The sequence below is a fragment of the Saccopteryx bilineata genome, chromosome 11, assembly GCF_036850765.1.
Source record: "Saccopteryx bilineata isolate mSacBil1 chromosome 11, mSacBil1_pri_phased_curated, whole genome shotgun sequence".
Taxonomy (NCBI): Eukaryota; Metazoa; Chordata; class Mammalia; order Chiroptera; family Emballonuridae; genus Saccopteryx; species Saccopteryx bilineata.
Window position 1 is genome coordinate 36,455,684 of NC_089500.1, and position 72,089 is coordinate 36,527,772.

Consider the following 72,089-nt stretch of genomic DNA (forward strand, 5'->3'; position numbering starts at 1 on the left):
CCCTAAATTGATGCAGGAAAAAGTCACACAAGTTCAAGAAGCACAGAGAACTCCATTAAAGAGAAACACAAAGAAATTCACACCAAGACACATCATAATTAAAATAGCAAAGCTAAGAGATAAAGAGAAAATATTAAAAGCTACTAGAGAAAGAAAGGCTATCATCTACAAGAGAGTCCCCATAAGGATGACATCTGACTTCTCAACAGAAACACTTGAGGACAGGAGGGAATGGCAAAAAATATTCAAAGAAATGCAGAACAAGAACCTCCAACCAAGACTACTTTATCCAGCAAGGCTATCGTTTAAAATCGAAGGAGGAAAAAAAAATCAAAGGAGAAATAAAAAGCTTCCCAGACCAAAAAACAAACAAACACAAAAAACAAAAACAAAACACAAACAAAACAAAACAAACAACTCAAGGAATTTATTACAATCAAACTAAGGCTGCAAGAAATGTTAAGGGGCCTGTTATAAACAGAATAAAGGGGGAAAAGAATACAGCAAAAGAGGAATATAGCTTTAAAGAACAAAATGGCAGTAAACAACTACATATCAATAATAACCTTAAATGTAAATGGATTACACGATCCAATCAAAAGACATAGGGTAGCTGCATGGATAAGAAAACAGAACCCACACATATGCTGTCTACAAGAGACACACCTCAAAACAAAAGATACACATAGACTAAAGGTAAAAGGATGGAAAAAAAATATTTCATGCAAATGGAAATTAAAAAAAATGCTAGGGTAGCAATACTTATATCAGACAAAATAATCTTTAAAACAAAGGCTCTAGTAAGAGATAAAGAAGGTCACTACATAATGATAAAGGGCGTAATCCAACAGGAATATATAACCATTACAAATATCTATGCACCTAAGATAGGAGCACCTAAATATATAAAGCAGACTTTGATGGATATAAAGGGTGAGATCAACAGCAATACTATAATAGTAGGAAATTTCAATACCCAACTAACATCATTAGATAGACCCTCAAGAAAAAAAATTAACAAAGAAACAGCAGACTTAAAGAACACACTAAATCAACTTGATTTAATAGATATCTTTAGAACCTTTTACCCTAAAGCAGCAGAATATGCATTTTTTTAAGTGCTCATGGTACATTCTCTAGGATACACCACATGTTAGGACACAAAAGTGGTCTCAACAAATTTAAAAAGATTGAAAACATATCAAGCATTTTCTCTGATCACCATGGCATAAAACTAGAAATTAACCACAACAGAAAAGCTGTAAAATACTCAAACACATGAAAACTAAATAGCATGTTATTAAATAACAAATGGGTTAACAATGAAATCAAAGAAGAAATAAAAAAATTCCTAGAAACGAATGATAATGAACATACAACAATTCAAAATTTATGGGACACAGCAAAAACAGTCCTGAGAGAGAAGTTCATAGCACTACAGGCATTCCTTAAGAAGCTTGGAAAAGCTCAAATAAACAACTTAACCCTGCATCTAAAAGAACTAGAAAAAGAACAGCTAAGTAAAGCCCAGAGGTAGTAGAAGGAAGGAAATAATAAAGATCAGAGTGGAAATAAATGACATAGAGGCTAAAGAAACAATATAGAGGATCAATGAAACCAAGAGCTGGTCCTTTGAAAGGGTAAACAAGATCGATGAACCTTTATCCAGACTCACTACGAAAAAAGAGAGAGGACTCAAATAAATAAAATTAGAAATGAGAGTGGAGAAATAACAACTGACACAACAGAAATACAAAATATTGTAAGACAATACTATGAAGAACTGTATGCCCCAAAATTAAACAACCTAGGTGAAATGGACAAATTTCTTGAAACATATAATCTTCCAAAAATCAATCTGGAAGAATCAGAAAATCTAAACAGACCGATTACACCAAATGAGATCAAAACAGTTATCAAAAAGCTCCCAAAAAACAAAAGCCCTGGGCCCAATGGCTTCACTGGTGAATTCTACCAAATATTCAAAGAAAAACTTACTCCTATCCTTCTCAAGCTATTTCAAATAATTCAAGAGGAAGGAACACTTCCAAGTTCCTTTTATGAGGCGAGCATAATTCTGATTCCAAAACCAGGCAAGGACAACACAAAGAAAAAAAATTATAGGCCAATATCCCTGATGAATTTAGATGCTAAAATCCTCAACAAAATATTAGCAAACTGGATCCAGCAATACATTAAAATAATCACACATCATGATCAAGTGGTATTTATTCTGGGGAGGCAAGGATGGTAAAACATTTGTAAATCAATCAATGTGATTCACCACATAAACAAAAGGAAGGAGAAAAACCACATGATATTTTCAATAGATGCAGAAAAAACATTTGATAAAATCCAGCACCCATTTATGATCAAAACTCTTAGCAAAGTGGGAATACAGGGAACATACCTCAACATGATAAAGGCCATCTATGACAAACCCACAGCCAATATCATAATTAATAGACAAAAATTAAAAGCAATCCCCTAAAATTAGGAACAAGGCAGGGGTGCCCCCTTTCACCACTCTTATTCAACATAGTACTGGAAGTCCTAGCGATAGCAATCAGACAAGAAGAAGAAATAAAAGGCATCCAAATTGGAAAAGAAGAAGTAAAACTATCATTATTTACAGATGATATGATACTGTATATAGAAAACCCTAAAGTCTCAGTCAAAAAAACTACTGGACCTGATAAATGAATTCAGCAAAGTGGCAGGATATAAAATTAATATACAGAAATCAGAGGCATTTTTTATACACAAACAATAAAATGTCAGAAAGAGAAATTAAGGAAACAATCCCCCTTCACTATTGCAACAAAAAAAAAATAAAGTACCTTGGAGTAAATTTAACTAAGGAGGTTAAAGACTTGTACTCAGAAAATTATAAAACATTGATAAAAGAAGTCAAGGAAGAAGACATGTACAAGTGGAAGTATATACTGTGTCATGGTTAGGAAGAATAAACATTATTAAAATGTCTATATTACCCAAAGCAATTTATAAATTCAACGCAATACCAATTAAAATACCCATGACATACTTCAAAGATATAGAACACATATTCCAAAAATTTATATGGCACCAAAAAAGAACATAAATAGCCTCAGTGATCTTGAAAAAGAAGAATAAAGTGGGAGGTATCAAGTTATACTGCAAGGCCATTGTACTCAAAACAGCTTGGTACTGGCATAAGAACAGGCATATAGATCAATGGAACAGAACAGAGAGCCCAGAAATAAACGCACACCTGTATGGACAATTGATATTTGACAAAGGAACTAAGAGCATACAATGGAGTAAAGACAGCCTGTTTAACAAATGGTGTTGGGAAAACTGGACAGCTACCTGTAAAAAAGTGAAACTAGACCACCAACTTACACTATGCACAAAAATAAACTCAAAATGGATAAAGGACTTAAATGTAAGTCATGAAACCATAAAGCATCTTACAAGAAAACATAGACAGTAAGCTCGCTGATATCTATCGCAGTAATATATTTGCTGATTTACTTCCACAGGCAAGTGAAATAAAAGACAGTAGCTAAAGACAATAAGAACAGAATAAAAAGACAAACCACACAATGGGAGAACATATTCGACAATATGTCTATTAAGGGATTAATAACCAAAATTTATAAAGAACTTGTAAAACAAAACCAGGAAGACAAACAATCCAATCAAAAAATGGGCACAGGCCCTGGCCGGTTGGCTCAGTGGTAGAGCATTGGCCTGGCGTGCAGAAGTCCCGGGTTCAATTCCTGGCCAGGGCACACAGGAGAAGCGCCCATCTGCTTCTCCACCCCTCCCCTTCTCCTTCCTCTCTGTCTCTCTCTTCCCCTCCCGCAGTCGAGGCTCCATTGGAGCAAAGATGGCCGGGGCGCTGGGGATGGCTCCTTGGCCTCTGCCCCAGGCGCTAGAGTGGCTCTGGTCGCAACAGAGTGACGCCCCGAGGGGCAGAGCATCGCCCCCTGGTGGGCAGAGCGTTGCCCCCTAGTGGGCGTGCCGGGTGGATCCTGGTCGGGCACATGCGGGAGTCTGTCTGACTGTCTCCCCCGTTTCCAGCTTCAGAAAAATACAAAAAAAAAAAAAAAAATGGGCACAAAAAATGAATAAACACTTCTCCAAAGAGGACATACAGATGGCCAATAGGCATATGAAAAAATGTTCAACATCACTAATCATTAGAGAAATGCAAATTAAAACCACAATGAGATATCACCTCACACCAGTCAGAATGGCGCTCATTAACAAAACAACACAAAATAAATGCTGGCGAGGATGTGGAGAAAAGGGAACCCTCCTCTTGCATTGCTGGTGGGAATTCAGACTGGTGCAGCCACTGTGGAAAACAGTATGAAGATTCCTTTAAAATTAAAAATTGAACTGCCTTTTGACCCAGCTATCCTACTTTTAGGAATATACCCCAAGAACACCATAGCACTGTTTCAAAAGGAGAAATGCACCCCCATGTTTATGGCAGCATTGTTCACAATAGTGAAGATCTGGAAACAGCCCAAATGTCTGACAGTAGATGAGTGGATTAAAAAGCAGTGGTACATATAAACAATGGATTACTATGGGGCCATGAAAAAAAGGAAATATTACATTTTGCAACAATATAGATGAACCTGGAAACTATTATGTTGAGTGAAATAAGCCAGGCATAGAAAGAAAAATATCATATGACCTCACTCATTTGAGGAGTCCAAGGAATAATGTGAACTGAGGAATAAAATTAAACCTGAGGGGAAGGGGGGAGGGAGCTTTTGGGAGGGGGGTAAGGGAGATGTTGAGGGGAATACAGGGGAGGGGGATGCTTTTGAGGAGACACTAGAATCTATGTAAACACAATTAAAAAAAGCCATACAAAGCATGTGGGCATTGTCACTGAGCTGGAATGGATGCTGCTGTCAATAATACTTAGGTCTGTGGCTTTAGAAACTGCACACACAGGTGTGCTTTGGCTTTGATGGCCTTTGCGATTTCTCTAAAGGCTCAGTAGAGCTACCATCTCTTCACTTGGGCTGCTTTCACCTCAGGCTTAAATTGCAGTACTGGGAAAAGTAATTGGTACTGATAATTTAACCAAATGGTTGGATAAAGAAATTCATGACTTTTATGGGGGGAAAATAACAGCTTTTCAAGCTAAGTCTGTTTGGTTACTAGGTATTATGTGCTGAGTGTTGGTCCCTCAAAGTTCATAGGTTGAAATCCTAACCATTAAGTACCTCAGAATATAACTATGTATATTTGGATATACATTCTTTATGGAGGTAATTAAGTGAAAATGAGTTTGTTAGGATGGATACTAATTAAATATGACTAGCATCCTCATAAGAAGAGGAAATTGAGTACATACAGAAGGAAGGCCATATGAAGATACCAGGGGAGATGGCTGTCTACAAGTCAAGGAGAGAGGTCATAGAAGAAACCAACTCTATCAATGCCTTGATCTTGGACTTCCAGCCTCCAGAACTATGAGAAAATAAATGTTGGTTGTTTAAGCCACCCAGTCTGTGATAAGGTTGTATGGCTGCAAGAGCAAACTAATACACTAGGGTTTTTAAAAGGAAGATTCTTACGATTTATAAAAATGATTCATTATTGAGAAGCTGAGGGCCTGTGTCAGTGAAGGTCCAGAGGGAAGCAGATGGAAGTGAGGAGAGTTGAATGGGTTATTTACAAAAGGTGAGCTCAAAGGGTGGTCCTGGCCTGACCGGGCAGTGGCGCAGTAGATAGAGCGTTGGACTGGGATGTGGAAGACCCAGGTTCAAGACTCCGAGGTCGTCAGCTTGAGCGAGGGCTCATCTGGTTTGAGCAAAAGCTCACCGGCTTGAGCCCAAGGTCCCTGGCTCGAGCAATGGGTCACTTGGTCTGCTGAAGGCCCGCGGTCAAGGCACGTATGAGAAGGCAATCAATGAACAACTAAGGTGTTGCAATGCGCAACAAAAAACTAATGATTGATGCTTCTCATCTCTCTGTTCCTGTCTGTCTGTCTGTCCCTGTCTATCCCTCTCTCTCATTCTCTGTTTCTGTAAAAAACAAAACAAAAATAAAAACAAAAAAAAGGGTGGTCCTGGACCCTGAGTCTGGCAACTGTTGAGGAGGGGGCAGTCACCACCAACAGGCCTCAGGAGCAGGGCAAGGGAGGAGGTCCTGGAATTCAGAAAGAAACGACTGGGCAGAGAAACGCCCAGAATAGAGGGACACAGAAGAAATGCCCTGACATTTTCTGTTCTCACCCATCTCCAGCCAAGCCCAACTAGAAGCGGGAGGGCAAGGATGCCTGTTGCAGCATCCATAAGGACCAGCTCCTGGGCCTTAGAGCAGGGCAGAAATAGAGGCGAGTGCATGGGAAGAGGTCAGTGGACACGCTGTAGTCCAGGGCACATCTGGATTTTTAGCAGAGGAATGTGCTCCTCATCTCATTTTCTTAACTCAGCTCCCGGGTTGGTTGAGGGGCTGTTCCTTGTGGACCAATCAGAGCACATTTCTATTCACTATTGGACTTGAACCAGCTTTCAGAATATTTATGCCAACAGTGCACAACAGCCAATGGGGTCGGGGTGGGACTGAAGGCATGGGGACAGGAGGGAACGTTGGAGGGCCGCTTGATTAGAATAGGGATATGAAAGTCAGAGACCTAATGACATAGCAAGATCCACAAAGTGGAAGTTCAAAATTTCTGTGCATTTTGAGTGAAGTAGTAGAATATGTGAAGGTAGACTGTGATATTAAAGCTGCATAGTGCAATTTCTAAGGCTATGTTGCCAAAAGAAACCTTTCCTATGACACAAACAGCTTATGAGCTATCCAGTTGGCAGCCTCTTGCCAGATAAGACTTTAGCCTTAGCGCAGTGATTTTCAACTGGTATGCAGTAAAAAAAAAAAAAAAAAAAAAAAAAATTAAAACATGTAGTACCTCATTAGTCAGAGGCACTGACCTCTTTTCCCTTAGATTGTAAAAAAAAAAAAGACAACAATACAAAAAATAAAAAAGCCAACACAATAGCTGTCTAGTGTAAATGAATCAAAATTGTACTTGTTTTTTTTTGTCTAATTGGCAAAAAATATATATATTTTTGGTGTGCTGCAGAATTTTAGTAATTACTTTATGTGTGCCATGAGATGAAAAAGATTAAAAATCACTGCCCTAAAATAGAAAAAATTGACTTTTTTCTTGGTGTGAAAAGGAAGAATTTCCCTCTTTTCTTCCGTCTTAGTGCATTTATTTTAAAAAACTCGTCACTGTTAATCCTTTATCTGCTTCTTTTGGATGGCACATCTGTTTTAAATTGCCATGTTTACAAGTGGGAATGACTTTCTCAAGGACCTGGGACCCATCTCTTGAACATTAAGATAGTATCCCTATCTCTTCTCCATGGGTGCTGGGCTCCAAATGGTAACCAGCCTCCTGTCACAGAGATATAAGAAGTTCCTTTATTCCTTTGGATATAGGCAATTAGCAAACAGAATGCTGCAATTACCAGGTGAACTAAAGATAAGCTATGGTACTAGATAGTCTTACTTGAGGACAAGTTCTCATTTATCTCATAAACATGTACATAACGGGTATTTGCTGGCTATATATAAAGGTGAGATTTTTGTCTTTGCATTTTCTTTATGGGTTGCCTGTGATGTACTTATCATTCTGGCTTCATGTTTATTCAATAATAAAACTGTTTTGTTTCTCTTCTACCTTTATGTAGTTTTTTTCTAGGGGGGGGGCCCGATTTTGTTCTTAATTATATTTCCAGAATAAGAGCAACCAATTAAAAATTTTCAAAAAAAGGAGGTATAGTCAAAAGGTCCATAGAGGAGCTACAATGGAATCCTAGAACACACAACACACACAGGCAGGTTGGAAAGGAGCAGTGAACAGATGGTATCGACAGAAAAATACCAGGATGGTAGGCTTAAACTCGTGCTTATGAATAACTGCTGTATGTAGATTGAAACTTTCCACTAAAATTCACAAAACATTAAAATGGGTAGAAGAGCAAGACCTAACTCTGTATTTACAGGAAACACTTGATAAAGACAGACAGGTTGAAAGTACGCAAACACTAAGCATAAGAAAGCTGGTGTGGCAACATTAATACACTGCACACAAAAATTAGGGGGCCTGACCTGTGGTGGCGCAGTGGATAAAGCATCGACCTGGAAATGCTGAGGTCGCCGGTTCGAAACCCTGGGCTTGCCTGGTCAAGGCACATATGGGAGTTGATGCTTCCAGCTCCTCCCCCATCTCTCTCTCTCCTCTCTCTCTCTCCCCCCCCTCTCCTCTCTAAAATGAATAAATAAATAAAAAAATAGATGACAAAGCAATAAAGCATAAACCCTTAAAAAAATTAGGGGATATTTCAATGCTTCATATTCATTTTGAAATACCCTCTATACTTAAGCTAAATAGACTTCAACATAAAAAATATATAACCAGAGACAAAGACATTACATAATGATAAAAGGGTAATTTTTTTTGGGGGGGGGAGACACAGTAATTCTAAATGTGTTTGTACCAAATAACAGGTGTAACAAGTTTCAAAATACATGAACCAGAAGTAGAAAGAATTAAAGGGGAAATGTGCAAAGCTAGAATCAATTGGAGATTTTTAACATCCCTTTTTAATAAAAAAAGTATACAAAGTCAGTAATGATGGAAAGGATGTGGACATTAAAATAGTGAAACCAGCCCTGGCCAGTTGGCTCAGTGGTAGAGCGTTGGCCTGGCGTGCAGGAGTCCCGGGTTTGATTCCTGGTCAGGGCACACAGGAGAGGTGCCCATCTGCTTTTCCACCCCTTCCCCTCTCCTTCCTCTCTCTCCTCCTCCCGCAGCCAAAGCTCCATTGGAGCAAAGTTGGCCTGGGCACTGAGGATGGCTCTGTGGCCTCTGCCTCAGGTGCTAGAATGGCTCTGGTTGTGGCAGAGTGACGCCCCAGATGGGCAGAGCATTGCCCCCTGGTGGGCATGCCGGGTGGATCCCGGTCAGGTGCATGCGGGAGTCTGACTGCCTCCCGTTTTGAACTTCAGAAAAATACAAAAAAAAAAAAAAAAAAAAAAAAAGTGAAACCAAGGAGTTGTGGTATGTAAAAGATTTAATGATCTAAAAGTTGTTGCCTGAAATACTTCATTTCTAGGTGATACTTGACAAATTTTGATGCACTGGTGGATGTAATATGATCTGTAGATTCATGAAATCAACCAAAAGTTGCCCCCATTTTGGTTGGGCATGGGGGCCCTGGGGTCACAGAAATATAACACAATCTTCATGCTTTAGGATGTCTTCATGTTGCAGTGTTGTTAAATATTTATTAATGTGACGTTATAGCATAGGCAGAAACTTTGATCTTTTCCCTTGTAAAACGATACAAGCAACTGAAACCGCCTCTCAACATTGAATTTCATGTCTTTGGGTCAGATGTGCAAGCTTCTTTCACCAACCCAACAGGTTCTCCCTATGCTTTCTGGACAGAAAGGCAACTTCAGTCCCTTAGACTTAGAGTGCCCAGTTCAATTTGAATTTCAGATAACACATAATTCTTTACTAAGAGACATAGTCAAACTAAAACAACAACGACACATGCATTATTGATCGGAAAGTCCAATTTAACTGGACCTTCTTGTGTTCTGTCCTACTGAGGAAGGGAAGTATGCTCTTCCAAGGGGGCTGGCGGAGCTGGGCGCAAGCTCAAGTTCAAACAAGCACCTGCCTTCATGGCGCTCTCTCCTTCTCTAACCACCCGTGCTATTTCATGTAAACTATGACTGAGCAATAAAAAAATATGGGCAAAGAGTTGCTCCAAAGGTCACATTTTATTTAAATATTTTGATGATACACATACAAATATAGTCTCCCAAGGAACAAATGTAAAAACAAATACAGGTCACCCTTTTGGGAACGAAGAAAACCACTTAGAAAATGTGATTACACTACACACATGTACAGGCGAGGGTTTTCAAGCTTGCCCAAGGAGGAAGTGTAAGACCAAGTTTTGTTTGTTTGAAGTACTTAGGTCATTTTGACATTTCCCACAGTTGTGGTGTTCCTGTTGCATGCTTGGCAAAACATAACTACTAAATCTACAGTAATAAAAAAAGCAACACTTATTAAGTAGAAAAAAATTTAGATCTTGGAAGAATGACCTTTGGCCATGGACTTATGGTATCTAAAAATATTTGCCTTTTACTTATACACAGCCAGTGGGAGCAAAAGGTATCAATCTTTTGCATAACACAATTCAAGTAAAAAATATTTCTATAAATGTATAACAAATATAAAAATTTAAAGATTCATTTCCCTAAGCAAAATATTTTGAAAAACACAAAATTACATAGTATTTAAAAGTTATGAAATTATTTTTTGTTGTAAAAAATATTTATTTAAGTTGTTATTGATATGCACATACACTTTGAAACTTGAAATGGGTTATTTCTTCAAGGAGCAATAAACTTACAATCCATTAAAAAATACAATCTATTTATTTGGTCAAAAGCCCCAAATCACTTTTCAAATAAGGGCAAGGATGTTATACAAATTCATGTCAATTATGTATTTAATACATAGTTAAGTCATGACCAGTTATCAATGACTTTTATTTTATTTTATTTTATTTTTAACAATTTTTTAAAGACTTTTTTTTATTTATTCCATTTTTTTTTTAGAGAGAAGAGAGATAGAGAGAGAGAGAAAGAGAGAGAGAGAGAGAGAGGAGGAGGAGCAGGAAGCATCAACTCCCATATGTGCCTTGACCAGGCAAGCCCAGGGTTTCGAACTGGCAACCTCAGCATTCCAGGTTGATGCTTTATCCCATTGCGCCACCACAGGTCAGGCCAATGACTTTTAGATATAGAATAAAATCATAATTTTAAGCTTATAATTGTAGAAATGATAAGGTATTTAATGTTCTGAAATTGTATATTGAAGAGTGGCTTCTAAAATCCAGTTTAATTTACAAATATTGATTTGGCACCCATGTTAGGCACTGAGGATAAATAACAGCATTGAAATAGGCATGATTCTTTCTATGGTATATAATTCAGTGGTTAATTTATCTGCACACAATTAGAAGATAATATATCCTGAGGTCTTATAAATAGTATGACTATAAAACGTAAAGTGATTTTATATTTATGATTTTTTTTTCCTGGATTATTCAACTGAATTGGAAGTATATAATATTTTAATGATTATTGACAAAGGGAAGGTATAATGCTATTTTTAAGGTCATTCAACACACATACACACAATCATACACACACAGTTACACGCACAGAAACATAGATTTTTACCATGTCAGTGTTCCAAAATTCAATCATTCTAACACAGATTGAAAGGCCTCTAGTCTTAAGGCAAACAAACAAACCTGGTCACCCTGGCTGTATATGTACCTTTTGCTGAATGAGAGTTGGTAATCTACTAGGTGCAGTAAAGGATGGACTGTAGAACAGTGACATTAAACATTAATATGGTATGCAGAAGCCCCCTTGGTTTTATGGGTGGCTCTACTGCACGGCTGATGCACTGGATACTGTGTTCATTTGGTAGAAGCCAGATATACTCTTTACTTATTTGCTTTGTGAATATTATTTGGCCACAACTCACCAAAAGGCACTTAAAAAACAGCATCCTTGTCCTGCCTGCAGTAAACCCCAGAGCATTTCTGAAGCACACTCCTGGAAGCTGAGACAGCAAGGTCCATTGTCTGCTAGTGACTGAAAAATTTTTGTGTGTGTGCCTCAGGTGTCTGCAAGGCCCATGAAAAGGGCAGGTCTATTGAAAACATGGAAGGAGTTACTGCTAGTTAAACTCTGGGTCACAGTGCAGTGTGGCTGCTTGTTTAGGCGTAAGAATGCTGCACTGTGTGATGCCTGGTGACTCTGGTGGACGATGAGGTTACAGTAGAGCTAGAATGGCCAGACTCCTCTGCACCAGAACTGGGCAGAGGGCCAGGGGCTACAGGTCCAGAAACCACCATTTTTCTGGCTACCATGGAGGTTTTGGCAGGAACAGGGTGACTGGCTTGCAGAGCGGAAGCAGGTGTGAGCATTCTTTCTGTCACGGTCACGTTCTGCCCTACTGCTACACTGGGCATGGCCAATGATGGCTGCACACCTGCTCTGGGGGTGACGAAGTGCTCTCTTTCCCTCACCATAACGTAATGTCCGTCTGGCAGGTGCGGGGTGCCTTCCAGAGGACCGGACAGGCCCCCATTCGGCTGGATTACTCTCTCAGTCACCATGACATTACCTTCATTAGCATAATGCTGATCTACCAAGGTAGAAGCTGGAGCGTACACCCTCTCTGTCACTATAAGGCCCTGCGGCTGTCTGGGGCCCACGACCACAGTGCTTGGTGGTGGCATGGTGGAACCCGTGGCAAAGGAGGTTTCTGTCACTATGACATTACCAGAAGCCAATGGATTAGGGAGTGGTGTAGTTCCTTTTTGACCCTCCTTAGAAGACACAGACCTTTCAGTGACAATTTCCTGAGTTATTTTCTCGGCATTTGCTTCATGCAAAGGTTTCAGACCTTGAAAGCTACTGCCACTGGAAAAGGCGGTCTCTGAGTTAACCCTGCTGTGCTCAGAGAGGGAGTGGGAAGCTGCTTCTCTCATGGGTCTTGGCCTCTGCTCCATTTCCATATCCATATCTATTTTTTGACCCAAGCAAACCTCAGCTAGTGTCTTGAATTTAAATTCTAAATCATCCAAGAAATGGTCATCCAGCTCTCCTTCAATAAAGCTGCAACAACCAATGGAACCATGTAGAGATTCAGTATCCTCCTGAGAATACACCAGAAGGCAATCTTTGGCTATGTGATTGTCATCTTCCTCAGTGTAACAGGCAACTTTCTAAAATGGAAATAAAAACAGAGGCATATAATTAGTGATACAACATTACTTTTTTTTTTTCCTTATTTATTTTTTTTGTATTTTTTCTGAAGCTGGAAATGGGGAGAGACAGTCAGACAGACTCCCGCATGCGCCCGACTGAGATCCACCCGGCATGCCCACCAGGGGCGATGCTCTGCCCCTCGGGGGTGTCGCTCTGCCAAGACCAGAGCCACTCTAGCGCCTGGGGCAGAGGCCAAGGAGCCATCCCCAGCGCCCGGGTCATCTTTGCTCCAATGGAGCCTTGGCTGCGGGAGGGGAAGAGAGAGACAGAGAGGAAGGGGGGGGGGTGGAGAAGCAAATGGGCGCTTCTCCTATGTGCCCTGGCCGGGAATTGAACCCGGGTCCCCCGCACGCCAGGTCGACGCTCTACCACTGAGCCAACCGGCCAGGGCGATACAACATTACTTAAGAACAAGACTATGTAGCCTTGGCCAGATATCTCAGTTGGTTAAAGCATTGTCATGATACACAAAGGTTGCTGGTTTGATCCCTGGTCAGGGCACATATAGAAACAGATTGATATTTCTGTCTCTCTCTTTCTAAAAATCAATTAAAAAAAAAAAAAGACTATATTCCTGTCCAAAATGCACAACCTGAGAACATTCGAGAAACCCAAACTGAAGGACATGCTTCAACACAGATGGCCAGTAGCTTTTAAAAAAATTAATATAGTGAAAGATAAGAAAGGCGAGGGTCTGTTCCGGATTGAAGCAGACATGACCTGACAATTATAGGGGACGTGGGACTCTGGATTGGGTCCTAGACAGGAAAAGCACCAGATACAGAAGGCATCGCTGTGATAATCGGCTCAATGAAATTTGGAATGTGTCCTTGTTAAACGTCTCCATTTTTTCACTGTACTCTGGTCATGCAAGAGAATGTGAATGTACGCGTGTACAACAGAGAGAAAACGGGACAAACGTGGTGAAGCGTTCATAACTGGGTTGTCTGGATAAAGAGTATACAGGAGGTAAAAATTCCTATTATTCTCTTGCAAATTTTCTGATTAATTTGAAATGCTGTCCAAATTAAAAGTTGCACACACATATATAACCGAGATGGACCAGAGTGAGGTCAGAGCGGAGAGGAAAAACATATCACAGTAAGACACACAGGGTACCAGAATGGAGCCTGGCAGTGAAACAGAGAAGGGATGATGAGAAGCGGTTGTCCATGACAATGAAACAGCCTCATCTCCCCGTCAAGCTATATAATACCTGGGGTGGGCGGATGGCTTGAAAGAAGGGAGTGTGGAAGGAAACAGAGAGTGGGAAGGGAATCCTGTAATCTGTAAGCATTTAGAAGAGAGGGGACAGGAATAAACCTGCCCACCTGGAAGCCCACTGCCTTACTTCTCTCAAGTGTCCTTGAGGTCCCTGATACTCCGACTCTGCCTATGGGACACATGGGCTTCGTTCTCTAGAAAGGGACCCAGCCCTGGTTTAATTCCTAATTCCAGACATGAGTTTCCTGGCTATATCTGATCATCTTTCCTTCTAATTTTTTGTGAACCACCTCAATAGTGAAGCTATGTACTCTCATTCAGAAGACAAAATTTAAATGGATATCACAGATTGTGTTTTTTAGGCCACATATTCTCAAGTCTGCTCCTGCAGAGGGACTGCACTTTCTGACCCTCTGCTGGCTGGTCTGGTCATGTGACTTGCTCGGACCAATGAAATCTAAGAGCAAGAAAGGCAGCAGCTCTAGGAGCCATTGACTGGTTCTGTGTTGCTATGTTCCCATGTCCCGAGGGTCGCAGCTTCCCAATACAATCAGTTTTCCTGGCATCTTGGAACGAAGACAACAGGGAGAAGAGCAGAGATGCATTAACTGGCAAAAATAAATGTAGGAAACAGCCTTTGTGAGAAGGAAGATTGTGGGGTCATTTGTGATCACCGTATAACAGCCCTCTGGTTCAATGGGTCAAGTCCCTTCCCTCATTACCAGTAAGCATCCTATTTTTAATTAAAAAAACAACAAGAAGAACCCCCCCCCCCCAAACAAAGTCCCATCTAGATCCAAGGCAATGATTACTCCATTAATAACACATTCATATATAAATGCCCCCCCCCGTACCTAAACACCAACCCTTACCTCAGTGTAATAATTTCTTAAGAATTCCTCACTCACTGCTGCAACGGCAGCTGCGCGAGCTCCAGCCGAGTCTCGGAAAGCCCCGGTGGCTCTTGTGGTCCTTATGGTTTCCCCACCTACAACGGCTCCTGCTGTCTCTGTAACCTGGATGGCCCCCCCAGAAAGATGTCTTCTGCGTTCTTCCCACCGTCCGTCCACCTCAGACATGTCATGCTGCGTTTTGGTAAAGGAGGCAGAGCTACTCCCTTTCATGGTGGCGTCCTGGCCTGTCCTGCCCGCTATGCCGCTGCCCACTAGTACGCCATCTCTGTGATCAGTGGCCAGCAGCGTCGGCATGACCTGGGGAGCAAACACAGTCGAGAACTGAGTGGGGGGATGAAGGGTTAGTGTGGTTGGTAGGATCTACGTGGGCATAAGAAGGGCATATGCTGTTTCCACAGATGCCAATCAGGAAGAATATTTTGGGTTGAATAACTTTTCTTAAGAGTCTTCTGAAGAGCTCCATTCTACCTTCTTGCTTTGTTAGGTGATTATAATCCAAGGAAAAAAACAAAAGTTATTTAAAGATGGTATTGGCTCATTCACGCTATTGGCACCAACTACGTTTCAGCTTTCCTCTAGTGGCATCTTTATGGTTATAGAACTGTTATTATTTTGTCTAACTCTACACATGGTCATCCCAAATATAGACTATATTTTAAAGCCTCCACTGCTATTAGAAATTGCCACCCAAATGAAGTTCCATCTGGCAAGCCCACTAGGGGGCGATGGTCTGCCCATCTGGGGCATTGCTCTGTTGTTCACTACCAAGCTCTTCTTAGCATCTGAGGTGGAGGCCACAGAGCCATACTCAGCACCTGGAGCCAGCTCGCTCCAATTGAGCCATGGCTGCAGGAGAGGAAGAGAGAGAGAGAAGCAAGAGGGGGAGGGGTGGAGAAGCAGATAATCGCGCTATGTGCCCTGACTGGGAATCAAACACAGGACATCCACATGCTGGACTAATGCTCTACCACTGAGCCAATAGGCCAGGGCCAGAAATTATTCTTTAAGAGCAGTTCTTCACTTTTCTTCTAGCTGTTTTTAGAATAGGGGACAGCAGCTAGTGTCTGGTACATGAAGATAGCAGGGAACAGAAACCACCTGTTGAGGGACAACACGGAAGGAGGAGCCTGGTACCATATGAATCATCGTGTTGGTCCTGAGCCACCCACATTTATACACCACTGTTATTCTGAGTTCTCTGACACTTGGTGCTAAAGCATATCCTATGTAGACATGATACTCAATGTACATGGAGCTGAGGGACCCAGCGCGAAGATGCAGTAAAGAGACAATGGGAGATGGTTATTAAATAGGTAGAAGAAGGGATTTTGCAATCTTTCACAACTGTTATGGGGTGATGGCTCACCTCTGCCTACCTTGTGTATTGGGGGAAATGGAAATGCGCAAACACCCATTTAATATTGGTAGTATGAGTATTTTCATCCAAAATCTCTACACACTCTTGCTCTCTCGAACCACTGTCCTACACTCCCTGTGTCACTACCCGACCCTTTTTTCTACATTCTCTGTAACACAGGACCTGTCATAGCAGAGCAAAGCCATCTCCACTCTGCCCTGGCAACATACACAATAGCTTTCATTCAAAAGCATGTGAATGTGCAGCCCCATGTTCACTGCAGCATTGTTCACAGTGGCCAGGATATGGAAACAACCAAAAAGCCCGTCAACAGATGACTGGATAAAGAAGATGTGGCACATATACACTATGGAATACTACTCAGCCATAAGAAATGATGACATAGGATCATTTACAGCAAAATGGTGGGATCTTGATAACATGATACGAAGTGAAATAAGTAAATCAGAAAAAACCAGGAACTGCATTATTCCATATGTAGGTGGGACATAAAAGTGAAACTAAGAGACATTGATAAGAGTGTGGTGGTTACGGGGGGAGGGGGGAAAGGGAGAGGGAAAGGGGGAGGGGGAGGGGCACAAAGAAAACTAGATAGAAGGTGACAGAGGACAATCTGACTTTGGGTGATGGGTATGCAACATAATTGAACGACAAGATAACCTGGACTTGTTATCTTTGAATATATGTATCCTGATTTATTGATGTCGCCCCATTAAAAAAATAAAATTATTAAAAAAAAAGCATGTGAATAAAAGTGAAGGCCAGGAGGAAGTGAAGGCCAATGTTGGCCTCTTGATCAAGGTAGTCAAGAATTAACTATACCTTGCGAGCAAAGTCCACCCCAAATTAGGCTTTACTGGCACTCTCACTTTGCTCTCCCATGACCTAAACTGTTAGAAACACTTCCGACGGCCCCTTCAAAGTCATAAAAGAAGACACGCCCCACTGCCATCTGATTATCTGACCTTGTCCTCAGGTGGCGCCCCTTCATTGTTCCAGGGATGCAGCATCTCGATAGTGCCAGGGATGGGGGTGAAGCCTTTGGTGCCGTCTCCACAATGGCACATCAGCAGCAGAAGCGGCACAACTGGACAGAAACAGAATGAAGCACAAGAAAGGTTAGTCCCGCCTTATTTCTAAATTTCTGCTATATCATTTTGGAATCTGCATGTCACTTCCTGCAGTTCAGTCTTCACTTAATTATGGCCCTATTTTTTATTTTTCTTTTCTTAACCGTGATCTAACCTCAGCAAGCTTGTCTTGGGAGAGTCATATTAAAGTCTGCAGGCAGGACGAGGGGGCCTTACAGATTCAGGGGCCTGGTCCATCATTAAGGGGGCTCTGTGTGGTCACTGAGTGCAGCACCAGACTGACTTCCATAGTATCTAAATCATCAAAACCAACTTAAAGACTTAATGTTTTCTTTTTTTTTAAAACCACTTTAATATTTAATATAAGAATATTCACTATCCAAAAAATACACTGCTCACAAAAATTAGGGGTTATTTTATTGCTTCATATTCATTTTGAAATATCCCCTTATTGTTGTGAGATATATATATCTGTGTGTACGTGTGTGTGTGTGTGTGTGTGTTAAAAAAAACTAAAAGCTCCTAAAGGTCAAAGTTTTTTAATTTATTCAAATATTCTAGAACATTGGGACTCCTATAAATACTTCACCACTGCCTCCTAGAGTAGAATTTGGCAAAAGGTGGACTCAATGAGGTTCAAATTAGCCTTTGAATTGCCTGAGTCCTATTTTCTAAAAACGATTCTACATTAAAACTCTTCAAATAGATTTAGAATTCAATGCAATTTCAGAGCTCCCTCATTAAATTTTATTCTACCTCCAGGAAGAAGTGAAGGCCAATGCTGGCCTCTTGATCGAGGTAGTCAAGAATTAACTACACCTTGCAAGCAAAGTCCACCCCAAATTAGGCTTTATTGGCACTCTCATTTGGCAGCGTCCAATGATGAACTGACTACTTCCTAGACTATTTTTATGTAAATAGTTGATAGCACAGTCACTGTAGCTACTACGAGTAATAAAAAAATTGAAATCAGCCATTGGCAATTCAACATTTGTACAAATCCAACAAATATTTATCAAGTGTGTACCCTGTGCCAAGCAAGTGCCACAACAGGCCCTGAGGAAGGTGGGGTGAGAAGGCAGTGCCAGGAAACCCCACATAAAAGACGTAGTCCCAGCTCCATACCTCCCTACAAACCTGGGAAACCGAGACAAATCATTTCCCATTACGTGTCTACCAGAAAGTAGAGATGATGATGTAACAGCACACTGTAAACTGTTGAGTGCTGTGCAATTGCACATCTACTGATGGCTTTGACAAGCTCTTTCTCTGTCCTTAAAACAGCCAGGGCTGCCTTGGAGACAGTCCCCTGCCCAAGTTCAGTGGTCAGGTGGAGTGGTATTTCTCATGACCCCAGGCTGCAGTCCTTTGTGCTTTCATGAAAGGAAACCTGAGGCCTCTGGAGGACACGAAGGAAGGCAGGACTGGTTGTCATGTCAGGCACAGCAGTGCTCAGAGGTCTCACCACTGCTGGCTCCAGGGGAGGGCAAGCCAAGCAGGAGGGTGTGGGGAGGTGGAGCTCTGAGAAGCTGACTGTGCAAAGCAAAGATCAATGAGATTAAGATTAGTTTACAAAATAACCTTGTATCCGTAATTCAAATTCATTCAACAAACATTGTCTGAGAGCCTCTGGCGGACTAGGCACTGTTCTAGGCACTGAGCAGGGAAGAAGAAACAACAGCCTTCCCTCACAGAGCTTATCAAATTGGGACACCAATTAAGTGAAATAAGCCCATCAGAGAAAGACAATATCAGTGAAATACCACATGATTTCACTTATATATGGAATCTAAAAAACAATTTAAATAAACAAAACAGAAACAGAGTCATAAATGCAGAAAACAGACCGATGGTTGCCAGGAGGGGTGGAGGACTGGGCGAAAAGCAGAAGGGATTGAGCAGTACAGACGGGAAGTTACAAACCTATGGGTTCTAAAGCACAACACAGGAAAGGCAGTCAATAATATTGTAATAACTATGTATGGTGCCAGGTGGGTACTGGAGATGTCAGGGGGTGACACTTTGTAAACTACATAATTATCTAACACTATGCTGTACACCTGAAACTAATACAAAAAAATTATTAAATATAAACTGTCATTTAAAGAATTAAAAAAAATTTTTTTCAATGGGAACACCATCAAAGTCTATATTAAAAGGCTGCTGAAGATCATGCATAACAACTTTGATTATTTAAATCAGAAAATGATACATTTTTATACAACAAAGTTCTGAGGAGTGCTTTGGTGAATTTATCAGTGATTGATTCTTGTTTCCCTACTCACCCTTAAATGTTCCAGTAGAGTAAGGAATAATGGTAAAGAAATCAGGGAGTATTACGGTAACAACACTAGTAGTGAGTGCCCTTAGTTACTAAAAGAGTTGAAGAGTGGCTCTACAAATACTTACGTAGCAAGAGCAGAAAAGCAAAGATTATGAGCGCGATCGCTGCGGGTCCCAGGCCAACAGAGCCGTCACGCAGTGCCTCCACGCAGCCACTGCCGTCCAGACACTTGCAAACTGTGAGTTTAAGGACCTGCTCTGCAGGGCAACTGAGGCCTTGATTATCTGAAATCAGGAACTGAATTTCACTTCTCCCAAGCTTTTGTTCACTTTGTTGCAGTAGCACGCTGGTATCTACAATGGTAAGAGGCAAAGGGAATAAAATGAGTGTTTACCCAGGGAAGGGGCAAGAGTAAATTACAGAAACTATCTTCAATGGTTAGTGATATTTATCTGTAGTTAGAAGATTTATGCTTCCGTAACTGCTCTCTTTCTCTCTATCTTTTTACATAGCACAATGAATTTTATTACTTCCCCTCTAGGGGAGAGAAGAGCACAATTAATCCCCATAATAACCATCACCAGGTTTAACATTACTGAAAGCCTTTTAAAGTGACTGCAAAATTTGTTAGACATGAAATAACAATAAACCTGTAAATTAAGAAAATTTTGGCTATTATATTCTCAACTTTTCAAAAATGGACACTAATTGTTTAGAAAAAAAGTCTTCTGAATAGGTTTTATACCTTCAAAACCACCCTGAAGGGCACCCAAAGCTCATATGGCAGAGCCTGATCAGGCAGTGGCATAGTGGATAAAGCGTCAGACTGGGACGTGGAGGAACCACGTTTGAAACCCCGACATCACCAGCTTGAGTGTAGGCTCATCCAGCTTGAGTGCAGCATGGGATCATAGACACGACCCCATGGTCTCTGGCTTGAGCCCAAAGGTCGCTGGCTTGAGCCAGGGGTCACTTGCTCTACTGCAGCTCCCCAGTCAAGGCACGTATGAGAACGCAATCAGTGAACACCTAAGGAGCTGCAAAGAAGAACTGATGCTTCTCATCTCTCTCCCTTCCTGTCTGTCCTCATCTCTCTCTGTCTCTGTCACAAAAAAAAGAAAAAAGAAAAAAAGATATGTCCACAATATGGCTATATGCACATGGCCATCTGGCATGGGTCAGATGAAACCCTTCTTAAGGTTGTGTCCATCACCCACCACCTTTGTGACCTTGAACTACTCAACTTTAGTTAGGTCAAGGTTTCCTTAGCTCTCATGAGGGAAGAATGCTACAGAGTAAGAATAAAATGGGATAATTTGTATGAAGGGCCAGCAGAGCGCCTGGCACACAGTATGTGATCAATAAACGTTATTTTTAATGAAATTGTTACCATACTTCAAGAGTTTTAGAAGGTACCTCGCTGATGGTTTGCTTAGACAGGCAAGGTATGACTCAGCTTAGACAAAACAACATCTTCAAGAGCAATTTAGAGTGTACCCAGATGTCTTTAAGACATTGGGTTATTTTTCTTTTCTCTCTCTTTTGTTGTTCCAAATAGGGTATTATAGCCAGATAAAAAACACTATGCCCAAGGTTCAAAACCTCATTTTATAAAACCCCTTTGAAAAACTATATTGGAAATATATTTCATAAAAAAATATTACAGGCTAAATTATAAAGGCTTTAGATTTGCCATGTTTAACATTAAAAAATGTAGTCCAGTGATTTTGCTTACTTTCTTTGTGTACTATTTTCCATTGTTCCGCCATTCCAGCTGGTTTGTCAATGATGACGAAAGTGAAAGGGTCACTGTTTGGGTACCCATCCAGGTCCTTTGCAGTCACGTTCACATACTGCATGTCGTCACAGATACTCTGCACTGGGTCAACCAGTGTGGGACAATTGTCATTGATGTCTTCAACAGTGATAAGAACAGTGCCAGTGATGGTTTTTCTAGGATAATCTTAGAGATAAGAAAGAAAATATGTATATTCTGGTTATATTGCTATAAAGCAACATAATTTGAATTCTTCTGCCATCTGGTAAGAAGGTACTAACAAATTAGGACACTTGCTATCCTAGATATGTTTTCGTATTTAGATCAAGTAATGTCTTTAAATCTCATAAATAAGTAAAGATGTGAAGGTTTATCCAATGAAGATATTTATTTTTTCTAGAAAATCAAGAGTAAGGTCTCTGAAATTAGAAGATGATATCAAAATAGATATAATCAGGAAAGCTATGTATTTAATAACTTACCATCTGATATTGCTAAAATCTTTACAGTGTATGTACCATTTTGGACGTATCTGGATTCAAAATCAGGAATTTTTATAAGTTTAATTTCAGATGTGACAGAATCCACAGAGACCCAATTGTCTATATCTTCTAATTTGGCATACCTGTTATAAAACAAACAAAAATTAATTTTGAAGTCTGGATAAATTGTGAACCTCTAATATCTACAACTCTTTCCAGTTTAACTTTTGCTTCATTATCTATGTTCCTATTGCAGGCATTCGTTTGGAATGTTTTGAATTTTCTGAAATTGTTCCAAAAGCTGCTCTCTTTACTGCATATCACACTTATATTTGGAAGCTTCCTTTTGAAAGCTTCTGTAACGTAATCAAGACATACATGCAAGGGTGACCACCCCTGCCTGCTAAGCCAAGGTTTGCAAATTGCAGTCTGGCTTACAGCTTTCAATCTATTCTCCCTTAAATTGGGATAAATCTTTGCAGAATAACTTAGTTACCCAATAAGAACTGGTGAAGAAATGTAGTTTTACACTCTGATGTTTATTGACATGTTATCAATATTTAAAAATATTGATTTTAAAAATCAATGACTGCCTTAACTGAAAGTACTTTGATTTGACATTTTGGAATATTGTTGATTGTTAAGAGCAAAAGGCTTCTTTCAATTAAAAATGGTTAAAAGTTGCAACAACACTGATGTAGTGATTTCTGGGTTACTTCCTTCAAAGCAAGGCAAATTGGTGTGGCAAGAGATAGTTTTTGGAAAGCTAAGGAGAACATTCACATTATGTCTTCAGAAATGTATGCAATTTAACACCAAGTTTAAATATAACCAAATACAAACAGAAACCAAACACGTGAGCATTTGTTTCAATCAACAGGATTGATAATTTATTTTCTATTAAGTGGCTGTTAGACACGGAAGAATGAGTGGCTAATTTATAGCAGTATTTGTTTATAGTGCTATTTTAGAAATTTCAATTATACATGTTAACTAAATTTTCTGCTTTTTAATATTTCTACCAGTAAATGATAATACAGTTGGATTTTCATGAGTATTTCTGAATTTCATGTCTGGAATTTTAAAGCCTAACTTAGCTGCTGTCAATGGTTTCCGACATTCACACTTATAATAAAGGCAGAGTCCAAGTAACAAGGATCATATTTCACATGAATGTGATCTTATTTAAAAATTTTTAAGGCATATGAATAATCAGTAAAATAGTAAATTACAGTAAAGTTAAGGAAGTAATTCTTCTGCTGTCCTTGTCAGCATTTCTAAATAGGTACCACTAATTAGTTAGGGAAAACACTAGAAAACATTTTAAGCCTGGCTATGTATCCCATTCCTTATCTGTAAAATAGTCAGTCTGAATTGATCTTTAAGATATTTCTCACTCTAAAGTTTTGTAACTGCATGCTAAAAAATAAAAACAATACTTTTGAGAAATAAAAAAATATAGTTCATTATTTTTCCAAGTAGAATGTATCTTTTGATATATTCATCACCCTTAATAAAAACAGCAGCAAGAATTAAATGTTAGGTGAGAAATAGAAGTTTTAATACATAGCCACAGTATTATTGCAGGATAGTTAATTAGAATGTATAAATTAGCCTCTCATTGGACAGAAGAGAAAGTGGAATTTGCAATGAAATATGCTACTTTCTTACCTTGAATACTCTTTTAGGAAAAAAAACAGATTTTTGAAAGTTTCTTTTTGAACTTTCTCTTTTTGCTCTTTAGCCTTTGCTAGCTAAAACGTTTTGGGGTGAGGAACCAGGCTCTGCCTCTCACTCAGGTGGTGGAGGGATGGGGTCTGGGGAAGTGGCTCCCTCTCTCTCAGTTGCAGGTGCAACTCCGGGAAATTTAATCTATAGACATTTGGGGAAGTATAATGCTTGGTGAAAAGAAATCAAATGTTCAAATTTCACTGATTTTTTGGAAACAGGTACTGAAAGTGATTTACAATAAGGAAATACATTCATCACTATCTCTTACTTTACACGGGCTAGTTGTCCAGTGTCTTCGTCAAAAGCTTGGAATTTTCCAATGACTCTGCTTAGGCTCGATTTATCCATGCTCTCGCTAGTGTGAACGGAGACCGTGCTGCTTTTGAAATGAATGCCTTCTTTCACATTTTTCACCTTTACTTTGATGGGTATGGCTGTAGGCTTATATTTATTCTTAACTGATTTGTGAAAAGGTGCTTTATTAGTGACAATAATGCTTAAATCAAGATGCTTCATTTCTTCGTAATCTAATTCCTAGAAAGGCAGAATCAAAGGGAATTCTTTCAAAAGAGAAAACAAATAGAACACACACATGTGCACACAGATGTGCTCTTAATGTTAAATATAATAACTTAACACATGGGGAATTCAGCGGCACTAAGTGGTCTAACTCATATTGGTAGCATGCAATTAAAAAAGTCTGTTCATCTGGGTAGTCATAACTGTTAAGGATGATTATGAAACCTCTCAAACTTCTTTATTTATTTATTTATTTATTTTTTACAGAGACAGAGAGTGAGTCAGAGAGAGGGATAGAGAGGGACAGACAGGAATGGAGAGAGATGAGAAGCATCAATCATTAGTTTTTCATTGCACGTTGCAACACCTTAGTTGTTCATTGATTGCTTTCTCATATGTGCCTTGACCGTGGGCCTTCAGCAGACCGAGTAACCCCTTGCTTGAGCCAGCGACCTTGGGTCCAAGTTGGTGAGCTTTGCTCAAACCAGATGAGTCTGCACTCAAGCTGGCGACCTCGGGGTCTCGAACCTGGGTCCTTCTGCATCCCAGTCCAACGCTCTATCCACTGCGCCACCTCCTGGTCAGGCTCAAACTTCTTTTTTTAAAGGTCAGAATCATTAAAAAATATATTAATTTTAACAGTGTGAAGTAATTTCTTTTCTTAATGAAAACAAGTTAATGGACATTCAGTATAAGTTAATGTCCCCTAAAATGTGTTTCATGGGTTTGTTCTGGTAAAAGGGCTCCATCTCTAGTGGAGGCACTGTCAGCTTTGTCCCCAATACAGACATTCACAGCACATGTTTTACCTAAAAAGTCACTGTTTGACTTTGTTAAACCCAGGGGTTTTACTGTTTGAGTAAAACTTACTCCCCTCATTTGTAACAGAAGGTCTATTGATACCTGGTTTGCTTTATGCCATAAAAGATGAACCTTCCTCTAGATACTGTTCTTTGTGAACTTTGGTATTTATAAGTATATTTGATATAATCAGTTTGTAACTGTATACATATTTTATATTCCAACTTATCTAGTTTCTTTTAAAAAATATTTCTGTAGTGTTCTACTATTTAGATGTAATTTACTTAGCCATTCTATTATTAGGTATTTAGACTATTTGCAGTTTTTAAATAAAACAATGCTCTGAACATTTTTAGACAAATTATTTTTCCTCTGTTGAGCTGTATCTTACACAAAAAAAAGTACCTAGTTAAAGTTTATTAAGTCCTGTTGCTTTTTAGTTCTAGTGGTCCTGGTCATTTAGATGCACTGACTGGTGCCTTCTTTCTCCAGTATAACATTACATACATTACATGCGTTTACAAGAATTACAGCAAAGCTGTTCACTTCTGGTTTTCAATGATTTATTATGAAATTTATTTTCCTCTTGGTAGTGTTCTGGATGAATAACAACGTCTGCTGCCCCCTTTTGGAATATAGGTCACTATGGTGTCGGGACAAAAACACAACAGAAAATGACTAGAGATAACACTCTCTGTGATTGTAAGAATCCTTGTGAAAGTTTTTCTTTTATTTTCTTTTACGTTGCTGTTACACTTGACATGCTTAATTGAAGACGTGATATATGCTGGATGTGATATTAAATCTTCCAGCCAAATGTCATTAGTACTCAAAGACCACGGAAGGCCAAGACAACCTTAAAGATAAATGAGCTAGGTGTGGGGGCAGCAAAAGCTTTCTTAATGTATACATCACCATAACAATTCAAAGAGAAAGGAAAAATATTCAGCAACACTAGCAATGTATAAGGGCATATACCTTTATTTTTTTATAACTCAATATATTTCTCATTGCCATTTTTCCTAATTTTAGTAGTATTAAAGATTTTAAACTCATTTGTTAACAAAGATGAGTCTGCTTTTCATGTGATAATTTACTATCTCTAGTTCCACAGTTTAAAGTAGTCTTCTCCTTTATCTTTTCTGGGACAGTTTCATTAAAATATAATTTACCTACAATGAAATTCCTCTATGTGTACAGTAAGATGATATTTCATAAATATATATGGTTTTCCAAACATCACTACTGTCTAGTTTTAGAATACTTCCATCACCCTCAAAAGTTTCTTTTTATCTGTTTTCAATCACTACTAACACCCTCAGCCTTAAGCAACCACTTGTCTGCTTTCTATATCCCTTTTTGCCTTTTCCAGAAATTTTACATAAATGAAATCAGATACTATGTAGTATTTTGGGTCTGTTTTTTTACACAAAATGTTTCTGAGGTTCATCATGTTGTATCACTTGTCTGTTCTCCATTCCTTTTTATTTCTCAATGGTATTCCACTGTATGGACATACCACATTTTGTTTATCGGCTAATCAGTTGATGGACACTTGATGGGATTTGACTACTGCCCTTATAATCCAGAAGAAATTGTTTATACAATTCAGACAGTAAATTTGAAAATTTCTCAATCTGTTGCTGTTGTTTTAATATTAATTTTACTACTTTTTGTCCATGTTCCCTTTGGCAGAAATAACTATATCCCTTTTTGTGCTGCCACAGTATACTAAGAATACGTCAACACTTCAAGTGACTGCTTCTCCCTGTGAGTGTTACAAGCTTTTCCCCTCTGTCATCTAGCTTGGTTGCACCTGTGACTGATGACTAAAAGTCTGCTTACTTTTATATAAGCAGATATATCTATTTCATCTGTGATGCCATTTTCCACTTCTTCAACAATCATAACATATACCTTTCCTTTAAACATGAAGTAAATCTTATTCTATTGTCTAATTGCATATAGTAGTCTATAGATAAATGGTGCTCATAATTACCATGAAACTTCAAGTTAATTTTTTCCTTATTCGGGTATACATTTGTATTATCCTTATTCTTCTTTCCATCGTTAGATTATTTTTCTACTCTGCATTGAATTAAGTTTTTGTAAAAATTTGGAAACTTCTAGAATCAATTTTTGTCTGTGTGTGACATTATAAAATAGTATTTTAAAAGCTATAGCTTTGCATTTTATTTCAAAACTTGATAAGGCAATGCTATTATAAACCACTTAAAATACATTGATATTATTCCTTACTCTGTTAGATAAAAATCCATCCTATAATTTTTGTTTAAAAAACTGTGTGGGGGTAATAAGTTTCAATGTATAAGATCCATATGCTTAATATTACTATTTAGTTTTTTCTTCACTTATTCAATTAAACACAAGTGTTTAAAACACTGTATTTCAAAATGTGACCTGCATACTACTTACATTAGAATCACAAGTGGATTTTTGTTACAGAGGCAAGTTCCTGAGCCCCACCCAATCACAGATTATTGATGATAGGGCCCAGGAATCTGCACTTTGAACACATAGCTTAGTACTAAGTGATTCTTAGGCACTTTTAAGTGTGAGGACAACTGGATTAGAGCTTTATCAAATTATTACAGCTTCTGTTTTCAGATAATATTAATAAGATTTGTCTTTACTGTTAAATTGACCAAGTCATAAATAGCAGATTGGGGGACATTGAGTGCTTAGAGGTCATGATGTTGGAATATTACAGGCAGGCCCAAGCTGCAAGCAAGGCCGGAAGTGTGCTAAGCAGGGATGATGTTGGCGTCATGCTGTCAGCTTAGGGTTAGAGTCCCCTGGTCTGAATTTAAACTGTAGTGTGACCACATACTAACCACAGAACTTGGGCTAATACAGATGGCTCATATCTCAAAAATTGAGCTGCCAGTTAATTGAGTAGATAAAACACTTAGAAGTATTTGGATCTCAAATTATACCAGTTTCTTTCTCCCATTCTTGTTTTGAACGCTAAGTACTTACCTTAATAAGGGTCACAATTCCTTCATTAGTTTGAGTATCAGTTTCTATGCGGAAATAACCCCTTTCATTTCCTGATGCAAATGTAAAATTTGCTAACCAATTATCAGAGCCTATTTCATCTGCATCAAACACTTTTATGCGCATGACTTCTACATTGGCTTGATTTTCTTCAACCGTTCCTTCATACTGCAAAACATGAATACAGGATTTTTATTTTAATGTAGCACAAACACAGGTAATGTATTTCTAAATAGCACTAAAATATGAATCAGTAGATACATTTGTTATAAAAAATAATAGTTACCATTTCACTTTCCACTACAGGTATGTTGTCATTGACATCCAGAATACGAATCTGAACTTGAGCTTGTTTTACTGGTTTATCTGTTATTTGTCCATTGCCATCTCTTGCTTCTACTGTCAAAGTATAGCTGCTGTGCTCCTGCAGGGCAATGAAAAAGATCCACCTGGGGTGAAAATAAAGCACTCCCAAATCTATCTTTCTGGTTTTAGTTCACTTTATCATCAAGGAAATGAACAGCAGTGTAATTTATTCCTAACTGAGTTTCATGATGTGCTGTTATTTGTGGGGAGATGTTTATTCGCTGTCAGAGCTTTTCTAGAAGGGCAGAAAAGCCTGGAGGGGTTGTTGATTTTGAATTCTTAAATATGTCATTGGTGGTATTATCAGGAGACGAGTCTCTCCTTAGAACAGTCTGCACAGTGTTATTCAAAATATAGTTTGCTCTCCCTTGGAAGTGATGGTGGGACTATAGGCATTGGTTCTTTCTGCCTCACACTTCATTTTCAGCTAATAGTTAATCAAGGAAGATCCAGTTCCCCAAAGAACATGCCCAATAAAGGCAAAACTTGGTGTCCTCTATCCAGGCATCCCGAGAGATGATTTTGAGAGAAGGTATGCTAGAGAACGACATCTTAGATGTTACAACAAAGTGAATCCTTCTCTTCCACATGCTCCCCTTATGGTGTCTCCATTCAGTGGGGCTGGATGGAGTTTAAGAAGGAGCAGAGCAGGCAGGGCCAATGCAGGGGGCTGCTGTGAGGGCCCAGCTGCTCAGTGAAAGGTAGGGCAGCAGAGGCGCTGGAGCCAGCTGCCTGGGTTCCAATTCTGGCTTTGACAACTACGAGCTGTGTTGGACACACTTAACGCCTTTGACCTCTGGTTGCCTTCTGTGTAAAATAAGGATAATATATAGATGTGCCTCACAGGGTTTTTAGGTGGATTAAATAGGTGAATCTCTGTAAAAGGTGTGGAATAGCAGCAGGCATATGGTAAAAGCCCAATAAGTGAGAGCCATTATTATTGGCTACACTTTGCATTCTTCAGAGGCAGCAGCTTAGTAAAACAAATCCACTCTAACGTTTTCCATGCTACTGTTATATGAAAAGCTATAGAGTAGAATTTTAACAGTAACATATTTTTTTAATTTTACAAAGATCTCGATAGGAATGTCGGACACAAACCTCTTCCTCTCTGGGCAGAGTAAAATCATTTTTAAAAGTAATACAAAATACACTGACTGCACCTGGATGGTGATTTACATTTGTGTTCTTAGGATTATCAACATTTTACGCATGCAGCACGTTGTCAAAACCTTCAGGTATGTAGCATTTGTAAAATCTTCTCTCTCTCCTTTTCTTCTAAAATCTTCCCTTGGAGTTAGAAATAAAAATGTGAAATGTTTGAGAGAACAGCTTTTCTAGGAAACCTACTCAAATTTTCTTCCAGTTTGAGATTTACATTAATTCTTTCCTTTAGAAATAGTTCTGTTCCCCAAACAGGGCTGTTATTTCTAACTCTCTGCCTTCCTCTGTATATCTATGAGTAGTAGAGGAAACTCCTGGTGTTTCACTACAGAACCACAATTAAGGAACATTGCTTCAGAGCTCTCTGGAATAAGCAATCCCGACCAGAGAAGCCCTAGAACAGTGCTATCTTAACAAAATTTTACATTTTCTAGGAGCCACACTGTAAAGAGTAAAAAGAAACTGATGATGTTAATTTAAAAAATATATTTTATTTAACCCTTGGTATTCCAAAATATTATTTCAATATATAATAAACAATTATTCAGATGGTATTTTACTTTTTTTTCATACTAAGTCTTCCCAATCTGGTAGATTTACATTTCTAGCACATCTCAAGTTCAGCTAGTCACGTTTCAAGTGCTCAATGGCCATGTATGGCTAATGGCTACCGTATTGCACAGCACATCTCTAAAGGGGATAATTCCGAGTTATCCTATAAATGAGAAATATACAACAAAGTAGAAAAATTTAAAAAGAAATAGGAGAAACTGAAATAATAAAAGTTCAAAAGTTGAGCAACATAAAACATTAATTTACCTCTCTGTCCAAGGTAATACTGGTTGTATAAATCTCTCCTGTGTCTTTATTAAGGTAGAACACTGGAGGATAATCAGGCTCCTGAGACACAATTCTGTAGGAAATTTTAGAATTCAGAGTATTGGGCTCATCTGCATCTGTTGCATTGATTTTCATCACCAGTACATCTAGCATTAGAAACAAAGGTGTCCGAGATAAAACTCAACTTGAAGCACATGCACATATGTTATTTTATGTATCAGTTCAGCTTGTTCCAAAAATGATTTCAGATGCTTATCAAAATCAGTTTAACAAGATAAAAAAATAGTATTGGATGAGGAAATAAGTGCAAATGGATTAGAGGAGTAGAAAAAACAAAATGAGGGCAGGGCCAAGGTTAGTACATACAATTCTTAGGGTGAAGTCCTGAACACTTGCTAGAGAAGGGCCACAAACTTATTTATTATAGTTCTAACAACTAATACAAAGAAATAAGAAAGAACAGATACAAATAGATGCTTATTAAAACACAAACAATTCAGGAGAAGCACAGCTATTCTTTATACTGTGATTAAAGAGAAATGTCTCCTCTAAGTGTTCATGTAGACCACTGCATTGAACACTGTCAATAAACATGACAGTAGAAACGATATAATTTAAAGGTTAGCAAACTACTGCCAGTGGCCCAAGCCAGCCTGCCACCAGTGTTTTAAATAAAGTTTTATTGGAACACAGCCATGTCCATTTATTTACATACTTTCTATGGTTGCTTTTCTGCTACAAGGCAAAATAGTTGATACAGAGATTTAATGGGTCACATCAGTGTATCACATCTGTTCTGAGTGTTAAAAATATGTCATGCAAAGTCTTCTGAATTTATCTCTCTCTCTCTCTCTCTCTCTCTCTCTCACACACACACACACACACACACACACACACACCAAACAAAAATGAAACAGTTCCAAACAGAGCAATAGGTTTGTTACTATTTGTCCTATGGTTAATACTCAGTCTCCACTAAGATACAGGATAGGGTTACTCATAGGGTTAAAACAACTTTGGGTATTTATTCATAAAAAAAATAGACTCTTACATGCTGCACTCAGTTCTTCAATAGACCCAACAAAGACATTTTGCGTGAACACGGGCTCATTGTCATTGATGTCAAGAACCTTAATGCGGAGTTCTAATGGTTTCTCTAGATTGTTTCCTTTTTGATCCAAAGCATAACCAGTTAGCTGAAATCATGGCATAAATAATAAAAGAGATTAAAGCTAAGGTAATTAAATTACCATAGTATGAAAAATAGTAAAAATCATGTGTTACCAAAACAAACAAACAAAACCCCCCCAAAACTACAAACTATTTGAATAGATATAAAAATTTTCTTCTTACCAGAAAAAATGGTGTTTCTTCTCGATCAAGAATGCTGGTAACATTCAATTCTCCATTGTCTTTATTAAATACAAACACACCAAAAGGTGGCTCTGTGATACCTTTCCCAGTGTATTTATATGTAATTTTTATTCCTTTTTCTTCTGCAATATCAGAATGGATCTAACATAAAAATAACAGAGGAATGCCTTAAGTTAAACTCTCCATAACTTATATGCAAGTCTTTTTAAAAGAACATTTCCCTCTGGAGTTGTCACGTTGATAGGAGGGAGGTGGGGAACACTTGCTGAGAGCAGATGGGCTGGAGTCAGAGAACCTGGGTTCTTCTCCTGCCTCAGCCACTCACGAGTCACCTGGTACTAGGGCTGTTACTCAACTGCTCTGTGCCTCAGTGCTATCTAAAGTGGAGATCGGGGTCCCCAAACTTTTTACACAGGGGGCCAGTTCACTGTCCCTCAGACCATTGGAGGACCGGACTATAAAAAAAACTATGAACAAATCCCTACGTACACTGCACATATCTTATTTTAAAGTAAAAAACAAAACGGGAACAAATACAATATTTAAAATAAAGAACAAGTAAATTTAAATCAACCAACTGACCAGTATTTCAATGGGAACTATGCTCCTCTCAGTGACCACCAATGAAAGAGGTGCCCCTTCCAGAAGTGCAGCGGGGGCCGGATAAATGGCCTCGGGGGGCCGCATGCGGTCCGCAGGCCGTAGTTTGGGGACCCCTGGTGGAGATACTACTGCCTACCTCTTAGGGTTGTTGTGACGTTAAGATATTATGAGGGTTACATCTGCGGGGGGGGGGGGGATGGGGGACTTTGAAATAATGTCTTCTTTTGGCTATTGTAACACTCTGTTACTCAAAGATTCAACTGGTGCTAGATCCCTTAGTTCTTAGTGGAATCAAAGCCCCAAACTAAGGTCTACTGGAAAGTTCTGTCCGTTTTTGGAATAAAACAAAATACAAATTTTTCTTACCGTCAATAAACTTTATTAAATAATATAATTGCATTATTAATGATTTCTTGCCAGCATGAGGGCAATTTGTATATCCCATTTTTGAAAAATGTTTTATCTTTTGATGCGAAAAATTGAACCAGTGCTTGTTTGATATCTTCTTCATTTTTGAATTTTTTGCCCTTCAAAAAATTTTGTAAGGACAAAAAGAAGTGATAGTCAGAGGGTGCTAAGTCCGGGGAATATGGTGGAGGCAACAGACATGCTTCTGTAGCATTTCTTCCTTGTTGAAATTCGTAAAAATTATAGTGGCGTAAATGAACTTTATCAGTAGCCATCGGTACACAATGGCTTCACACATAAGACTAACGTGAATCAACTTTGTTTTAGTTAATTTGCTACATCAGTATGTATACATTAAGTGATAAAAATAGAGAGGCACACATGCGCCAAATAAACATGTGCTTACGTGTCGAAACTTGTTGTGAAAGAATGTAAAGGACCTATATAAAGAAAACTACAAGGCATTGCTAAGAGAAATAGAAAAAGACACAATGAGATGGAAAAATATTCCTTGTTCTTGGATAGGAAGAATAAATATAATTAAAATGGCCATATTACCCAAAGTAATATATAAATTTAATGCAATTCCCATCAAAATTCCTATGACATTTTTTAAAGAAATGGAACAAAAAATCATCAGATTTATATGGAACTATAAAAAACCCCGAATAGCCAAAGCAATCCTAAGGAAAAAGAATGAAGCTGGGGGCATTACAATACCTGACTTTAAACTATATTATAGGGCCACAATAATTAAAACTGCATGGTATTGGCAGAAAAATAGACACTCAGACCAATGGAACAGAATAGAAAGCCCAGAAATAAAACCACATATATATGGTCAAATAATCTTTGATAAAGGGGCCAACAACACAAAATGGAGAAAAGAAAGCCTCTTCAACAAATGGTGTTGGGAAAACTGGAAAGCCACATGCAAAAGAATGAAACTCGACTACAGCCTGTCCCCGTGTACTAAAATTAATTCAAAATGGATCAAAGACCTAAATATAAGATCTGAAACAATAAAGTACATAGAAGAAGACATAGGTACTAAACTCATGGATCTGGGTTTTAAAGAACATTTTATGAACTTGACTCCAATGGCAAGAGAAGTGAAGGCAAAGATAAATGAATGGGACTACATCAGAATTAAAAGTTTTTGCTCAGCAAGAGAAACTGATATCAAAATAAACAGACAGCCAACTAAATGGGAACTGATATTTTCAAACAACAGCTCAGATAAGGGCCTAATATCCAAAATTTACAAAGAACTCATAAAACTCAACAACAAACAAACAATCCAATAAAAAAATGGGAAGAGGACATGAACAGACACTTCTCCCAGGAAGAAATACAAATGGCCAACAGATATATGAAAAGATGCTCAGCTTCATTAGTTATTAGAGAAATGCAGATCAAGACTACAATGAGATACCACCTCACCCCTGTTAGATTAGCTATTATCAACAAGACGGGTAATAACAAATGTTGGAGAGGCTGTGGAGAAAAAGGAACCCTCATACACTGTTTGTGGGAATGTAAAGTAGTACAACCACTATGGAGGAAAGTATGGTGGTTCCTCAAAAAACTGCAAATAGAACTACCTTATGACCCAGCAATCCCTCTACTGGGTATATACCCCCAAACCTCAGAATCATTGATACGTAAAGACACATGTAGCCCCATGTTCATAGCAGCACTGTTCACAGTGGCCAAGACATGGAAACAACCAAAAAGCCCTTCAATAGAAGATTGGATAAAGATGATGTGGCACATATACACTATGGAATACTACTCAGCCATAAGAAATGATGACATCAGATCATTTATAGCAAAATGGTGGGATCTTGATAACATTATACAGAGTGAAATAAGTAAATCAGAAAAAAACAAGAACTACATGATTCCATACATTGGTGGAACATAAAAACGAGACTAAGAGACATGGACAAGAGTGTGGTGGTTACCAGGGGTGGGGGGAGGAAGGACGCAGGAGGGAGGGAGGGAGAGATTTAGGGGGAGGGGGAGGGGCACAGAGAAAACTAGATAGAGGGTGACAGAGGACAATCTGACTCTGGGCGAGGGGTATGCAACATAATTTAATGAGAAGATAACCTAGACATGTTTTCTTTGAATATATGTACCCTGAATTATTAATGTCATCCCATTAACATTAATAAAAATTTATTTAAAAAAAAAAAAAAGAAACTTGTTGTGATAGAAACGGACAGAATTTTCCGGTAGACCTTATATATTTTCCTTTTTGATCCAAAGCATGACCAGTTAGCTGAAATCATGGCATAAATAATAAAAGAGATTAGATTTAAGCTAAGGTAATTAAACCACCATAGAATCAAAAAATAATAAACCAAACCATAAGTGTTACCAAGGGGGGGAAATATATATATATATATATATATATATATATATATATATATATATATATATAATTTTTTTTTTTTTTAATTTTAGTAAGAGGAGGGTAGGCAGAGAGACTCCTGCATGTCTGGGGCCTTTGCTCTGTTACTCAGCAATGGAGCCATTTTTTTAGCATCTGAGGCAGAGGCCACAGTACCATACTCCATGCACGAGGCCAACTCTCTTGAACAAACCAAGCCACGGCTGCGGAAGTTGGGGGGAGAGAGAAGCAGATGGTCATTTCTCCTGTGTGCCCTAACCAGGAATTGAACCCAGGACATCCACATGCCGGCCGATGCTCTACCACTGAGCCAAGTGGCCAGGGCCTAAAGCTCCAAATTATATATGTATATCTTCACCAAAGATGTTGCATCTTTCAAAATGGGAAAGAGGATCTTAAATTTGGAAGTTACTGCTGAAAAATTAAACTTTGCTAATTTTCAAATACATCTGTAATATAAAAAAATTCATTAAGTACATGATACAACTCTTCTTAAATTTAAAAGTGAATATAAAAATCTTCTCCCATCATATCTTAGTAATACACATATATTTTCTATTCCTCTTTGGAAGGTACCTTGGCAATCGGATTCTTTTTGGACAGATCCTCTCCTTCCCGAAGAGCCACAGGGGCGGTGATCCACTCACGCTTTTGCCGCACTAAGTAAGCATGTTTGGGGGGCAGATGATTTTCATCTCTTGTGTTTAAAGCCTACAACAATAAAATAATGCCAGCACATTATTAGGTACCCTAAGACATTAGCATGGTACCTGTAATTTACTGAAACTTTAAAGATAGCAGTGAAAATGTCAAGGTATAAGTTTCATATTCTTAACAGGTTTCATTTCAAAGAGGAAATGTATAGACTGGCAAATTCTGTAGAAGTAAAACAGATCATCTTGAAACTAGTGTAGCAGTTAGGGACCTTATAAAAATAAACAAATTAAAATAACATGAGGATTATTTTTATTTTACTAACTGAAAATAAACTTCAATTTTTCTGTGGTGGCTTATATTTTAAAAATGAATTACTAAATATTTTAAGACTAAATGTTAGTAACCTACTGATATCAATTTGACTAAAACTAGTGAAAGTGTTAATGAATTTATTGTTTTATTGATGGGCAAAGAGTTTAACTGCCCATCTTTTCTTTTTATAAACTTTAAGTTGAAAATGAGTCTATAAATTTCTAATTGTGCTTTAATAGATAATATTATATATATTTTATCCAAGGAAAGTTTCAATACAGTTGAGCTAGTATCTTAAGACCAGAAATGATTATACTAGTAGGTTTAACATTTTACTCATTTTTACTGTTTTTTATAAGATGTTTTATTTAGAAATATTTACACTGGTTATTACTAGATCATTGATTTTTTTTCTTTTGTTTTTAGTTGAAAAATTCTTCTATAACTTAAAAAATAATGTAACGAAACATTAAATAACATTAACGTTTATAATGTAGACCTTCTACATTTTCACTCATGCTTCAGAGTATTCAGTTAACAACTAACAAATGAGTATTTTATGATCTTTTCTTATGACCTTATAGTTTCTTATATAAGTGTAATATACTATACTTCTCATTCTGCCCCTTGATTTTTCATTTAGTACCTTATCATAGACATTCTTCCATGTACCATAAATTGCTATAATACTCTCTTATTGGTGGACAGATTGCCCCCAAAATGCTGCATGAACATCCCTCATTGTATGTTCCTGTGCACTTGTTTGAGTGGAAACACCTGGGTTTAAGGGAGTGTGCATCTTTAATCTGCCCGAGGCAAAGGCCAATTGTCTTCCATGAAGTTAAGCCTCTGAGTCCGAAAGACAGAAACAATCCTCTTGGTTTCTTACCTCGAAATGGAGTGCATTTCCAAAGTGAAAGCAGATCTGAAAAATAAAAGTATTTACTTATTGTTTAATAGAATTTATCATTCACTTCAGCTCAAATATTTTGTTAATAACTTAAGATATTACAGACGTTAAAAACAAACAAACAAAGGTTTAACCACTATCATTCTCCTTTGCTAAAAGAAAACAAATTTTAATTTTCCCCTTGGCCTCCCTGCTGTGACCAGGATTATAGGGAGGAATCTACTCTTTCTGATCCACAATGCATTCTCCAAGAAACTCAAAACACAACTAATACCTGAAAACCAAACCCAAAACTCGCCTGTGGAAATTTTAGCCAACCCCTGATACTACTCTCTTTACTCTGTGGTTTTCATCTCTTGTTCTTAGGAAACCCACATGCCTTTCCTCAAGGCCGTTAGTGTGAGATGCCCCTACCACGCCAAGTCCATCTCTCATGGGTCATGCCCACGACTACCCAGATTCAGACCTCATTCCTCACCTTCCTCAGTCCCACCAAATCTTTTCTTTGGTCCTTATCAAGCACTGTCACATTTTGAACTTCATCATTACACAGAACTAAATGCAGTTATGTTTACTCTAAAATCTGTACAATAAACTCATGCCTTTTGACTTTTGCTTCACTTTTCCCTTGGCTTAATGCAAACTATCAAATTATTCTTTTTTTTCTTAAATGAGAAGTGGAGAGGCAGAGGGACAGACTCCAGCAAGCTCCCCAACCAGGATCCACTCAGCAAACCCACTACCCTGCGATGTTCTGCCCATCTTAGGCTGTTGCTTGGCAACTGAGCTATTTTAGTCCCTGAGGCAAGGCTATGGAACCATCCTCAGCACGCAGGGCCAACTTGCTCCAGTCAAGCCATCGTTGTGGGAGAAGAGAGAGAGCAAGAGAAGGGAAAGGGGGAAAGGTGGAGAAGCAGATGGTCACTTCTGTGTGCCCTGACCGGGAATTGAACCTGGGACATCCATACCTTGAGCCGACACTCTACTACTGAACCAACTGACCAGGACCACCATCAATTTCTAATACAGTATCCACATGTGGCCATTTACAACCTTAAGTTTTTGTAATTAATAATTCATTTGCTCAAAAGCCACATGAAGTAAGTGGCTTGAGACATTGCAGACGTCCATCATTGCAAACAACTCTACTGGGAGATTCTAGTAAATTACTGCCAGCCCTTCCAAAGATGCTGTCAAGGACTCAGGGAATCCTTCATTCTCTTAACCTTCTAATATACCCCCTCACTTTTTCTCCCTCTGTATGCCTATTACTCTCTTTGACTCTGACTCTGTACTGACAACACTGCTTGAGAGGGCCCTAGTGGCTGATTGCATTCATCACACATCCATGTTCTCTACTAGCTGCTCCCTCCACATGGCTGGTGTGGGTTTCTAGGGTGACCCTATGTTCACGTTTTCCCAGCGTCCAGATGACACCCGTGGTGCTGGTACCTCCTGTTAGCAAACCTTTTATTCTCCAAAGTGTGCTCATTCAAACCAAAGATTATGCAGTTGCCTTATCTTTGTCTCTCATACTGTATCCCTAGCACACATACTATTCCAAACTTCACAACCTCATCTAAACCTAATTACTTTTCAAATACCATCACATTGGGAGTTAAGGCTTCTCATAAGAATTTGGGGTGGGGGGGATACACAAACATTTAGTTTATAGCAATGAAGTATCAGGATAGTCTGGAAAAAATTACCTTCACTGATATGATAAAAAGGGAAGCATATGAACAGCCTCTCTCCTCACCTGCTTTTGGAGATTGCAGAGCAAGACTGTGACCTTTGGAATGGCTATTAGCCACCTGTGACCAGGAGGAGAAAGCTAATAAAATGGCAGAGAAATCAAGCTGAAACCATAACACCTGAGTTACAGAATTGGCCAAATCCATCTCTGATCCATTTTTTATGATAGTAAATATTCTTATAAAATCCCCTTTTAGTTGGGTTTTGTTGCTTATAGCTGAAAGCAATCTAACTGATATGCCTACTTGCCATGGCTATCACACAAATGAAAAGAAATAATACATAAATGTTTCCATGACAAATGACTGGCATAGAGCAGGCGCTCAGTAAATACAATTATGATGGTATTTCCTCAGTTCCAAGCCTTGCGTTTTCCTCATCTTAACATTTCTGAAACTTGGATTTATTCATTCATGTCTTCAATTTCCTGAGCTCCTACAATATACTAATAGAATGTTCTTATTCTCTTAGATTCTGACATGTTGGAGAGAGAGACAAAAATAGGTTGTGATAAGGGTTGTTAAAAAAAAACAACAAAACAAAGAAAATGAAAGCAGGGACAGGGTGGTAGACAGTAATCCGGACTGTGAGGAGGCAGGCTCTCAGAAGAGGTTGTGTGTGCAGAGACCCGAAAGGAATGAGGGAGCAAATCAGACAGAGCCCTGCAAAGCCCTGCCAGGCCAGGGAGTGGGAACGCTAGCAGCAGGACCAAGGGGAGGGAGACAGTGGGATGATGTCAGAGCCTCTGGGGTGCTGGTAATCTCGTGTCAATCTAGTTGCTCGTTAAGTGGTGTATTCAGTTTGTGAAAATCCAGTAATTCAGGGCTCTGGCCAGTTGGCTCAGTGGTAGAGCATCATCGCGGCGTGTGGATGCAACAACAGGTTCGAATCCCAGACAGGGCACACAGGAGAGTTGCCCATCTGCTTCTCCACCCCTCCCCCTCTTGCTTCTCTCTCTGTCTCTTCTCCTCCCCTCCTGCAGCCATGGCTTGATTACAGCGAATTGGCCTCAGGCACTGAGGATGGCTCCATGGCCTCTGCCTCAGGCACTAAAAAATGGCTTCAGTTGTCTCAGATGGGCATAGCATCGCCCCCTAGTGGGCTTGCTGGGTGGATCCCAGTTGGGGCACATGCAAGAGTCTGTCTCTGCCGCCCCTCCTCTCACTAAAAAAAAAAAAAATCCAGTAATTCAGTACATTTGTAATGTGCATACTTTTCTATATATATTACACTAAAAAATCACAATATTTTGTGTGTATCTTAAAGCTGAAGGTGTTCTGAAATCTCAGTAATAGTTCTTTTTGTTTTTTGTGGCACCTACTGTGGTAGCTTGTTTGCACAGACATGCACAGCGCAGGAGGAGCTGAAACGGCTGCTATACACTCACTGCACAAGAACCTGAGAGTCTTGAACTAACATTCTTCAATTGTGGAACTGCTTACTTGTTTATAAAAAGATCTTACCTACTCTTTTCTAAAGTAAATACTTTAGGTGTTTTCCTGGGACTCTGTATCTTGTAAAATACATTCTTAATTTTGAAAAGTGGCTCTCAACTTGAGATTCTGCACACACCCACCCCCTCTCTGGGGATACCTGGGAATGCCTGGAGATGGTTTTTGGCTGTTAAATTAAAGTTGGGGATGGGGGCAGGGAGGTGAGTGTACTGGAATCTAGTGGGTAGACACCAGAGAAGCTGCAGGTCTACAACGCACAAGGCCGGTCCCCTCATTCCAAAGCCTTATCTGGTACCAAAGGGCAAAGTGCCTAGCTTAAGAAATCCTGACTTAGACCACGTTTCTCTGGTTGGAAATTACTGTAATAACCAGGGTCATGAAGGTCCTACCAGTTCCACAGGACCACAAGGATTTATGCAAATTTCCAAATTGCTGGCATATTGCAGGCACTATAAATGGAAGACTGCCGTTCTTATCTCTGTCCTCCATTCCTACTAGCTTTTGAACATTTCCAGTTCTGTAAGTTTGAGTGACCACCTGGGGGGTTGTTATGCAAGGGTTTCAAGCACTGGAAGAATGGCTGGACAAGATGACCACTGTGGTTTCTCCCAACTATAAAATTTGAAACTTTTTTCACAAAAAACTTGGTGATAAAAAAATGTCACGTAACATGCCTTTAAGACTGAAGAGGAAACGTAAGCTTCTAGTTCCCTGTATTCAAAGACTGGAAGATGGACTGGATATATCCTTCAAAAGCATTCCCAATTTACTAACATTTTAAAAATGGAAAAAAAGAATTTTTTTTTCTACCCTTGAATCCTAAGCATCTTGTAAAAACTGGCCTCCCTGGTAAGTGACAAGACAATACCTTGGTTTTGGTGGAGGCATAAGGGAAGGTCAAACATCACAGTAAAAATAGCAGCAATCAGTGCAGTCTTTGTTTTCAAGGTTGGCACCTTTAAAACATAGTTCCTGTCCTGAAATCACCTTGATGAGTTTAACACTCAGAATCCGGGAAGACTTATGAGGCAATGGGTTACAGTTCCTTGTGGCTGACAGGTTCTCAGACATGTCGCCTGTAAAATTTCTTATTTTATGGCATAATTTATTTAGAAAATCTTCACTCACAAATCCAATTTATAAATAACACACATAAGTATAATTCATAAAGCAGCCACACTTAAGGGCTAATTTAAACAAATACATTTTTGTTTTCAGAGCTGCTAGCTTAGAAAAGACTCAACAGCCAAATAAAGCAGTATATTAAACTTTAAGTTTTGAACTCTGAATTTGAATTTCAGATAGCAAAACTACATACTTGAAGTCTAACTGTAATTAATTATATGATTAATCATAATCTTTCACCTGCTCTTCAGATGTCTGGACTAACCTTAATGTAACAGATGTGATTTTGGGTGAGTCATACTGAGATCAGATTCCAAAAGGCAAATATTTTCTTTGGAAGTATTTATTTCCTCAATGAATTTTAAAGTATGGATTTAGCAGTGCTGTGCTACAGTTGAGTTGTTAGGTCATGCTGTGCATTCTAACTTCAAGCTGAGTTTTGTGTAATCATGGACAGCTCCTATTGTCCATGGTATAAGGAACAAGGACAAATAAACTGAAGGCCCGAAAAAGTCAACATTATTTTATTTAGTGTCACTTTTTTGTCCCCTACAACATTTAAAAAATCCAACACATCGTTAATCAGATTTTCAACAAATAGATAAAAGTAAACTTTTTCAAAAAAAGGAGAAAACTCATGGACACAGACAACAGTGTAGTGATTGCCAGGGGAAGGGGTGGGGGAGGGAGAAGAGGGTAAAATGGGGATAAATGGTGATGAACGGAGACTTGACTTGGGGTGGTGAACACACAATACTGTGTACAGATGATGTGCTGTAGAATTGTGAACCTGAAACTTGTATGATTTTCTTAAACTGTGTCACCCCAGTAAATTCAATAAAAAGGAAAAAAAAAGTAAGTTTTTTCATATTTAATCTTTTTTCCTACTCCCAGTTAATTTCTAATAGGGATGTTAACATCAGTCCTCCAAACTGAGGGGCATCAGAGTCTGCCCTGTTAAAACTCAGACTGCTGGGCCCCACCTGGGAGTTTCCCATTCCCGGTCGGGTGTGGGGGCAGAAGCGTCAGCATTTCTAACAAGTTCCCTGGTGGCGCTGATGGTGTTGCTCTGGGGCTCACACTTTTGAAAACCGGTGTGTGAAATCACAGCAAAGGAAAGGGAAGAAGAGAGACTGGCTAATTCACACACTGAATAACGAACCCTTAATCAGAGATGTGTGAAATACTGGGTTCTAAATCAGAAGGTCCAGTAATTGTTATTCTCACCACAAGAAGATTTGTTCACTTTAGCAGTAAAACTCAACCACAATAGGATTACTTGAAATAGTGTTTTCATTTGAATCATACTTCTTAAGTTTTACTTGATCCTGACTAAGCATTTTAGGGAAATCATTTTACCATTTTGTTATGATGCATTTTTTAAAACTGCTACATCTCATATAATTTGCTATACAAAAATGATGGGCTGTTTCCACCATTCTATTGCAATATATTCCTGAAAATTACAATAAAAAATAGAATAAAGAAAAATAGATCCCTCGCCCCGTTTAAGAAACAAGAACTGGGAAGGACAAGATGGCGATGGAGTAGGTGGACATACCAACATCCACCTCCCAGAACCAAAAAGATTAGAACTTAATTTTAAGAACCATCATCTGAAAAAACCAACTTTGGACTAAACTAAGAGGACTCTTCAACCAAGGAACACTGAAGAAGGCACACTGAGACTGCTAGGAAAAGTGGAAATGTGGAGAGGGCTGCCCAGCTCCCCGGGCAAATGGCAGCCCAGAGAGAAAGAACAAATAACTTACATTATTTCCATTTTATTTATATTTAAGTCTGAATGATGTTTTATTTTTTAAAAATGACCAGATTCCCTCTGTTACATCTATCTAAGACTCACTCTTGATGCTTGTCTTGGTCATGTGATACGTTGCTGCTAAAATTAAACCCATAAACTAGCAAAATGAGTGAAATAAAGAACACAATGGACAGAATTAAAAGCAGGATGGATGAAGCTGAGAATCGAATCAGTGACTTAGAGGACAAGATAAATGAAGGCACGGAAGCAGAGAAGGAAAAAAGAAAAGAGACTCAAAAAGTCTGAGGAAACTCTAAGAGAGCTCTGTGACAACATGAAGAGAAATAACATCCGCATCATAGGGGTTCCTGAAGAAGAAGAGAAAGAACAAGGGATAGAGACTTTGTTCAAACATATCATAGCTGAAAACTTCCCTAAATTGAGGCAGGAAAACATCTCACAAATTCAAGAAGCACAGAGAACTCCATTAAAGAGAAATCCAAAGAAATGCTACACCAAGACATATCATAATTAAAATACCAAAGCTAAGTGATAAAGAGAAAATATTAAAAGCTGCTAGAGAAAAAAAGGCTATCACCTATAAAGGAGCCCCCATAAGAATGACTTCCGACTTCTCAACAGAAACACTTGAGGCCAGAAGGGAATGACAAAAAATATTCAAAGTAATGCAGAACAAGAGCATACAACCAAGACTACTTTATCCAGCAAGGCTATCGTTTAAAATTGAAGGAGAAATAAAAAGCTTTCCAGACAAAAAAACAAACAAAACTCAATGAATTCACTACAACCAAACCAATGCTGCAGGAAATGCTAAGGGGCCTGTTGTAAATAGATCAAAGGGGAAAAACAATATAGCAAAAGAGGAATACAGTTTTAGAGAACAAAGTGGCAATAAACAACAACATATCAATAATAATTTAAAATGTAAATGGATTAAAGGATCCAATCAAAAGACATAAGTTAGCTGCGTGAATAAGAAAACAGAACCCATACATATGCTGTCTACCAGAGACACACCTTAAAACAAAAGATGCACAGAGACTGAAGATAAACGGATGGAAAAAAATATTTCACGCAAATGGAAATTAAATAAAAGCTGGGGTAGCAATACTTATATCAGACAAAATGGACTTTAAAACAAAGGCTATAGTAAGAGATAAAGAAGGTCATTACATAATGATAAAGGGAGCAATCCAACAGGAAGATATAACTGTTATAAATATCTACGCACCTAATATAGGAGCACCTAAATATATAGAGCAGACTTTGATGGATTTAAAAGGCGAGATCAACAGCAATACTATATCATAGTATGGGATTTCAATACCCCACTAACACCACTAGATAGAATCTCAAGAAAGAAAATTAGCAAAGAAACAGCAGACTTAAAGGACACACTAAATTAGCTCAATTTAATAGATATTTTCAGAACTTTTCACCCTAAAGCAGCAGAATATACATTCTTTTCAAGTGCTCATGGTACATTCTCTAGGATATACCACATGTTAGGACACAAAAGCGGTCTCAACAAATTTAAGAAGATTGAAATCATATCAAGCATTTTCTCTGATCACCAGGCATGAAACTAGAAATTAACCACAACAGAAAAACTGAAAAATAATCAAACACATGGAAACTAAACAGCATGTTATTAAATAACAAATGGATTAACAATGAAATCAAAGAAGAAATAAAAAAATTCCTAGAAACGAATGATAATGAACATACAATTAAAAATTTACGGGACACAGCAAAAGAAGTCCTGAGAGGGAAGTTCATAGCACTACAGGCATTCCTTAAGAAGCTTGGAAAAGCTCAAATAAACAACTTAACTCTGCATCTAAAAGAACTAGAAAAAGAACAGCAAATAAAGCCCAGTAGTAGAAGGAAGGAAATAATAAAGATCAGAGCGGAAATAAATGACATAGAGGCTAAAGAAACAATACAGAGGATCAATGAAACCAAGAGCTGGTTCTTTGAAAGGGTAAACAAGATTGATGAACCTTTAACGAGACTCACCAAGAAAAAAGAGAGAGGACTCAAATAAATAAAATTAGAAATGAGAGCGGAGAAATAACAACCAACACAACAGAAATACAAAATATTGTAAGAAAATACTATGAAGAACTGTATGCCAAAAAACTAGACAACCTAGATGAATCAGAAAACCTAAAGAGACCAATTACAACAAATAAGATCAAAACAGTTATCAAAAAACTCCCAAAAAAGAAAAGTCCTGGCCTGATGGCTTCACAAGTGAATTCTACCAAGTATTCAAAGAAGAACTAATTCCTATCCTTCTCAAGCTATTTCAAAAAATTCAAGAGGAAGGAAGACTTCCAGTCCTTTTATGAGGCAAGCATAATTCTGATTCCAAAACCAGGCAAAGACAACACAAAGAAAGAAAATTATAGGTCAATATCCCTGATGAATTTAGATGCTAAAATCCTCAACAAAATATTAGTAAACCGGATCCAGCAATATATGAAAAAAATCATACACCATGATCAAGTGGGATTTATTCTTGGGAGGCAAGGCTGGTACAATATTTGCAAATCGATCAATGTGATTCATCATATAAACAAAAGGAAGGAGAAAAACCACATGATAATTTCAATAGATGCAGAAAAAGCATTTGATAAAATCCAGCACCCATTCATGATCAAAACTCTCAGTAAAGTGGGAATACAGGGAACATACCTCAACATGATAAAGGCCATTTATGACAAACCCACAGCCAACATCGTACTCAATGCGCAAAAATTAAAAGCAATCCCCTTAAGATCAGGAACAAGGCAGGGGTACCCCCTTTCACCACTTTTATTCAACATAGTTTTGGAAGTCCTAGCTACAGCAATCAGACAAGAAGAAGAAATAAAAGGCATCCAAGTTGGAAAAGAAGTAAAACTATAATTTTTGCAGATGATATGATATTGTATATAGAAAACCCTAAAGTCTCAGTCAAAAAACTACTGGACCAAATAAACATCATTAAAATGTCTATATTACCCAAAAACTTTTATAAATTCAATGTAATACCAATTAGAATACCAATGACATACTTCAAAGATATAGAACACATATTCCAAAATTTATATGGAACCAAAAGAGAACACGAATAGCCTCAGCAATCTTGAAAAGGAAGAATAAAGTGAGCGGTATCACACTTCCGGATATCAAGTTATATTACAAGGCCATCGTACTCAAAGCAGCTTGGTACTGGCATAAGAACAGGCATATAGATCAATGGAACAGAACAGAGAACCCAGAAATAAACCCACACCTTTATGGACAACTGATATTTGACAAAGGAGGTAAGAGCAAACAATGGAGTAAAGACCGCCTTTTCAACAAATGGTGTTGGGAAAATTGGACAGCTACCTGCAAAAAAATTAAACTAGACCACCAACTTACACCATTCACAAAAATAAACTCAAAATGGATAAAAGACTTAAATATAAGCCGTAAAACCATAAGCATCTTAGAAGAAAACATAGGCAGTAAGCTATCTGACATCTCTCGGAGCAATATATTTGCTGATTTATCTCCATGGGCAAGTGAAATAAAAGACAGGATAAACAAATGGGACTATATCAAACTAAAAAGCTTTTGTGCAGCTAAAGACAATACGAACAGAATAAAAAGACAAACTACACAATGGGAGAACATATCTGACAATACATCTGATAAGGGGTTAATACATAACTTGTAAAACTCAACACCAGAAAGACAAACAATCTAATCAAAATGGGTGAAAGAAATGAATAGACACTTTCCAAAGAGGATATACAGATGGCCAAAAGGCATATGAAAAAATACTCAACATCACTAATCATTAGAGAAATGCAAATTAAAGCCACAATGAGATATCACTTCACACCAATCAGAATGACGCTCATCAACAAAACAACACAGAATAAGTGCTGGCGAGGATGTGGAGAAAAGTGAACCCTCCTGCACTGCTGGTGGGAATGCAGACTGGTGCAGCTACTGTGGAAAACAGTATGGAGATTCCTCAAGAAATTAAAAATCGAATTGCCTTTTGACCCAGCTATCCCACTATTAGGTATATACCCCAAGAACACCATAGCACTGTTTCAAAAGGAGAAATGCACTCCCATGTTTATGGCAGCATTGTTCACAATAGCAAAGATCTGGAAACAGCCCAAGTGTCTGTCAGTGGACAAGTGGATTAAAAAGCTTTGGTACATATATACTATGGAATACTACTCAGCCATAAGAAACGATGATATCAGATCATTTACAACAACATGGATGGACCTTGATAACATTATACTGAGCGAAATAAGTAAATCAGAAAAAATTAAGAACTATATGATTCCATACATAGGTGGGACATAAAAATGAGACTCAGAGACACGGACAAGAGTGTGGTGGTTACAGGAGGGGGGAGGGAACGGGAGGAGGTAGTTGGTGGGAGTTGGGGGAGGGGAAGGGCACAAAGAAAACCAGTTAGAAGGTGACAGAAGACAATTGGACTTTGGGTGATGGGAATGCAGCATAATCAAAGGTCAAATGTTTTCTCTGACCATATGTACCCTGATTTATCAATGTCACCCCATTAAAATTAATTAAAAAATAAATAAATGTGACTACCAGTGATTTTTATATTACAAATTTGTCTCATATTTTATATTAAAAAAAAAAAAGAAACAAGAACTACAGATGTCCTTTTCCACCATTGGATGGCACTGGTCTATTAAAGAGGCAAACGAGGAACTTTCAGAAATTGGCCAGTGGTTGACACCAAGGACCACAGTGGGCTACAGTTATTTTCTTTCTTTTTTTTATTATTAATTTTAATGGGGTGACACTGATAAATCAGGATATAAAATTAATGCTCAGAAATCAGAGGCATTTTTATACACTAACAATGAACTGTCAGAAAGAGAAATTCAGGAAGCAATCCCCTTCACCATTGCAACCAAAAAAATTAAGTACCTAGGAATAAATTTAACCAGGGAAATTAAAGACTTGTACTTGGAAAATTATAAAACATTGATAAAAGAAATCAGGGAAGATACAAACAAATGGAGGCATATACTGCGCTCATGGTTAACCCCTTCTGATGACAAACCATAGAAAACTTCTATACAAGGAGGTCACAGTGATGCCTTTGAATTGACAAGAGGCAATGCAGCTTGGCCCATTAACAATATTCACCAAATCCAGTGACTGGAACACAGTGGGTGCTCAAAAAATATCAAGTTCTTTTCCCTGTACTCCTGTTCCCTCACTCAAAGCTCCCTGACTACAAGACCAGTTCAGGAGCACCAAGCTGTTTGGCACATAGTAAAAGCATAGTAGTAACTGATGAATATATTAAAATCAAGCAAACATTTACCACTCCTCCTATCTGGACAATAAATATATCTTGTAAACAAATGAAACTGAGATTATGATTCCAACTTTCCTAAACACAGATACTTTAACTCGTAAACTTTTATAAAGAATACTTTTGTGTCCAAGATATTTAGCTAGTTCGTATATAAATGATAGCTAGCTCTTGCTCTGAAGTAGCCTGGGTTAGTAGGAGAGATAAAGTGCAGCTGCATAAGTTACTGTAATATGAGGTAAAAAAAAATTAATTGTGTGAATGCTAGCTGCAAAAACAGTTCTGGGGAGCTTGGAAAGGGTAGACATTACTTCCTGCCAGGAAAATGAGGAGAGGTTTAGGGCAGGAGGTGGCAGCGGAGAGCAGAATTTGCATCTGCGCACCTGGGAGGCGGAGGGAAAGGATCGGCATCAAGGCAGCTGTCGCCAGGGCTTGCGGGCTCAGGGCAATCCGCAAGAAGGCATGCTGTCTGGCACCTAGACTAAGTGCTGGTAGAAGTAGAAAATAAAGACAAACGATTGGGGTCGAGATCTTCACTGATCCTGAGTGGGGAGTCATTCACAGCTTCTGGTTGGGAATCCTAGACCCTCAGAAAGATTTCCTGGCAGTGCCGTGTAAGATGAAAGGCAGAAGATAGTAATAAACCAGAGATCGTGAGGATGGTTGCAGTACCCCAGCCTGAGGGCAGCAGCCTCCCTGACACCCGCTGTTGCCGCCCACCGTCATCCACCCTGCTTCCCACACACATCTGCTATGCCTCCTTGTGATGTGTGTACAGCATACCGGCTCCTGGGCTTTGTTCTCCTGCGCCCTTCACTCATCTTACGTTAGCCAATGGTATAAATCCTCTGATGGTCATGTGCCAGCCTCCTTCACCCTAATCACTGCTTTGCATATGACAATAACTTCAATAAGTTAAATAAAAATTGAAATACACAAAAATACTGCAATGTCACATGTGGTCAGAAAAGAGGGGGAGACCACACCCCAGCGTCCTAGAGAGGAAAAATCGCCCCAGTGGGATACTGCGAAGCCAAGGAGGGAGGTACCTGAAAGAAGAGGTAATTGACAGTGTTCAAGGAAGATGATGACTGCATCAGACCCCTTGGCCAATTTCTCAGTGAGTACTTTTGGGGTCTAAGGAGACTGGATCTCTACGAAGAGGGAGTAGATACAAACAACTTATTTTAATCTTATTACTGTTTTAGTTTGCATCGTAGGGAACCTGTAGGAGTAGTGGGATGGAGGTATTTCAGGACGGGAAATCTGAGCTCTCTTCTGTCTCCATGCAAATCCACCCTCTCTTTGCCCAGTCAGCCAGGCAGCACCTGCTTGGCTGATGAAAGTGATGCTCATGATGGTGTGATTTTGATGTGAGACCTAAAAAAGCATTTGGCACAGAGTAAGTGCTCAATAATATTTGTTGAATAAATGAAAGGATCAAGGCTTACTGAACCAGAGAGAGATTCCCATTTTCAAAAGAGGACAGAGAGAAGTAAAACGAATCCCCTAATTAGAACCTCTCACTATTGATCTATCACCATTTCTCAGTGGGGGTGCTGCTGGCATTTGTGATCAGAAAAATTTTCAGGCTTGGCCAATTCTTCCTGAAGATTCTGCAGATTGCAGGGTTTACCAGCCCTAGATTTGGAGTTTTAAATACCAGTAGCATCCTGGAACTTGTGACAACCAAAATGTCCACTCCATACACCTCTACTCTACCCTGTATACCCCCAAAAGATCTCCTTGAAAACTCTTGCTCCCAAACCAACCCTCCTGCCAGACTGCACCTTCCCCTCTGGGCTTTACTGCCGGGGCTTTTCTGTTTGTCTTTGATCCCAACAACCCAAGTTCTGGAATGGCTTTTTTAATTTTTAAATAATGAGGCAAAAATATATCCAGTGAACTAATATGTCTTCTTTCCTGACCAACTCTACCAAAATATATCTTTTTATTTTCTTAATGATTTAAATACCTCCCTAAAAACACTCACTTGTCCATTACCCTCTTGCGGCTTCCCTTGCTACCAGGAAGGATGCAGACTCATTTTTCTACATGTTCTGGCTTATAGTCTATGTTTCAGCTATGATGAACCCTTCCAGTTCTTCCAAGGAACCACACACCTGTGTCTTCAGGCCTGTCCATGTGCTCTTCCCTCAGCCTAGAACATTCTTCTCACTCCTTTTCTTCATACCACCTCATCAACTTATAATTAAGTCTCAGATCTTGGCTGGGATGCTCAGTGAGCTCCTTCTGCAGATCCCATGGTTTTATGATGGTCAGTTTTTGTACCATTACCCATTTGGAAACTGGCCATTTGCTTGTTTACTAGACTGTAAGCACCATGAAGGTAGAACATAGCTGGCTTTTCTGAGGTCTCCTAAAGATCTAGAACATTGCTAGAACCAAGCAGCATGTCACTAAATAGTGGTCATATGTGGTTAGTTTCTAACATAATTTTTTTGTGGGCATTACTCATCTTACTATAGATTATGATATTAATTTTTAGTTTTCCAGCTTCCTTCCCTCAAATCACCAATCTTTGCATGATAAAAATCTCAATATAATTTTAAAACAATTTGAAATAAAAATAATGCAATGTCATATGTGATATCTGATACTTTAAGATAAACAACTGAGAAAACAAACTCTTATTATATATAAACTATATGTTTGAAACTTAGCCATTAAAATTTGTGGCACATTGGCCCTGGCCGGTTGGCTCAGCGGTAGAGCGTCGGCCTGGCATGCGGGGGACCCGGTTCGATTCCCGGCCAGGGCACATAGGAAAAGCGCCCATCTGCTTCTCCACCACCCCCCCTTCCTCTCTGTCTCTCTCTCTTCCCCTCCCGCAGCCAAGGCTCCATTGGAGCAAAGATGGCCCGGGTGCTGGGGATGGCTCCTTGGCCTCTGCCCCAGGCGCTAGAGTGGCTCTGGTCGCGGCAGAGCGACGCCCCGGAGGGACAGAGCATTGCCCCCTGGTGGGCAGAGCATCGCCCCTGGTGGGCATGCCGGGTGGATCTTGGTCGGGTGCATGCGGGAGTCTGTCTGACTGTCTCTCCCCGTTTCCAGCTTCAGAAAAATACAAAAAAAAAAAAAAAATTTGTGGCACATTGACAACAGAAAAAAGAAAAGCTGTGATTAAGAAATTCTCAAATTGATTTAAAACTCATTTATGATTTCAATTGAGGTTTTTGAATTTTTTTTTACAATTTGGCAGCTTTAAAAATACCAATCCCTATTTAATGTATAATTTCTTTCTATTTCAATACTTGTATGTTTCATTCATGAATAAACTATCATTCTTAGACCTGTCTAGTAATTAGTTCAATGGGAAGTTTCTATCAGTACATATTTCTGGATCTCAGTCTTGGGGCTTTTAATTTAGCTTATCAGGTATTTTGAAAAATCAGAGAGAATTCAGACCGAATGAATACTCACGTCTTTCTGGAGAGTACTTTCTCTAAGTTTATAATTAAAGGAAATTTTGTTAAGAGTTGCCATTTCCCCATTACCTATTAATTTTTAGAAATAACAACTAGCCTGACCAGGCGGTGGCGCAGTGGATACAGCGTTGGACTGGGATTCTGAGGACCCAGGTTTTGAGACCCCGAGGTCACCAGCTTGAGTGCAGGCTTATCTGGTTTGAGCAAAAGCTCACCAGCTTGGACCCAAGGTCTCTGGCTCGAGCAAGGGCTTACTTGGTCTGCTGAAGGCCCGCGGTCAAGGCACATATGAGAAAGCAATCAATGAACAACTAAGGTGTTGCAATGCGCAACGAAAAACGAATGATTGATGTTTCTCATCTCTCTGATCCTGTCTGTCTGTCGCTGTCTGACTCTCTCTCTGTCTCTATTAAAAAAAACTCCAAAACACACACACAGAAAAAGAAATAACAACTAATGTGAAATTATGCATTTCTAAAATTCCTAGATATGATAATTGATTATTCTTATAGGCTTCAATATTTGCCATCTAATTTATAGTTAAATTTATTCTAAAATCTGTTATCCAGCTGCATATTAGAACACTGTATAACTGGTGTTATTAATATATGGATTGAATTGTGTCTCCCAAAGGAAGATAAGTTGAATCCTAACCCCCAGCATATTAGGAATCAGGGTCTTTGCAGATTTAACCAAATTGCGGTCACTGCTGTAAGTCCAATGGTGTCTTTATTAAAAGGGGATATTTGGATACAGATTCAGACATGCGCAGAAGGAAGATGATATGAAGACATAGGAAGTATGCCACAAGAAGACGAAGGATTGAGGTGATGCATCTACAAGGCAAACCACCCAAGACCAGGAAGAGGCAAAGAAGAAGACCTACAGGTATCAGAGGGAGTTTGGCCCTGCCAAAACTTTGACTTCAGACTTCTAGCATCTAGAACTATAAAGCAATATATTTCTGCTATTTTAAGCCACCCAATTTTTGGTACTTTGTTACAGAAGGCCTAGCAAACTAACTGTTCACAGTACAACTTGCTATCATTGAATCCTTAAATTCAGATTTTAAAGGTCTATTAGTCCAAGGCAAAACTGAGGCGACCATCAGAAAAATGTCTTCCTTGAGTGCACTCTTTAGCAGTCTGGTGAGGCCTATGGACCCCTTTACAGAATAATGTTTTAAAATTTATAAAATAACCCCCCCATCAAATTAGGAATGAAACCAATTATGTCAAAATAGTTATGAGAATTTAAAAAACCCCATCATATTTCTAATGCTATAATATTATGCACTTTGTTATCAATGCATTAACTATTAATATTAAGATCTAGTAGAAAGTCTATTAGTCATGAGAATAAATAGTATTTTGAGATAACTACAGTTATGATATGAAAATATTTGTGAATTCCATTGTGGCAAAGTCACAGGTACTGTTAATGCTACTGCAATGTCTTTTCTACACTCATAATTTAAAGAAATGCTAAATTTCAGTTAGAGGTTGGTGAAAATAGATATGTAATTTATTTCCATCCATGGCTATGGACCCTCTGAATTTTACCTCTGGACCACTTAGAAGTTGGTGGATCCTAGACAAAGAACTCTTGAAGTGGAAAGATTCTCTGCTTTTATTCATCAATTATCTTTTTTCCATGTAGATGGAGGTGCCCTAAATGACTGTCGTGGCTATGTGCCTATAACCTAACACTTCTCTTCTGGTGTGTCTTCCTGAACTGTAGAGGAAAGTTAAAGCCCACATGTCACAGACTCCCTTGCAGCTAAGGCTCTGAATGTGATTTAGGTTCAACCAATCAGTACTTATATGAGATGTGAAAGAAAGAAGTGAAGCAGAAGCTATGTGTCAGCTGTTTTTGCTGACAAGCACGGATGCAGATGTAGTAGGGGTTTCACAACAGTCTTATTGTGGCAGTCGTGTCCACCACTAGATTCATGGGTGCCAAGAGGTGGCCTGTTCACAGGAGAGACGGCCCCTCCCTAAGTGCTTGGGTCCTGCTGTGTGACTTTGAAGTTATTACTGAGAGCGCAAACTGTAGTGTTTCCTCAGTCCTTCCTACACTTATGTAATCAACTTAATGTCCTCAAATAAATCTCTTCTTGCTTTAACTATCCAGAGTGAATTGTTATCTGCAACTGAACTCTGACCCATACAGACTACAGTTTATACCCCTTCTATAAAAGACCAGTTTCCTTAAGAACTACGTCTGTCAGACAAGCTGCTTTCCACTCTTTATTTTTTTTGTATTTTTCTGAAGCTGGAAACAGGGAGAGATAGTCAGACAGACTCTCACATGAGCCCGACCGGGATCCACCCTGCACGCCCACCAGGGGGCCACGCTCTGCCCACCAGGGGGTGATGCTCTGCCCCTCCGGGGCGTCGCTCTGTTGCATCCAGAGCCACTCTAGTGCCTGGGGCAGAGGCCAAGGAGCCATCCCCAGTGCCCGGGCCATCTTTGCTCCAATGGAGCTTCGCTGCTGGAGGGGAAGAGAGAGAAAGAGAGGAAGGAGAGGGGGAGGGGTGGAGAAGCAGATGGGCGCTTCTCCTGTGTGTCCTGGCTGGGAATCGAACCCGGGACTTCTGCACACCAGGCAGACGCTCTACCGCTGAGCCAACCGGCCAGGGCCTGCTTTCCATTCTTTATCAAAGACTACAGATGGTCCGGGACTTACAATGGTTCAACTCAATGATAACATGTGATAAGCATTCAGTAGAAACTATACTTCAAATGTTAAGTTTTGATCTTTTCCTGGGCTAGCAATATGTGACACATATTCTCTTGTGATGCTGGGCAGTGACAGTCAGCTGTACCTCCCTGCCAGCCACACGATCACAAAGGTAAACAACCAATTCTCTACAGCTGTGCTTTTCAATTGCCAGTCCACAGATCAGTCCCCAGAAATTTCATGTCGGTCCACAAAAGAGTGAACCACCCTAATATTGTATGAGAATTATAGACCCAAAGGTCTTAGTAGAATTAGCTTATGCTCAGTATGATTGCCACTTACCAGCCTGTATCATTGATGAAAATACTATTGATGTTTCTTAGATACCTTTGGAACTTGTAGGCTCATTCAAACAACCTTTTCCATTTTCCAGAACATTTATAAATCATGCGCTATAGATAAAAAGCATTCGGGTAAATGTAGTATTCAATGCATTGTACATGTGGAGTTCAGAAATCAAGCACCAGCTTGTACTGTGTGTTGTATTGTTATGTACGGTGGAATAAAACTTTATTCGTTGTGTGTTTCTGTTTCCAGCTGGCTAGGTCACTGGTCCCCGAGTGTAAAAAAGTTGAAAACCACTGCTCTACAGTGTACAATCATTTGCCATATAGTAATTTTGTTTTGGTAAACAACAGACAACATATATGATGATGGTTTCATAAGTTAAAATGGATTATAAGCAAATACAGGGGGTCCTTGGGTTACAACTGTCTCAACATACATTTTGAGTTTACAGTGCCCATTCCCATAAAAACTTTAAATAATTGAGATGTGAGTGTTTTGGCTTATACCAATAGTGTCGTACTTAACTACATAGGCAAACTAGTTCCAGACTAGCCTGGAACAATTCTTTAAGAATGCAGAGAGGCCTGTAACAGATCCTGTACCCTCTACATCAGCTGCTTCTCGAGATGGAACACCTGTAGTACAGATAGAATCATCTCCAGCGTCTCCTCCATGTTCCTTAGGCAACCCTGATTCACCTGACCCAGTATCTCCAGCGCCTTCTGCAGGTTCTCCTGCCTCTCCAGCTCCTTCTTCCTAGTAGGTCACTCTCTCCCACCTTGCAATGCCCCTTCCAGTGTGCAAGCCAATCACAGGAATAAAGGTACGGAATTTTTTATACACTCATTTTTTCTGTTACTACAGTACAGTACGGTATACTTATGTCCTTTTTCTTTTTCTGTGGCTTAGTTGTATTTTTATGTTCTAGATTACAATTTTACAACTGTGTTAGGATAGGTAAGTGACAGGCTAGGGTATGTTCTGACTTTTACCAAAATTTGGGTTATGTCACTGTTGTAGGCACAGAACTGTGTCATAACTGAGGACCCTCTGTAGTTTGTTTGTGATACTGAAAGAAAACGCTGGAACTAACTACAATGTTGAATTTCCTGCTAGCTCTGGGCAGTTTAAATAGAAGAGGAGGTTCAGCATACTGTCCACCTGCCATGAGCCCACTCAGACACACTTACTTCCCTTCCTTCCATTTTCCTTCCTCTCTCTTTCCTCCTGGTCCTGTTCCTCCCTCTTTCTCCTCCCCCTCCCTTTTATTATTTCTCATCCAAATCTTAGCTCCTGGACTTCTCTGGATCTCTGCTCTCCCCTTCTCTTTCTTTCTCCTTCCACCTCCTGATGTCTGTGTCCCAACCAAAGCTGTCTCCCTCCACAGCCTTCCCCCGACCCACAAAACACACACGCACATTCTTTTTTACCTTGTATTTTTACTGTATCTTTTTTATATTTAGGTACAGTAAGAATATAAGCAAAATGTGTATCTTATCTACATTTAGATACACAAACACTATTGTGTTACAGTTGCCTACAGATCTCAGTAGAGTAACTTGCTGTACAGGTTTGTAGCCTTGGAGCGATAGGCTGTATCAGTGGTTTTCAACCTTTTTCATCTCATGGCCACACAGAAACTAATTACTAAAATTCTGCAGCACACAAAAAACCGGTGACACTAACCAGGCTATACCAGAGCCTAGGTGTGTAGTAGGCTTTACTATGTAGGTTTGTGTAAGGGCACTCAATGATGTTTGAACAGTGATGATATTGCCTAACGACACATTTCTTAGAACATATACCCATTGTTAAGTGATGCATGACTGTACTGTGTTGGCAGTGTTTTTTGTATATTGTATTTTGTGCTTTTGTCTCCCCAGTGTCTATAAAATGTCCACCTCTGTCTCATTCTGGTGAGAAGAAGGAACTCTTGAGATGAAACTCAAGATAAATGCCCAACTGTACACTAATGTAAGTGTCCCGAGCACATTTAAGGTAGAGTAGGCTAAGCTATGATGTTTAGTAGGTTAGGTGCATTTTCAACTTATGTTATTTTTAACACATGATGGGTTTATCAGGGCTGTAACTTCATCATAAGTCGAGAAGCATCTATCTGTACTTCCAACCTGAGATATATGGGGTGGGGAGGGGCAAAGGCTATACTGCTCACTCCTCTTTGACCAATAACAAACACATTCAAATTTATAGCACAAAATGTATTCTAGAAACTACAAAAAAAATGTTCAGAATTCTGCTCCACTTCAGTTACTTATAATCACTTTTTAAGGAGCAATTATTGACAAATTAAAAATATTAAATTGCTAAAGTAAAAAAATAAAAGCTTAAATTATTTACCCATTTCTCTGTCACTGTAAGGAATTGGCCTGCTTATTAAACCATATGAGAGGATAAAGGTAATTTCTTTTCTTTTATAAAAGGAATTTAATATTTAACTCTCAAAGGGAGCCAGGTGCTATGTTAACTGTATTTATCCTCCTTTGCAAAGAAATATCACAATGAGCAAATTACTTGTTCTGTTTGTTATTCTGGAAGCCAAAAACGAATCTCAAAATTATGTTTTAGAAAAGCTTTATTAACAAAATGAACTTGAATTGCAAATTACCTCAACGATTTGGGCAAAATGAAATGAATAAACAGAGCATGAAAATAAACCAGTGTGCCCAGGATCTGCAGGCTCTAATTACCATGCTAGGGCAAGCTCGCCGGAACCGTAGACTACGGTAGTCATATTTTTTCAATATATATATTGAAATATATATATATATATATTTCTGTTGGATTATCTTCAGGGGTCCTCAAACTTTTTACACAGGGGGCCAGTTCACTGTCCCTTAGACCTTTGGAGGGCCACCACATACAGTGCTCCTCTCACTGACCACCAATGAAAGAGGTGCCCCTTCCGCAAGTGCTGCGGGTAGGATAAATGGCCTCAAGGGGCCGCATGCGGCCTGCTGGCCGTAGTTTGGGGACGGCTGATCTAAATTATCACTATATGAAAATCCATTTAGCAAAGTCCCATAAAACAGCTACATTTCTAAGTTAGGTGCAATTCCTTCAAAGCAGAGAAAACAAATATACCATATTTTCCCATGTATAAGACACTCCCATGTATAAGACGCACCTTAATTTTGGGGCCCAAAATTTGAAAAAAAATGTATTACATAAAGTTATTGAACTCAAGTTTTATTCATCATAAAATTCATACAACTCTTCATCTACACGAAAAAGCGGGAAACGCAAGTAAAAAAGTCTACAACCATTGCATAAGACGCACCCAGTTTTTAGACCCCAAATTTTTCAAAAATGAGTGCGTTGGGGAAGTACAGTAGTTCAGTTCTGGCTGGGTTGCTCAGTGGGTTATAACCTGATCCTGATTAACCAAAGTTGTGAATTCCTTCTCTGGCCAGGGCTCATGTGAGAAGCAACCATTTATTAACCAAAGTCACCCCAATAAAGCCAATACAGTTTTTTTTTAAAAAAAGAAGCAACCAGTGAATGCAAGAATAAGTTGAAGAACAAATCAATGTTTCTCTCTCCCTTCTTCTTTCTCTAAAAATCAATCAATAAAAAATTAATATAAAACAAATATAGTTTAAAATCCAACTAGAGCATAGAAATCAAGCATAAGACATGAAGATGTACAGACTGAGCCCTGTCAGTGGTTGAAACCCTTTACTTGAACCTCTGAAAACACTATTTGACTTCGATTTCTATAACCCTTTAAAAGGAAGCAAATCTTAACACCATTGTACATATTATCTTGAATACTGGGAAGTTGTTTTAAAACACCAACTTTGTGAACTAGAAAACCATGTTTGTGTGGACGATTTTTATAAACGTGGCTTTAATTAAAAAAAAAAAAAAACTTTGTAAAAAAAATTTTAAAGCATATGTAGCCTTTTTTGGTAGTCTAAGAATACAGGTATTTCCGCGGTTTCCTGAATCACTGAAGTGCACCGGTTCACCTGGGGAACCGCAGAGACCCTGAGCGAACCTGGAAGGAGCACGGCTGTCGCCTGTCTTTGCCTCCATGTTTCCGCAGAAGACTCCAAACAAAGCCCCAGACCTCCGGGGAAGGGGGTCCCGGCTCCAGGGCCCGCTACACCCATGATCTCAGACAGAAAAAGGCGCAGGGCTTGGGGAGGGCGGCGAGAACTGAACTGTGGAGCGGTTCCAACCACCCAGCTCAGGCCCAGCAGTTTTCCCGAAGCCCCAGGGTTCGAGCTCGCCGCCGCCTACCCAGCCCTTTCCCACCTCCGGGCACAAAGAGGGAGCGCCGTGCAGGGCGGGGACCGCTCCCTGGCTGGTGGGCGAACGGGTCGGGGCGCGATCGCAGCGCCCGCCGGTGCCCTAACCTGCCTGGCGCCGCGTCCCCGCCGGCGCACTTACCAGGAGAAGCAGTAGGACACCCTCCGCGCGCCGCGCCATCGCGCCGTCGTCCCCGCCGCGCCCTGGCCTGGGGCCGTCAGTCCCGCTCGGCGCCGCCGGCTGGCGGGTCCGGCCAGCGCGCACGCGGCTCCTCCCCGGCGCCCCCGGCCGCCCCGCCCGCCCGCCCGCGGCGCCCGCGCGTCCTGGCCTACAGCGCGGTCCCAAGTGTGGGCGCCGCGGGAAATGGAGCCGGGGTCGCCGGGATCGCCTGCGCTCAGGTGGGAGATGAGCGGAGAAGGGAGGCGAGGCGCGCGGTGACTCCTGCCCCGCGCCGTACATGCACCTGGGACCGTGACGTCCCCGTTTGGGGACTCAGTGTAGCAGGCCCCGCCCCGCCGTCCTCTCCTTTCCAATCCCCTCCTCCCAGGAGAGTGACCGGGACTCGGGGCCACCGGCGGGGCTCGGCCATAGGGCAGATCTCACTCTCTGCTGCAGAGACCGGCGGTGTCCAGCGAACTGGCCTGACTTGCCGAGGCCGTGAAAGGCCCAGAGCTTTGTGAATGTGCGTGGGGCTCAGAGCTCAGGTGGTGCGAAGAAAGACGAATGACATGGGACCCGTGGCCTCACTGCATACGTGGTGCGTGGGGTCCCCCTCAGGGAGTGGAGGATTCGGGAGCGGGATTGCAGGTGGCTATCTCCGCAAAGGCGTCTCACCTCTTCTCAAGGCCCCCCGATTGCTTCCAACAGTTTTGCAGTTTATCTGGCCAAGGTAGAAACAGTTATTAAAATAATCACAGATGATTTAAAGGGGCAGTTCTTTGACCCTTAACTAGAGTCGATAAGGAGAAAATTCTGGAGGTGTTAAGGAGAAACGTACACTATTCTATATGATCTACAAAATTTCTACACACAGCAATAACTACAGGTCAGAACCCTCATTTCAATAGTTCCTAGCTGTGTGACCTGGACAACCTTTCTGTGCATCTGTTTCCAATCTGACAAATTGGATTAATAGTGCCCAACGCATAAGGTTATTCTAAAGATTAAATCAGAAAATCTATGCGAAGCATTCTGCAATGTCTAGCACATAAGGGTGCAATAAATGGTAGTTGTTACAAGATACTTACAAATGTTAACTTTAAACTCTTCTTGAAAAAAAAACAACACACTAGTATAGGGGACAGGAACCTATCGCTCGCAAGCCAGATGTGGCTTTTTTGATGGCTGCATCTGGCTCACAGACAAATCTTTAATAAAAAAAAATAATAACGTTAAAAATATAAAACATTCCCATGTATTACAATCCATTCATTTTCTACCGCCCATGTTCATGGTTGTCGGTGGCTGGAGCCAATCACAGCTGTCCTCGGGGACAACACCAAATCTTTATTGGATAATGTGTAAGGTGCACAGGTCGTTGTATGGCTTTCACGGAATTACATTTTAAAATATGTGGCGTTCATGGCTCTCTTAGCCAAAAAGGTTCCTGACCGCTGCGCTAGTATCAGTACCAGATTAGGAAATTTCTAAGAAAGGTTGACTGTTGATGTTAGAGTAATGGGAGACCCTATAAAAGTATAAAGGGTTGATTTGGTACTGGAAAATTTGGCCAAAATAGCACAGTTCCTTCTGTGGTCATAGTGCCCTCATTTCCTCTCCTCCAACATCTCCTACCCTTCTCCCCTATTTTGCCAGTTTGCCAAATGTAGTACTGTTGCCATCTCCTGTTGAGTTCCTTTCTTCTCTGGTCATCAAGGACCAGTCCTTCTCCGAGCTGAGAGAACCACATCCTCCTCTATTTGTTTAGGGCTTAACTGCTGAGTGGTTCTCATACTGTTATTTAAGTGTTGAGGACTAAGTATCTAGAAAGAGTGTCTGCTTAGTTTACTGTTCTGTTTCTAGTGCCTAGAACAGTGCTGGGTTCCAACAGTACAGATGAATAAGGAGGGAAGTATGTCTTCTAGTTTCCACTTGTTCCTCTTGAGCCAGACTTGGTGGGTGGAAGCACATCTTGGTGATAATTCTCACTCTCTATCATGCTGGGAAAACTCCTAATTAAATAGGGCATGCTGTTTTCAAAACACTTTCACAAATCATCCCAAAAAACTATATATAAGTCCTATCTGAAATTAGTGATCTTGCAATTGAAACTTATAGGCAAGTATTTATGCCTCATTATCAAGAATATGGTTTCCATTTAGTAATGAGGATAATTATAGCTTCCAGAATGACAGAAGTTAATGCAAATTTTATTTTCTGTTGGGTTATTCAACCTGCCCCAGAGGCTGTCAAAGTCAGTTTCAGGATAGTGTTTCTTCTTTAAGACATTTATTCCAAGGTTTTGAGAGAAGATGTCAATATATGTACTATCCAATGCCATAGTGTGTCATTCTTGAATGAGTTCCTCTTTAAAAATTCTGAAACTTGGCCCTGGCCGGTTGGCTCAGCGGTAGAGCGTCGGCCTGGTGTGCGGGGGAGCGGGGTTCGATTCCCGGCCAGGGCACATAGGAGAAGCGCCCATTTGCTTCTCCACCCCCCACCCCCTCCTTCCTCTCTGTCTCTCTCTTCCCCTCCAGCAGCCAAGGCTCCATTGGAGCAAAGATGGCCTGGGCGCTGGGGATGGCTCCTTGGCCTCTGCCCCAGGTGCTAGAGTGGCTCTAGTCGCGGCAGAGCGACGCCCCGGAGGGGCAGAGCATCGCCCCCTGGTGGGCAGAGCATTGCCCCCTGGTGGGCAGAGCGTCGCCCTTGGTGGGCGTGCCGGGTGGATCCCGGTCGGGCGCATGCGGGAGTCTGTCTGACTGTCTCTCCCCGTTTCCAGCTTCAGAAAAATACAAAAAAAAAAAAAAAAATCTGAAACTTATGTCTCAGTGAGTTGAAGAGACCTGTTGAAAGTCAAATGATACACAGCTAATTCTCTGGCTCCTGACTTCTCCTTTCTGTTGGGATGAGGGTAAATATATTTCATAAATCTTTGTGCACAAATACAAATGTTACTATTACCAACAAAGCATTAATAATCACTTTAAAGTGAAGTATTAACAAGATGTGAAAGATTTAACTTACAGGTTTTCCCTCTAAATTACATGAACATTATGGTAAATGTACTTTCCTTAAGAAGTGCACTTTTCATCCATGAGTTCAAAATATACTTTGTGCAAATAACTGGCTTTAACATTTTGATATATCCAAAATATCTACCTGAATTATATTTCTCAGAATACTTGGCTGAATTCATTCATACATACATACATACATACATACGGATAAAAATAAGCTTCAAACAATTAGCTTATTGGTATCATCCTTTAATATTATCTCAAACGCAGAAATTTTATAAATGTTTCATAAAGACCAACCAACATTAATGTGGCTCTTTTTACTATCATGCCCTATTACTTCCAACACATTCCATCATTTAAGATCACTTTATAAATCGACAGTTCTTGGCTAATAGGTTGATGGATGGCTGATATTTAATTCCATTGAAAATCCCAATGAGTCTATCTATCACAATAAATGTCAAAGAGTTGGGAACAAAATCTGGTTGCTATCCTGTGAAATACCTTAGAAGCAAATGATAGAAATGTGTGGCTTTTAAAATTATAAAAAAAAGTTATTGTGAGGCTTTGATTAATGAAGCATATGTTGTACAGAAAAAAATATGAAACATCTCTAGGTGATGTGTGAAGGGCAATAAAAGGAGGAATCTGTTCTTTAGTTCAACTTCACTCAGGTATTGCTTCATTTATTCAACATTTAGTTTGTTCCTGTTCAACAGATATTTAGTTTGCATTTTGGGGGGATGCAAAGATAAATGTCTCTTCATCCAAAGAAACAAAAATAGATCTTTATGAAATAGATCTTAGATTATAAAATAATGTAACTATAACTGCTTATAAACTATTATAAGTGCAGTGGTAGAAATATATGCAAGGTAAATTGCAAACATGGAGAAGGGAGTCCTTAACTCACACTTTGAACCAAGAGATTAGAGAAGGCTTTATTTTCCTTTTTTTTTTTTTTTTTTTTTTGGTGGAGGAAATGGGTAGTGTGGTGAGCTGATTCTTAAAGGAAGAATAATTGTGAAGGAGACATTGAACCTGTCTCCTGACAGAATAACTCAAAGCATAGATGCTGTTGGTGAAGAGTCAGGGGTTTCAGATTTATCCATGAAAAAAGGATTATTTTTATTCCGTTAACACACAAAGGGAAGTCATAAGTAAAATGTTTGTGTGTGTGTATGTGTGTGTGTGAAAACTGAATTTGAGATATTAGAGCAATAACCAATTAGAAAAGTCTTGTAAGTAGTTTGAAATGAGAAGAACACAATTGCAGGTTGATCTAGGAGGCAGAAATAGTTACCTCATTTTCTGTTTTTCTGGCTGTTCTTTCTCAGTTCATTTATTATTCTCTGCCACCTGTTAAATGCTTATGCCTTTTGAATGCTTTCCTTCTTTTTTTCTTACTTGGTATTAAGCATGAATATGTAGCCACTCCCGTTGTGGAAATCTATTACACCTTTCTTTCCCATGCTTCAAACATGGGGTATTACCATTTGGATATTTCATAAGCCATAATATCAAATGATCATTATAATTTCATAGGGATATCAAATTCAGCATACTGACAAAAAAGATTTCCCCACCCCCACACCTCTGCACATCAATCTTCCTGTTTCCTCGTATGCCTGTCAGTTTGGCCACCCAAGCCAGGGAACTGAGTGTCATCCTCAATTCTCCTTTTCCTGTAATCTTCCCTATCCAATTACTTACCTTTTCCTCCATTCCTTTCCATCTGTGGCTTTTCAAAATGACTCATTCACCTTCCTAGTAGTAATCACACTGTGGCTTATAGTTATCTCATCTATGTCTGCTATCCCACCCCTCCCTCCTTCTCAAGACTATCTTGAAAGCAGAGGTCATAACATATTCACAGTGAACTCAGCGCCTTGTTTCCAGCACATATTAGATAATCAATAAAAATTTGTTGAAACAAATCCATATACTAGAAAGCATTAAGTATAACTAAAAAGTAGTATTGTAGGGAAAGTTGTTTGGAGTATCCACTGTGGATAAGTTAATAGTGGATCTGGTCAGAAAATGCTGGTCTGGGATTGTGTATGTGTATACATGCATACATGCATGCACACGTGTTGGTTTGTATATGTGTGTTTTCTCAAACCACAATGCAGCCAAGAGCAGGAGAAGAATAGCAGATGGTGGGTGTGAGTCAGGGTAATAGAGTCGCCTGGCTGATGGTTAAGAGGTGTAACTAAGTGTCTTGGACATTCATGGAGTTGAATGTGGCAGGAGAGATAAATAGGGCAAAGCTGGAGTTGTTCAGGGGCCAGTTGAGAAGACAGTGTGTTATATCAGGTGGGAAGAAATGGGAGAGGATTTTTCTTCTCTTTAATTAGGGAAGGAGCCATGTTCCTTCTCCACAGAAACCGAGGTGAGTAACATCACAGACAGTAGGAGTCAGGATGTTGAGATTCTTTCTCATGGACATCCAGCTAGAGGGACCGAGTCCCCTCCACCTTGGTTAGTGAGAGAGGAGCATTGTCTGACTTGGGGTGGAGGATAGGTTCTAATAATAACAGGGTGGGAAAAACTTTGTTACTTTTCTGGGCTAGAATTTACAGAGTAATAATGAAAGCCCAGCAGACTGCAAGCCCAAGCCCTAAGGTCTAGTGCAGAGAAGCCAGCACACCCTTAATGAATAGTCACCACACTTAATGAACAGCCCTGAGAGCAGAGCCCCAGATACTGACAACCTGGAAGAGTGAGGGAGCCCATACAGGGACTCACGGTCTAACTGAGCCGTCCCCACAGGCATCCTGTGAGCCCGTGTATGAGAACTGGCTGCTTGGATGCACAGTCTCTGGGCCAAAACGGTGTAAGGAAATTGTTCATTTGTTCATGGAACAGAGGAGAGTTAGGAGAAGATACTATAGTTGCGAAATAGGATTTAGCTCAGCAAAGAAAACAAAACTGTCTATTCTTGGAGCTAAATATAGTGCTGAACCTGTCTTAAAAGATTTTTTTTTTCAAAAGAAATCACTTTAGTTTTAAAAGGTGATAAGACTGTAGTAATGCTGGGTTGAGGTGTCTATGAGGCAGCAATCAATGGTCCAGGAAACCTCAGCAAAGCCTTGGTGTCCCATCAGAATTCCTCTCCCTCCTCCTGACTCATGTCTAAAATACTTCCCCCGCAGGCTCCTGTGTTGCATGCATATTACTGGAAGGGTGGCAGGTTATCAGTCATTTACATCATTTACATGACACCCTGAGACTACAGGTCCACCAGGCATGCTCCACCTCATAGTCTTTGTACTCTGTTTCTTTTCCCTAGAAGGTTCTGTTCCAGATGTGGAAAAAGTTTACTCCCTTGCTCTTAACACCCCCCTCCCCCAATATTATCTTACTACTGAGGCATTCTCTATTTTAAAATTATAATTGCTACCACCACCCTCAGAGCTCCCCATTATCCTTATCTGCTTCATTTTTTCTTCTGGAAACATCACAATCTAAAAGACCATGTATTTACTTATCCACTATCTGTTGCCATTCACTAGAATGTAATCTTCCTGAGGGCTGGGGTTGTTCTCTGTGAACTGCTCTGTATCCAGTTCCTAAAATAGTGCTGACCCATTGAAGGTTTTCAGTAGGTATTATTTGAATGCATGCATGAATGAATAAATGAATACAGTTTATAAGATTACTATTTTGGAGGATAGATTGTGTGTGTGTGTGTGTGTGTCTGTGTGTGTACTGAGGGTAAAGGGAGAAAGAGCAAGAGGATATTGTATTCCCAGAAGGATGTGAGTACATGTCACCACACTGAGGTGGAGTGTTTGGGGAGGCCTGGCTCGCTGTGGATAACAACCTCCCACCTCACCATGCTGTCCTAGCATAAAGTGGGAGGAGCTCATAGGCCCATGAAGAACATTCCTGTGTTCCTCCTCTTCCTTAAGGCATTCCTTACAGGGAGAACAAAGTGCGAAACCACACATAATATGGAAAATCCCTTTTCCTGCTGGAGTTGAACAAAGTAAGCATTCATTAGGAGTGTGACACTGGGGAATGCCAGTTTTGTCTACCCAGCTCCATTTTGTGGGGAAACAAATTCAGAGTCAAACTCTGGCTTTGGTTTCCCCCTAGGATTTGTTTATGGGAACTCTTGGAAAGATCAGGGAAAGAGCAGTGGCTGGGGAAGGCGGTGGGGTGTGTTCCGTGCTAACAGCAGCCCTGGACCGGAATTCAGAGCCTGCACGGCAGGGCGTGTGGTTTACAGCAAGCCCGGGAGTATTTACTCAGTGTCACACAGAAATCATAACGTGGGTCCGGTGTGACTAATGGCTTTAGGGAGATACACAGAAAACCTCCCAGAGCACAGAAAAAGAGTGCTGGTTTCTTGGCAGTTACTCATTTGCATGTAGACAAGTGACATTCGTAGGTATAGAATAGAAGCCAGGCAATAGCTCTGGAGAGCGAGCGTGGAAGGACAATCCTGGCTTTAAAGATCTTTTCCCAATGATCCAGAATAATGATGGTAGCAGAGAGAAGCAGAATCTCAAAGGCAAATAACAACTTCCATTGTAAGGTAAAAATACAGATTCAGAGATATTAAATTACTCATTTTTATTTCTTTTCAAAATTAATCATGTTGGTGGTGATTTTTTATTTTAGTACCATACCAGTCGATGTAGTAATGTGTTAATAATCAATTTGTGAATTATTTTATGATTAAAGTGATTAGAGCACATATCTAGTTATTTAGTAAGAAAGGTATTTACTCACATTTTGACATCCCCTTCAGGGTGGAGACAGGGGGGGCTGGGTTCTAGTCCGGCAGGTGAATAGGGCCTCAGTGTGAACTTGTCTACTGGAAGGAAGGACTTGGTGAATGTCACCTGCCAAAGGTGTCCTGCACAAAAAAATATTAGGAATCACCACTTTGGAGGACACACTTGCAAGAGCCATAGTGACCAAAAGTTATAATATAATTCTTCTTGAACCCCAAATTAGATACTACGAATGGCAAATTATTTCTGTGTAGTAACTTTAGTTTTCTATCAAAAGTAACTGAAAATCTTTTAACATAATAAATAATAATTTAATTAACTTGGTTACATCTGTACACATGCAGGGAATTGGAGACCTGAAGCAATTTTCAGATAATAAAAGAGCATTTCAGGAAAAGGTGTGTTTTGTTTGAATTGTAATTTTTAAATTTTTGCAGTGAGCCTACTTTGAGTTTCATGACTGCATCTAGGTCCCACTTAAAATAGAGATTTTTCTTAGAAATATATTCAAACATTAAGTACACCAGTTAAGCAGAACTTTGACACAAAGAAGGTTGTGGGGGAAGAAAAATAGTTTTCCTTCTACCCTTCCAAGTTGGAAAATTGTTTTTCTTCCTCCCTAATACAATGGGAAAAAGCACTCTGGATAATTTAGTTTCAGTGATCACAGTGACCCTTACCAGCTTGTCTGAGGACAGTTGTGTTTAACGATTCTATTTAAATAATTATATTCATTAAGAACATTATTAGATGCCCTGAAAGCAGACCTCTTATTTTCCCAGGCAATTGTCTGTTAATTCACTGTAACTTTTCCTAGGTAGACCTGAATAACATCATACTTTTGGAGAGAGTCACACCCATTTCATGCAGAATCAGCTACTGTAAAGGTAAGTCAGTCACCAATGACTTACTGTGACTAATTCTCCTATGGGTATGAGCAAGGAAGAGAGCGGATCATTGTACTTCTTTCTTAAGTTTAGGATTAGAACATTTATCTGAAGTAATCAGTAAATTTGATGACAACTCAACAGGTTAAGCAGAGCAGTATTACCAGGAAGACAGTGTTGAACAAAGTAAAATCCATGTGAAAGCTCATGTGAAGAATTGCTTTATGGTTCATAAAAGTGCCATTGTGTTTCCATTGTTTGGTACTGTGGGGAATCAGTCTAAATCTCAGAATCTTCAATAATTAGAATCTTAAGTGCACAGAGTATGATTTATTCTTTGTGCCTTGGATTTATACTGTAGAAGTATGAATAAGCCATCTGAAACAAACCAAAAAAACATAGAGGAAGATTGTGGCTTCTTGGCTTTCAGGAATGACAAGATGATGGAAGTTCTAGAGAATATTTTCTTTTATTTCATCGAGACTAGATACATTAGGTCATTTGGTCAGAATGGGAGACCTGAGTCCTAGGTGTGCTCCGTGGTCCTGCATGGACAGACACTAAACATGTGATCTGAGGGACACAGGAAAGTGTGCACAAAGCACTCCACCTCCCAACCTATGACTTAACAATAATAAAATTTCACTTGTTTTCTGAGTCAAACAGATATTTTAAGTATTAGAGATATTTGCTCCCAGGAGGAGTAACAAAGAGTTTTGTGTGATTTATACTTCACTGTGAATTAATTTCTCAAACTATTTAAATGTTTATTAGCTAGTTATGGTCAGATTTCTAGAGGAAACCGGAGGTAATGATTATGAAAACATTAAGTGTTATCATGTTCTAGAAATAAGGGAAAAAACATGGAAAGGTAAAGACAAACTTTACTTCCTTTCATTTTATGTTGGCTTATCTAGCTTTTATGAATAAAACTCTTTTCACTTGGCCAGAAACTTGGCACCACATATCATTAGAAACTGAACGTAAACATGGTAACTCTTTTTGTGCGGTAATTGCTATTCTAGTGGCATTACCTACTATGTCCTACTGGAGGTTGGATCAATAGCATCATTTGTTTCATGCTAATTTTCACCCCCACAATGCCACCTGGGTGCCCTAATCAACTTGGTAGAAATAACATCATTAGAACTCTTAGGGAAAAAAGTCTCCCGTTCTGGCCTTTTCCGAAGAAGCTCAACTGAAAATTGCAGTAACTAGTGATTCACATGATTTGGGCTATTCATCTCTGTTTGCTTGTGTATTTTGAGGAATTTGCGGTGCAGAATAGACCAGACAGAACAAGCCTGTGGCTAAGGTAAAAGATTAGTGAAAAGGGAATACTACAGTCATGGTTTCAAGTTGCAGAAAGAGAATTGGCCCAGTCGATTCCTACCTCTGCCTTTGATCAACATTTGTTTTTTAGCACCTGTAAAACAAGATCTTGAATCAGATAATGTAGATGTTTTGAGCTTTTACGGTTTTCGTTTTTTATGTCAGCACTTTTAAATTTTTTAAATTTATTAATTGATTTTAGAGAGAGAGAGAGGAAGGGAGAGAGAGTGAGAGAGAGAGAGAGAGAGAGAGAAACATCAGTTTGTTGTGTCACATATTTAATGCATTCATTGGTTGATTCTTGTATATGCCTGGACCAGGACTCAAACATGCAACCTTGGCATTTTGGAACAACACTTAAACCAGTTAAGCTACTTGGCCAGGGCTGTCAGTATTCTTATTGAGTTCATTTTGAATATTTAAACTGTAAGTTACAAAAGTGCAAAGAGGTTAAGTAAGTTGCCCAAAACACACAGCTGGGAAGTGGTGGAGCTGCGATTTGAACTCAAGTAGTTTGTCTCCAAAGCCTGAACTCTTAACCATTAACTTAAAACACAGAATTAAAGAAAACAAACCAAACAATAAACATTTCAAGTTTATCTTCTGTTACTCATTAAAACATGGATGAGTTTTTGATTGACTAATAGATGGAATGAGGTTTTAAAATAGTCTCTTAGGTCTTCCTGTAGTATTGATTTCACAAAGAAAACTTTAGCAGGTTTTCTTTCCCTGACAACTGATTGTTTCCTATCAAAATAGTCAACATCTCCTGACTTTTTCTTTCAGTGGAGACATCCTGTTTTGCCCAGAGTTGGTAAGTAGGTTAGCAGTAGCAAGCACTGGCTGGTCGGGAGGCCCCCAGAGAGTGCTTTTTGCATAGAGGAGAAGGTCTTCCATCATCTTGGCTGCATATGCCTTTGTTGCTGGCTTGCATCTTTAAAAGAATATTCAAAGACCAGCACAAAAAAGGACAGTTCCTGGGTCCAAGAAAATAAATATAAGAAGAGTGGCTAGTTAGAAAATCAACTTAATAGTTCAACTATTAGCAGCCATAAAATATCTTCTGAGAAAAAAACCCATAGCAATTTATAATAGCTGAGAGGCAGCGGGAAGATGCAGAAAAATATCGCCAGAACTTAGACTAAGGGTTTATTACACATTAATTTTTTGACATACAAAATGATATACATAATTAATGCATACAACCTGATGAGTTTGAAGATAGTATATACCTATGATATCATCGCCACAATTTATGCCATAAACCCATTCATCACCTCCCAAAGTTTCATTGTACCATCTATTGTTATTTTATTTTTTGTGATAAGAACACGTAATGTAAGATTTACCTTCTTAACAAAATTTTAAGTATACAATACAATATCGATAACTATGGGCTCTATACTGTACAGTAGATCTCTAGGACTTACTCATTGTGTATAACCAAACTTTGTAACTTTGTACCCTCTGACTAATACTTCCATTTCCTATTACTCACACACACATATATATTTTTTTTAACTAAGCAAAAGTTGTGGTAGCCAGCCCTTGATGAGAATAAGTAAAAGTTTGGTCAAATAACACCTCCTCATTGTGCTTTACCTAAACAAAGGTGAAAAATCTAAGCGATTCTTCTCTTGAATAATAAATGTAATGAGCAGAGTCTTGCATGTGTGTCTGGTCCATGGCTTGATAATGGAAAGACACTGCTTCAGCGAAGCCCCGCTACATGGCTACCTGAGGCAAGTACCTGTGCCCGTGTGTTTGTGTGTGTTTTACCTCCCGGTTAGGAACATGTCAATCTTGTTATCAGTGCTAGTCAGCTGGACGTGGGAAGACATGACTGAAGTTAATCTCACATTTTGGGTGTAGATACTCATTTTTGGCTTAGTAAAAATGTCTCCTTGCAGGAGTGAAAACCATGTCATTATGCCATTTAAATAAATATAGGGTTATCTGATTCTGTACTACTTTATAATTAAGAAAACCTTTTGCAATCCTCTCTTGGTTATGAAACAATATAAATCCTTCCTGTGCCATCTGAGAAAAGGAGGACATACATATTCCTTCAATATCAATGTTTTGCTTATATTATCATAGTTTGATGTTCAGTGCTTTCACATGAAATTTACTGCTTGCTAATGTAATAATGAAAATTTCAGCACACAGAAAACATCAGAGGTGTTCTGAGGCATAAAATCAAAATACAGTGGTTCCATGTACTTCACAAAAAGGAAGAATTAAGATGGCTTTAAAAAGTAAAATAGTTGTAGTTATTAAAATGTGTTGTTTTTCAAAAATCATGGAAACACTAGGATGAATGGACCCATTTAAAGTTTTTATTTTTTAAAAATAAAGTTAAACAAAAACCAAGCTCATAGACACAGAGAACAAGTTGGTAGTTGCCAGAGGCTGGGGGTAGTTAGTGGGAAAATGGGTGAAGGTGATCAAAAGGTACACACTTCTAGTTATAAAATAAATGAGCTCTGGGATGTAATGCACAGCATGGTCATTGCAGTTTATAATACTGTGTTGCATATTTGAAACTTGCT

At 39.3% G+C, this 72,089-nt stretch overlaps 1 protein-coding gene across 1 annotated transcript; it reads right to left on the bottom strand.

Moving 5' to 3' along the window:
* Positions 1-10,843: 10,843 nt before the first annotated feature.
* Positions 10,844-59,984, bottom strand: DSG2 (desmoglein 2). Its single transcript, XM_066246787.1, has 15 exons — positions 59,536-59,984; positions 37,152-37,187; positions 35,870-36,004; positions 31,843-32,004; positions 31,541-31,685; positions 30,469-30,635; positions 28,406-28,543; positions 28,102-28,287; positions 24,050-24,315; positions 22,051-22,193; positions 21,527-21,754; positions 19,917-20,144; positions 17,382-17,503; positions 14,997-15,335; positions 10,844-12,857 (listed from the first exon to the last, which is right to left on the bottom strand). Exons 1-15 carry the CDS (start codon positions 59,851-59,853, stop codon positions 11,844-11,846), a joined length of 3,627 nt encoding a protein of 1,208 aa, XP_066102884.1. The 5' UTR covers positions 59,854-59,984; the 3' UTR covers positions 10,844-11,843.
* Between the last annotated feature and the right edge of the window lie 12,105 nt (positions 59,985-72,089).

Bases quoted from the DNA above. Each gene is read 5' to 3' on its own strand.
- DSG2 (XM_066246787.1), bottom strand. From the start codon at position 59,853: ATGTACGGCGCGGGGCAGGAGTCACCGCGCGCCTCGCCTCCCTTCTCC. The intron at 21,755-22,050 runs GTAAGTTATTAA...CTTATCTCTAAG, and splicing joins GATTTTAGCAATATCAGATG to ATTATCCTAGAAAAACCATC. The intron at 17,504-19,916 runs GTAAGTATTTGT...GTTTCTGTCCAG, and splicing joins TGCTTTTCTGCTCTTGCTAC to TTGTGCCGCTTCTGCTGCTG.